The sequence below is a fragment of the Cupressus sempervirens genome, chromosome 3, assembly GCF_028749045.1.
Source record: "Cupressus sempervirens isolate cs-2001-9-10 chromosome 3, ASM2874904v1, whole genome shotgun sequence".
Lineage (NCBI taxonomy): Eukaryota > Viridiplantae > Streptophyta > Pinopsida > Cupressales > Cupressaceae > Cupressus > Cupressus sempervirens.
The window spans coordinates 981,905,492-981,977,580 of NC_143120.1; the positions used below are offsets into that span (position 1 = coordinate 981,905,492).

The following is a 72,089-nucleotide window of genomic DNA, read 5'->3' on the forward strand; positions in this document are numbered from 1 at the left end:
ATTCTCCAAATCATTGATTGAATATTTAGATACAAGTACGAATATTGTCCATATAGGCCTTAGACAGTTTACATGCAAATGAAACACATATATTTCCTGTTCTATTTTGTTCTTTTGTTTCTTTGTCATTATGGTTTACCCAAAAGTTCTTTATGTGTTCCCATCTGTGTTTTCTGATTCTTTACATACACAAATTGAAATAGTCATCCTACCCACTTCATCCTTCAAAAAAAATTGTAACAGAAAGTCTCCAAATCATTGAAAAAGAAAAAAGAAGCATACCTTTGAATTTGTTCTTGGAGATAATGCACAGGCCAGGAAACAAAATTTGAGAAGAAAAAGATAGCAGAAGCAGATCATAATTACGATTATCAACCATCCTTTATAAAATCAATTGGGAAATGGTGCATGTAATCGAATACATTGACTTCCAATTTTTCTGCCTCTTCTCCAATTATAATCAAAATTAAATATTTAGTAATGTAATTTTAAGCTTAAGAATAAAGTAAATCGAGCTTAAAATTACATTACTAAAAATTTAATTTTGATTCTTCAGAATCCAATGGTACAAAGCATAAAATCTTAAAATTTTGCGGTGCAGTTTACACGTGTGGCAGAGTTAGGCGTACTGAGCTGCTGTTTTATAATCGTAGTTCTGAGCTATTGTTTCTATTCTTCTCTTTATATGTGTAGCAAAATTCGAAGTTATGCTTCTTTTCCCTCTTCCATTGATTTGGAAATTCTGATACAAAATTATGGAAGAACAGAGTTGATAGGATAAACTTTCCATTTGGGACTTGAAAAATAACAAAATAGATGAAATCATTAAAGATTTTATGGTAAACCAAATGATAAATAAACAAAAGAACAGAAAGGAATAGGAAATAATTTCGTGTTTCCTTCTACATCCAATCTGTTTGAAGGCCCATATGGGTAATACTGCTAATATGGACATCTACTTAAACAACTACTTGTTGAAATGATGCCGATTTTTTTTTCAAATTGTAGACATGATGACAATCTCTATTTTTGGATAGAATTGCCTACAACAACACCTAAAAATGTAGCGTGACTTCATCAATTTCAAATTTAATGCTAAGAAGTATCTGTTTTCTTAATGATATTTATCTTTTATGTAACTCTCAGTTGAGGGGATATTCATAAGAGAGTAAATTCATGCATGGGATTCAAATAATGTTAAAAAAATTATGAAAAAAACTGTAACTGATTTTTATTTAAAAAACGTAATATTAAATTAGGAAAGTTTTTAATTAATTAAAAAAAATCAAGAATATTAATAAAAATAAGGTACGTAGTTATTTTTATTGATAGAAAAGAACAAAATCATGAATAAATGGATAAACAAATAAAACGAGGAAATAATATATAAGTAAAAATTAGAATAAGTTAAAATGAAGATAAATTATCCAAAATTAAAAGAAGATAAAATATAAACTATTAATCTTAGTTTAAATGGGCCAATGAAACTTAATCTAATTGATTGAGCATTATAAAAAGCTATATAGCACTACGAGCTCCATGGGGGTAAAACATGGTTCATCATGATTGATCTTAAAGTGAGCTTAATTATTAATCAATGAAATTATATTTACAAAATAATTGAAACATACATAGATTACAAGCCACTTAGGGCTCCAACCTCCATTACAAGCCAATTCCTAACATTCACAGATTACCTCTCCTAGACTCATAAAAGTATAACTCATAATATCACAATTATCACCTTAGTCCTTTACAAATAATTGGAAAACACCTATAGATAAAATATAGTATACACCTCAGTCCTTTACAAGCAATTGGAAATCACCTAAAGACCAAATATCAATATAAGTTCAGTCCTATAAAAGCAACTAGGCTCAGAAAAGTATAACTCGTAATATCATAATTATCACCTCAGTCTTTTAAAAACAATTGGAAAACACCTATAGATAAAATATAGTATACACCTCAGTCCTTTACAAGCAATTGGAAATCACCTAAAGACCAAATCTCAATATCACTTCAGTCCTATAAAAGAAACTAGAAAGAACCAAAAGGTAAAATCTAATAATCACCTCAGTCCAATACAAACAATTGGAAAGAATCAAAAGATAACTGATCAAAGACTCAAAGGTTATATTAGGAAATCATACCATTCATCTCAGTTCTATACAAGAAACTGAAAGCACTAATAAGCACTGATCAGGACTTATCATAGAAAACACGTGACTTCATCACAATGGTTGGGTAGAAAAGATCACATATATAACATCATCATGATATCACATGTCATCAACAAATCAGTATGGTCAACCCAAAACTCAAAACAAAAGAAACATACATCCAAGCAGGGTAGTTTCATAGATTTTGTTTGCTTTTGAAAACACAAGATTTTTTTTACATAATAGGGTTCAAGTTTTCATTACCAAAGTATTAAAACTACTAAGGTTCTCAAATTATTAAAAGATGTAATCAATTTATCCTAATAATAGAAATTATTTTCATATAAATAATATCCATCAAGTAAATCTCGTTTTTATTAAAATAATCATATCTCTAATTACATTTATCAAATTACTATACATATACATTTTAATAATAAATTAATTAAAACTTCAATTGAATATTCTTACAATTAAATCAATAATCATTAAATTATTAACGATAATAATTATTTATTTATTAATAACATAACTTATATTAAATTATATACTAAAATTAACGAAAAGTACTATTTCTATCCAATCTCTTAAAAAATGCGAAAAATGCTGAGCATAGAAAACAATATCATAAGTAAACACTTTGATAACCCTATAAAATTGAATAAAAATTCCAAAAGTCAATGGTTTGTCAAGAAGCCTAGCCCTAAGGCAACTCCTGTGGCTAGGGCAGATGCAACAAGTAACCTGTTGTGAGGTCTCACCCTGACTCATCATAGCATAGACTTTTTATTACATTTTGATAGATTGAGACTTGATATTTTGAAAACTATTCAAGACTTAGATGGACAGTGGATTGTTTTATCTATTGATTTTGATATAGTAGTAGTATTTTACATTATGATATGCACTAGGAACTTGTTATTGTGTATGAGATAATCGAACACATATGGATGCAGTTTTATGACATGGTACTATTAGATTTTGATGCGATGCAAAATGTTAATTTGATTATGATGATTTATGATTTGTAGATAAATGTTAATTTGATTATGATGCCTTATGAGATGAATGCTTGTGATATGCAGATTTTGATATTTTGATATTTTCGAATGGAATAATTGAAATGACTAGGAAAGGAAAAATTATTTGAATTATGTAAAATTCGAATTATGCATTTATGATATACATGTTACTACTGATGCTTGAGTTTAATGTGCAGGAAGTGGAACCATGGAAATTCTTGGGGGAAACAAGTTCCAAACCTATGTGAACACAGTTTAACCAAGGAGAATCTTTGGAAGATTCAAAAGCCTTGTTCTGAAAGTATTTTGTTTCGTAATGTAGATTTGTTTGTATGAGGAATGGTTAATCATAACTTAGATGCATTAAGGACATGTCATGGTGAAGTGTAATGTATTTTCATGTGTGAGTTGACACTTTTATTTGTCTGTTTTGATGAAATGTCACCTAGAGTATTGGTCAAAAGGTCACTTAATCTTAGTCCTTTTCTTTTCTTTCAATTAATGTTTAAGTACACCCACTTGGGAGAGAGTGTTAGGATGGGTCACCATCATGTTGATTTTCGAATTCAAACTTGTCAGTGATTTTAGGGGGCTTAAATGGGATCCTAAAGTGTCATTTTATAGAAAATAAGCCACCCTAATGGTAGTATAGCATGTTAGGGGCCTAAGTTCAACCATTTTAGTGATTAGCTAACTTAGGGGACCTCTTAAACAATGCACTCTTGAACCAATTCGAAAATTGGGGTTTCCCCATGAGTGTACCCTCACCATCCCACTTTGTCAACTCTTATTTTGGAGAGGCAACAATGTAAGAAAGAGGAGGCTTGATGTCTTTGCTAAAATAGTTAGGGAGAAGGCCTTATTAGAGAGTCTCGACCAGATTAGTGGGTTGTTCATACACTCTCTAAGTTTAGAGACAGTTAGGTTTTGGAGGGAGATCAAGGGAGCTCTACTACAACTATAATTACCCTACCTTGGACCAAGGTTGGTGTTTTCAGACTATGCTTCTCTTTCTTTTAGTATGGTAAAATAAATCTGTAAGTGTGAATGTTTTGTCAATGGAGCATGCATTGTATTGTGAATCTTGCATTGTGGACTTTGGCATTGTGTTGTGGAAATATGAATGTGCTATGTGTTCTTGAAGATTTCCTTTTGGTTTTGTTGCTTTCTTGATTTTCTTGTTTGAATGTGAGTTTTGAATGTGTTCATGGGAGTGAAGGCTTCACTCACCCTTGGGAGGGAAGAGAAGCCTTGGGTGAAGGGATTAGTTGGGCTCAACATTGCAGTTGAGAGAGTTACCTCATGATGAGGGATTTGTTTTATTTCATGGAGTATGGGCTCTATTGAAGCCATATACCTTTGTTATTTTGGCAGAAATAAGGGATTATTTTTGTGAATAAGGAGGAGATGTTTATGAAGGCCTTGAGAGGCAAAATGCAATGGCAATATGATATTTATGTTTGGTTATGGAATCTCCTCTTTGAAGAGTCCACCTTTGTCCAATGTGAGATAATTCCAATGGTGAATCATTGTGAAAGCCATGGGAGGGAGTTGATTTGTGTTTTGTTTTGTGTTCATGCAATAGTAAGTGATGTATATGTGTAACCCATTTGGGTCTTGTTTCCCCTGCTCAGTGGGTGGCTTCATTGAAGCTTAGGGTGGGAGGTGAGCCTCCATGGTTCCAATTTTGTGTACATGTGCATGTTTTGTGAAGATGGATTCCTTGAAGATGTTAGGGTTTCATCCTTGGAAATGTTGAAGTCCTAGTGTGTGGAGAGACCAACCTGTCCATGTTACCATAAGAATTGTTGTAAAGTTTAAGCTCCATTTTTTTTTCTTTCAATGTGATGTAAAGTTAAATTTATTCCTTATCCATATATGTTGTTGAAGAATATGTAAGGAAGGATTGTGAATTTGTATATAGTTCCTTTGCAAGAAAAGTTTTATTGTGAGCCTTACATTTTGTAATCTGATGTACCATGGAGAAGTTATGAAATGAAATTTTCTTTCCTCAAAGGTCTATAACTGATTTTGATATATACTTTGCATAGTGGTGGTGGATAAATATTTCTTCTTATATAGTTGAATTAATGTGGATGATTGCAATGAAATAGGTTATGCTTATAATACAATGAAAATAATATTGTTAGCTCATGTTATATGCTAGTATATTGGTCCTTTTATTTTTTGAAATCAAGCTCAATCAAACTCTTAAACTAAAAAAAATTCTCACATCATCAACACAAAAACCTATGGTAGAATGAAAAAGAAATTTCTTGAGAAGAGAAAATGCATAACCCAAAGTCTATGAGAAAGTCTTGCTATAGGTATACATTTTCTCTCTAGAAAATGTACGGGGAAATAAATTAAGTCTCTCCCCAAAATGCAGAGCAATAAAATATTCAAAAGAATATATCCCTTGGGAAACCCATACTTAGGATAATCATAAATAATACATTAGAGGTGAGGCTCAAGATTTGTAATAATGTACTAATGCATAAACTTTGAATTTAAGGACTCATAATAGTCCCATGATCCTTGAGACACAATTTGAGAAATGTTAAAGGAAAATATATGTACATATTAGAAAATGTCAAATCAAGTATAGTAAAATGTCTTAGGTATCTTACCCCCCTTAGGCTTGATAGTATAAAGGGAAAAAAAAAAAAACATTCCCCTCTAAAATAAAATAAAAACTTAAGCATTATAAGGACTAGGAAAGGTTTGTATGCATATCTTATAATAGAGGACTAGTCAATGTCACAAATGATCATAGGGGAGTCAGAGGGCCCCACCTATCCAATCATGCCTAGGAAAGAGACCCTCCCTAATCCACATCACAAGACCTTGGCTTAAGTCACCTATCTATTGAAGATCTCCTTTGAAGTGCATGGAAAAGAGCAAAAGGGACATGCTCTACCTATGTCAGAATCATTACCTCCCTAGGTGCCTAATATGTTTTGAAAATTTGGTTAAATACCTTGTGCATGGTATGGATAATATCCTAGCTTGCCACTTACTTAGCTGTTCTTCCCTAGGCACCTTGATGTGAAAGCAAGGGAAGGCGCCATTCTAGGAGGGATAGGAACTTTGGGAAATGGGTAGTTCCTAGTTTGGTGGGTGGTAAGTTGACTTGGGAAAGGGGATAGTCTTAGGCGCAGTTTGGGGGGGAAATGAAGAATTATGGTAATAGGTAGTTGCAAGTTGAGATTGATTAATCTCTTTTGCTATGATGTTTGGGGTTAGTAAAGTAGAAATACTTTAAAAAAAAAAATTAGCAATAGGATGGTGGTAGTGGCAACCTTTAAGGGTAGTGTATAAGGGAAATTTATATTATATTATATTTTGATTATTATGGTTGTGTATGTATTTTGTTTTATTTGATTATTATGGTTGGGTTTATATTTTATTTTATTTTATTATATTATATTTTGGTTAGGACGAAGGAGAGTGAAAAATAAATAAAAAAAAATGTAAAATATTGTTAAGAAGAATTTAGATAAAGATGGTAACTCATGCATCTAAGAATTTGAACTAGATCATTTTCTTTTATAAATCATGTTTAATATATTAAAACATATTTAAGCTATGGAATCATATTTAAAGTTATTAAAGCATGTATTAAGGAATGGTGTGTGGTAAGAGGAATGTGATTAGATATAGGGTTAGAGCTTGTTGGTAGTAATAAATTGATTAGATAAATCATCACTTAATTATAGTAGAACAAGATAGTAAGATGAAAGGAGCAAACTAGAAAAGAGGTGAATGATGTTTGTTTGGAACCTCCATATTTTCTCAACTTATTTAACTTTTAAATTAAAATGGGAAGAACCTTAGGCACGATACAACTAAGAAGAAATTGAACATTAGAATATAAACAAATTATAATTATGAACACATATATGACATGATGAACTGAAGGAACAAAAGTATCTAGAGCAAACACAAAACCTCTTCACATTCATATACGAAAGCTATTAAATTCTTTTCTAAGGGTAGGATATGAAGTCGAAGGGACACATCATTATCTACCTCGTAGGTTTTCAATTAATGGTAGGTACTAATTCATTTTTCTTTGGAAACATAAAATATAGTGCTAGGATGAAACAAAATTTCTGCCATGTCAATCAATAATAAATACCTATTAGAGTAATCATTTAATGGTTGCAAAGAATATAAGATGACTAATCCCAACACCAAAAATTTGATAGATCTCTCATAGCTCGTGTAGGCTTTCACACTTTATCTTTACGTCCATCCAAAAGAATTTTTTGTTGTTCAGTTTTTACCTTGTAAATTTGGGGCATGACACCCACTGTCACACATCAAAAACCTCAAGAGGAAGAAGAAAAATTCATGGGGAATCAAAAATACAGAGTATACCACCAAATCTAACCTGCCTACCAAATTTTTGATAGAAATCTCACATTCCTTTGAGGTTCTAAATAGGTATAAAGAGCAAAAGCAGCCTATACCAAATCAGGCAAAACAAATTCATTCAGGACCTGATCAACTCCATCCCCTAGCCTCATCAATCAGAAAAGAAGCCAAATCTAATATCGTGAATGGCAATGATAGCAAGCATTGTATAAAGGCTCCCCATCAGGCATCTCAGACTCATGCCCACTAGAAGAAATTTGGTGACCCAAGAGGCGTTCATCATTCAATCAAATTCTTTTTGTCCCCCCCTCCCATTGGGCACTCACAGTTATCACCCTATCATCTTCTCCACAGCTAGCCTAGATAGCCAAATTAGGTTTTTCAACCTCACTAAGTATTTAGGTTCTAACAAGAATATTCTATTTTCATAGCAAATAGGGTTCTTCCCGAATAGTGCTACGGATCAGACCATCAAGGCCCAACCAAGGAGCCCTGAGCCCTTTTCCTTTTCATCCCCTTATGCCTCACCTAACTCTTATATCCTATCCCATTGCAGATTCTACGTTGCCTCTCCATTAGATCGTATTAACCATCAGTCTAGGCCCTCCCCTATTTCTCCCCCTCCCCCGTTGAGAGAAACTATCATTATCAAAAAGCACATAAGGAAGCTTGCTAGCAAGAATGTGAAGAAGTGGGCATATTCACATATTGGAATGGGCCAAAGTGTGAATTACTCAACCTTTGCAACTGGCTTTAGGACTTCTATGAATATCAAGTAAGTATTTCTCACTATTCAGATAGATTAGTATTTTTGCACTATAGTGATGAATTTGTTAAAAATGATTTCCTTTTTGTTTCTAAATGTTTCTTTAAAGGCTATGCTGTGAAATTTTTTGAATGGACCTCGGATTGTAAGGAGGGGATTTTAGACTTTGAGACAATCCCTACCACCAGAGCTCCTACATTTTGAAATCATTAAAAAATTAGGGGCTTCATTGGGTGAATTGATAGGTGTGGATTCTTGATTTCAATTTTGTAACAATATAAAACTTCTAATTAGAGGCAAGATCAATACTCAGGATTCTAACCAAATCAAAGTAATAACTAATAGAGCAATATATAGCCTTAAATTTCACAAATATGAAGGCAAAATTTCTGAAATCATAAGACTAGATAATTATAGTAAAATTACATTTAAAACACTACAACTAACAATAGATCTTAAAAGCACTTAACTAATGATGAATATAAGAAAAAAAAAAGAGCTTCAAAGGCAATCCACATAGAAGAAGGCCCCAGTTCATACTCTCCAGGATATTCCATTAAGTTTTGATCGGAACCAAGAATACGAGAAAGCAAGAATGGAAGAACCCAAAAGAACAACTCCTTAGTTAGTTCCTAAACATAATGCACCCATGGATCTTAAGGAAGTGAAAATGAAAATTCAAGAGGCAATGCAAGAAAATAAAACAATGAGAGGTTAGGGTAGAGAAAAAGGAAAAAGTACATTACCAAGTTTCAACCAATGTAAAGAAGATGTATCAAACAGTGGGGTATGCAAAAGTGCAAGCCCTCCTTCAAAAATGTAGACTCCCTATGAGAAGCAAAAACCAAAAGATTCTAACAGAGTTGATATAAATAGTCAAAGAGATATGGATATCAAGAAGTCATAGAGGTTCATAGTCAACACTAGGAAATCCAAGGAGAATGCAAGGAAACCCAAGATGAATAAGGATAGTAGTGCTTGAATAAAAAAGGAAGAGTCTTAAAAAAAAATGAAGATACAACTATCCAAGAAGCAGCTGGATGATGGTGATAGCAACATAGAAGAAATAGAAAATTCCCTTCTATTTGTTGGGGCAGAATCAACAAAGGGGTTATGCAAGAATATAGAATAGGTTCAGGGATCCCCTCGGATTCAGACAAGAAAGAATGTGATAGAGACAAGAAGTATTAGTTAAAAATCCAATAGTAGTTTCTCCAAATTTTGGCAATCACCACCAACTAAATCTAAAGATAAAGCCCCCTTTGGTAGCATTCAGAAGGAGAAGAGCATCAAACTGAGTATAACAAATAGACCACTAATTCAAGACTTTCAAGAATTTCTACATAGAGACTCGGTCTGGGAACTAGAGTAGGAAAATCTAAATTTAAATAAGGTTGAAAGGGACAATCTAGAATCCTTGATTGAGGAATTAATTGAAGTTTTTAGCTATGAGAACATTGACAAGAGCAGTGATGCTCAAAAGGAGATCCTAATACAAAAAGTCTTAAAATTAAGAGGAGATAATTACACCTATGAAGACCTAAGAAGAGATCTATTAAATATAGAAGGTGACGAAAAAGGCGAGGAAAATTCACAACTTATCAGGGATGTTCAAATAAATTTTCAAGGTAAGGACTTTGAAGGGACTGAATTCAGAAAGCTAACTCTGGCAGAGGATAGAACCATAAACAACCATTTGAGCATTATGGAGCAACTATTACAGGAACTAGTAAATGAAGAGAAGGTAGGTACATAAAGAAATCAGTCTGAAATTTCATTAAGTGCATAGAATAATATAGAATAGCTGGGTATTTAGATGAATCAGGAGGGAAACAAATCCCCTAAGTGTGGTAAGGTCAAATCCAAAAGAGGTAGAAAATCCTACAAGGAACTCAAAGAGGCAGATGGATAGACCAGAGAATAGCAAAGGATCAACCAATTATTCAACATAGGGAAGGGGAAGATCCTTCCCAAGGAAACATGGAGATCACTCCCTGGAATGCTAGGGGCTTAAACGACCCTAGTAAAAAGAGATTATTAAAAAAATACTTAATTTTTTTGAATCTAAAATCATTCTATTATAGGAAACCAAGTTAAACAAGTTAGAAGCATCAAAGTTAGAAAAAAGGTTAGGTAGCTGGAATATTAAACTACACGAGTCTAGAGGGGCTTCAAGAGGTTTAGGCTTCATTTGTAACCCCAGGAAAGTATCTCTAGATATCTTAAAATCAAATAATAATTGGTTAAGTAGTAGAGTCAAAAGCATCAAAACTAATCTTCAATTTATCCTAATAAATATATCTGGTCCTACCTATAACATAGATAAGAAAATCTTGTGGGATGAAATCACTATATTCATCATAATTATGATAAAGACCTAATTATCCTAGGAGGAGACTTTAATACCATTTTAAATATCGATGAAAAATTCAAACTTATTCAACAATCTTTCAAAGCCACTAAAGACTTTAAATATTGGTGTAACTCCAACAATTTGATTGACATCTTGTCTAGTAATGGGAATTACACATGGAACAATAGAAGGAAGGACTCTTCATACATTGCTGAGAAATTGGACAGGTTTTTGCTCAAAGGAGAATTGAGTGAAATTAATCCTAACATTTCCTCCTCTATTCTTCCAATAGCTGGCTCAGATCATTTCTTGGTTAGAATTGAATTTTTTGAACCTTTGAAACCGGTTAGAAATTCATTCAAATGTGAAAAAATGTGGTTTTTAGACCTAAACTTTCTTAAACAAATTAGAGACTAGTAGAAGCAAGGTATCTTCAAAGGATCTAAAATGTACATATTTGTCTCAAAAATGAAAATGCTTAAAGAACTCATTCTCAAATGGAACAAAGATCATTTCAACAACATATTCAGAGAAAAGTTAGAGATTGAAGAAAGGTTAAAGGAGGTTAACTTAAAGGTAATAAAAAAGGGTATGAATAGCAAAAGCTATCTATTGGAAAAAGAACTTCTTGCCAAACAAGAAAACATTTTGGCCAAAGAAGAAGTTTTCTGGAGACAAAAGTCAAGGGAAAAATGGCTAGATGAAGGGGACCAGAACACCAAGATCTTTCATAATTCCACCCTCCACAACAGAGCTAGAAGTAAAATTGTTAAAATTAGAGACCACATGGGCACCACCATCGAGGATTCAGCTAAAATTTCTAAGATTTTAGTCAATCACTTTCAGGGCATTCTTAACAATTATGACTTCTCCAATAAGATAGCCCAAACAAAATTGCTTAGAATCATTCCCAAAGTAGTATCTCTAGAAGACAACAAATGACTCAACAGACCCATCACCCTAGAAGAATTCATCTTGGTAGTATTTGGTATGAATATGGATAAATCTCTAGGTCTAGATGGCTTTCAAACATTTTTGTATTAGAAATGTTGGGATATTATCGGTGTAGACCTCTGAAAAGCTATCAAAGTGTATAGAAATGGTGGTTTATTGTTGTCTACGATCAATCATACCTTTCTCTCCTTTATCCCAAAAAAGGAGGACCCAAAAAACCTAGGGGATTTTACACTAATAGCATTGTGCAACACCATCTACAAAATCTTAGCTAAAATTTTAGCAAATAGGCTTAAGACAATCCTTCCTAAAATCATATCCGAAGATCAAATAGGTTTTGTTCAAGGAAGATCTATCCTAGATGGTATCCTTATCGTCCGAGAAACAATCCACTCAACAAATAAGAATAAAATGGCAAGCATATTCATAAAATTAGATATCCAAAAGGCTTATGACATGGTGGATTGGAGATTCTTATGCAAAACCTTAGAAGCCTTTGGCTTCTCTCATTGTCTAACCAATATAACACCATTTTAGCTACAGGATTAGACATCCTTCACTACCAAAGTACTATGCTGATCTCAATTAAATATCAATCCGAGAGCATGAACTTGAGATGATGTCTACAAAGTATATTCTCTAATTTCCACTAAAAGCCACTACTACTTTTAATGCAAGTGCTATTAAGGAAATCTATTTTACCAACAAAAAAGACAGTTATCAAATGCTTAGAAGGAGATTTTAACTACTTAGCCATTCACCTATGCACCTATTGCTGCAGGAACAGTAACTGGTTCTGTTTCCAGTGGCTACAGGAACAATAGTTCTACACTTAGCTTAGAAAATTGAACAACTCCTAATGACTAAAGTAAACTCCACCTTCTGCGTGGGCCCCCACAGAAGAATGAAGGAAAGATAAGCTTAGATAGAAGTGTAAGAACTCAGCAAAACCATATATTCATTCAAATATGTAGTGGTACATAAAAAAATAGATAAACAACAATTCTATTATCCTTCTATTATTTTCCTCTTCTCACCTTTTCGAATACAGACAAGGTCTTATTAAAAAAGAAGGAATGGAAAACTCCTAAATTTACCACTTCCTCTTGAAGGATAGTCTGTTACAACATGCAAACATAAAAGCATTAACTATTCCTTGAATTCCCACAAATATAGAGCACAAAGGATGCTAGATTTGTTCCTCTGACTTAAACCATCATCTAGGAATCCAAGTATCTGTAACAACTCCATGCATGCTTAACTGACTGCTTCAATGCTTACTTTCTCGCTCAATCACTTTGTCAGGTCCTGCTTGTCATCCATGAAAACAAGTCCCTTTTGATTTTTTCCGCCAAGTCCATTAACACCAATGCTTCCTAAATGCGAGTCTTTCATGGTCATCTAGTTGATTCCCGCTCGACTTGAATTCTTACGGTCATCAATGATACACACAAAACTTTGGACGACATCTATTCATATTTATTAATTTATAAGAAAAGCATTAACCATTCAACTAACGGTTCCACAGTCTTTTCAGTTGTAGGAAGACCTACCCATGTTAAACATACATGAAGAAAGATCTAACATAATGAACCCCCTTATAAAACATAATATCAACTATCATTTTCATGCCATCAGTTCATACTTTATACATCGAAAGGTTCAAAATACTAGGCTTAAAAGATAATAAGTTTTAACAAGATATAGACAAATGTTCATAGAAAGGGGCTAAAAATCATCTATTGTTCTATGCCATCATTTCCCCCCCAACCACCCTAATGCTAGTCCCTTCAGCATTCACAAGTTCCTGATTTGCATCCGTAACCTAAGATCATTGGGAAGCTTCTCCCCTGACTCATGAGCCCTGTAGTTGAAGTATCCATGGTCCTATTTCAATCTTTCCCATTTTTGTTCCTCATGATTCAGATTATAATTAGAAAATGATTCATATTTTTCAAGTATGGGATGTAGTAGTATAGGTGGTTGAAAGCGAAGAGGGACCCAATAGCTTTTCTGATTCTTGGCCAATGTCACATGTTAGTGTAGTTTTTTATTTTTCCTATTTTGCTAGGTTTTTCCTACACTTTTAACAATCTCACTTAGGTTAATAAAGCATGTCTTATTAGGTGAATGGTTGTGAGGTGTCACCTTCCTACATGTGAGCATCCATTAGCTATCTTGGGAAGATACTTTGCTATCTTTAGTCCTATAGATGGTTGCTCCTCATTGGTTGGTGTTGCCACCTCCTCCCTCTTCCTAGCTATATAAGCATGCTACCTGGCTTGTATTTGCATCTCTTGTTTTTGCATCCTCTTAATGCTATTTTGCTTCCAGCATTTGCATTACTCTCTTGGAGACTAACTCTATGATGCTATTTTGATTTTGTATCATTTGCATTCATAGTTTAGATATTTATTCTTTGCACTAGTTTTTTGGATTATTAATCTTTTCAGATTCTAACATGGTATCAGAGCTTTTTTAGGTGCAAGAGTAGATTTTAGTTTCTTTATTTGAGAGATTTTGGGGGGGGGGGGCTAATAAACTTTATTGTAGTTTTTTGAAAAATGAAGTATACTCTTCTCTTGCATCTTTAGATGATCCTAAGAATCAGAAAAGTTTTGACAAAAATGATTTTTCTCTGGGGTTTCAATTTCAAATCTGATAATGAACTTGCATATTTGGAGTTTCCAATTAGTATTGCAGGTTCCAACATGCCATTGATGGATTTAGGAAGTTGATCTAGCATTTGCATGTCATATTTTGGTTGCTAGGGTCATTTTTTGATTTTTGGAGCCATTTTTTACTGTTAAAGCCATTTTTTTAAGTAGATAACAGTGGTGCTATTTGTTTCCTTGATTATTGTGCCTAAATTTTACTTTCAACATATGCTCTTCATGAGGGTTTGTAATGCATTGAAATCAAGACCACTAAGTATTTCTTTCTACTGGTAGTTGTAAACACACTAAAATAAAGTGCCAAATCATATTTCTCTGGTGGGGGGGGGGGGGGGGGGGGGGTTCTTTGATTGAGTAAAAAGGGGGGGCATTGTCGTGGTTGGGTTCTCTTCTTTTCAGTATTTCTTCTCTGCATTTCTTCATCATGGATCAAAAAAATATTCCCATCCTAACTCCATACAATTACTTTGAGTGGAAATCACGCATGACAATTCACATAAGGAAAGATGGATTAAATAGGATAACTATGGGACTTGAAACTGAACCTGCTAAAGATGAAGACAAGCCTAAGTGGTTTAACAAATGTGATGAGGCATATGAAACATTGTGTTTGTCTGTTTCTCCTGACTTGCTATTTAACATTGAGTCTTTGGATACACCAAATGAAGTATAGACAAAGCTAGAAACACTATTTGGCACACAAGATTCAATGAGGGGTCATATGTTGGAAAATGAATTAATTAGTTTGAGTCCAGGAAATTTCAACACAATCCAAGATTTCTTCACCAAATTGAAATCACTAAGGCTACAGTTAAAACAATGTGGAATTGAAAACAAAGATGAACAACTAATTCTTAGTATTCTCTCTAAGCTAAGTTTAGAATAATCTGTGTTTGTCTCTACCTTCTATGCTATTAAGGGTGCACTTGGTACTCAATTCACCATGCCATCTTTAGATGATTTTTTTGTCAATCTCACTCGATAACAGGACAAGCTAATCTAGATGGGCACTCTTAATTCCTCTAAGTCACATGCCTTGGCTGCCAACCAAGGCACAAAAGAACAACAAAGACAAAGTAGTAACAACAATAGTAAGTACAAGAAATAAAAGAATAGCGAGGAGAAGACGGATCAGATATCGATTTCTTCAAAAGAAACTATTGATACACCATCTTCCAAGGGCGATAAGCCTAAGAAAGAAAAGGTCAAATGTGCCTATTGTAAAAGATTTGGTCAAGATGAACATAAATGTTTGTAGAAACAACTTGATCACTTGACATACATTCTTGAGAAGAATAATATCAGTGTTCTTGAGTCTATCAAACAAAGTTCTAATGAAGGCTCTAACAAAGAAAAAGAAAATAGCAAGGGGAAAGGAAAGGGCAAGGCTCTTTTTGCAGTTGCTTCCTCACCATCCATTTGGGTTCTTGATTCGGGTGCTTCACACCACATGGCTTCATCTAAGGAAGAACTTGCATCCTTGGAGCCATGTACTATGCCTTCTATTTTGATGGGTGATAACACTCTTGTTGAGGTGTGTGGGAGAGGGTCTGTTGATGTGGGGGATGGCACATTCCATGATGTTCCTTGTGTACCCTCATTGTCAACTAATCCCCTATCGGTATACTAGATCACTCACACAAGTTTAGGCAAGTGGGCTGAGTTCACTCCTAGTTCAGTGGAGAAATGTGAGTTGCACAATGAATCTACAGTTGCAGTTGGGAGAGTAGACCATCAGTCACAACTCTATATATTTTCTCACTTTGTTCCTGATCCTCCTTTGACTATTTCGCTCACTCACTTTAATGATGTGAGAAAATTATGGCATGAGCGGTTTGGCCATCTTAATTTCCACTACTTGCATTAGCTTAACCAACAGAGCATGGTCACAGGGTTGCCTTCTACTTTGACATTGGAGTCACTTGGAATACATGATAGATCTTCTGATGGGTCATATTCACTTGAGTAGTCTTCTACCTCCACTTTTGATGCAAAGAGTGATTTAGAGGACTCACCTCCTTCCTCTCCTGGTCATCATTCACAAGTTGATGATTCTCCTCCAGATTCTCCATCTTTTGATCCACTTTGGGCTAGACAGACCTTGTAGTTTGTAGGTGATTGGGTTGGGGATCCATTAGACACCAAGAAAACTTGTTCACAATTCCAGGATGCTTTGCATACCTTCATTGCTACTGCCTCAAATCCACAGTCCTTTCATGAGGCTTTTTCTATTTTTGAGTGGGATACAACTATGCAGGAAGAGTATAGTTCCTTGATGAGGAACCACACTTGGGATCTTGTCCCTTTTCCTAAAAGAAGAAAACTTGTTCGATGTAAGTGGATCTACTGGACAAAATTTGTGAGCTTTGTTGGGGGTACAGGATGCTTCATCTTTTGGGGGAGCCTCTTCCTCTCACTTGGAGTCCTAATTTTCTTTGGGGAGTCTCTTTTCTCGCTCTTTTGGGGGAATTTTATGTACATGGGTACCTCATCAGGCTTGACTTGCCAGGACCCATTTCTACACCCACCTAAGCTTCGCTTATGAGGGGGTGTTAGTGTAGTTTTTTTATTTTTCCTATTTTGCTAGGTTTTTCCTACACTTTTAGTAATCTCACTTAGGTTAATAAAGCATGTCTTATTAGGTGAATGGTTGTGAGGTGTTACCTTCCTACATGTGAGCATCCATTAGCTATCTTGGGAAGATACTTTGCTATCTTTAGTCCGATAGATGGTTGCTCCTCATTGGTTGGTGTTGCCACCTCCTCCCTCTTCCTAGCCTATATAAGCATGCTACCTGGCTTGTATTTGCATCTCTTATTTTTGCATCCTCTTAATGCTATTTTCCTTCTAGCATTTGCATTACTCTCTTGGAGACTAACTCTATGATGTTTTTTTTTTTTGTATCATTTGCATTCATAGTTTAGATATTTATTCTTTGCACTAGTTTTTTGGGTTATTAATCTTATCAGATTCTAACATCACATACCTAGGCATCCTGTAGGTGGCCAATTCCAAGTTCTGAGGTGAGTGTAACTTCCTTGTCTTCAGATCTTCTGATAATTGAATCCACCTTTGAATAGAGGCTCGTATGGCTTCAGGAGCAATTGGAGAACAATGCCACACCCAGTCTAAGAATGCCTATTCTCGTACGAGATGAATTTTAGCAGCATTGCTGAGGTTATTGTCAATGAAGAGCCAGTCAAAGAATACTCTATGAGCATTTTTCACCTCAAGACGAATGTATAATGATTCTAACATTTCCCTTTCCCTATATGGGGCAGCCTGACTTTCTTGACTGATTTCATTTTGCATCCAAGACATAATGGCTCTAAACTGCACATCTCCTACATACAACAGTGAATTCCAATCTTTGTTATCTAGCACTACAAGATTATGGATGTATAATTCACAAAGAATATTTTGGAGGGCCATTGGAACTAATTTAAATGCTGCATAAAACTCTTGGGGTGTGTTCAAGGAAGGATTCAACCCGTGAATAACCCAAGACAGTTGAAAATTGACCATTTTCTCTTTTAAAAAATATGTATAAACAGGAGATGGTGACTTGCAACTTAGAAGTTCTGGAATGAGTTTTATTACTTTAGTAACACATTGCTGTAGGACCTTAATTTCACTATCTTTGTCTTCAATTTGACATGCCTTTTCTTTAATGGTTTTGAGCAATTGTTTACTTTCTAGATCCCAATTTACTTTTTCCCACTGAAATTGTTGATAAACATTAAGGCTGGTTGATAGAAGAGTAAGAATATTGGGTGGCGTATGATGTTGAACAATAGAATGATTATCATCAAAGTGGCTAGTAGAAGGATTAACACTCGGTCCAGTGACAATGCTGTCATCCTCAGGCGGTTGATGAGCAACAAGATTGTCAACTTCTTCTTGTGGCTCAATGACTACAGGAGAAGACACAATAGCCATTTTAACTTGGGATGTTTCAACAATTTCTTGAACTATTTCTTGAGCAGTCGATGGGTATTCCTCTAAAGGTAAACTATCATTTTCTTCCACTTGTGGCTCAAACCCAGACACTATTCTTTTTGAGGAATCTGTATCACTATCAATATTGATAGGACTAACTTGTCTTTGGAGAATTTCCTCAAGATCACTATTATGTTTAGGAGTAAGTATTGTGTGCTTTGGTGACTGTGCAGGTGTAAATACTGGGGTTTCAACATTAATAGGTGATGCAGGAGATTCAGCAGGCAACATAGAAGGTTCAATCTTTAAATTTACCCTAAACATTCTAGTGACTCATCATGGAGTAGAAACTGGTTTCTTACCCTTATCAACAACTTTCCCTTTTTCAGAATTAAGTGCAATTTCATGTGATGGCAGAGATGCCTCCTCCAAACTTTCCTCTGCAATAGTTGCACGAGCTTTCCTCTTTTTGGAGGTAGAGGCATCCACGGGAGAAACTTTCCTTTTCACAACTTTTGGTGGGGATGCAGAAGCCAAAGCTTTTGGAGTCATTTTATACACTACATTCCTAATTCCTACAATAGTCTTCTCCTGTGTCTCCATTCCTTGCCCTCTAGGCCCACTACTTTGAAGTTCCACATGTTTTAATTTAATGAAATCCTCCCATGTTCCTAAGTTTCACCTAGTCAATTCCCTTTCAACTATGGTCCTAATTAAATAATGGTGGGACACTGACTAGACTTTCCCTTGCTGGACATAAGAAGCTTTTCTTTTAATAATATTATAGAGAAATCTTGGAAGATTCACAGGGTGATCACTATGTCGTAACCCACTTAAAATTTTAAAATGCACAACATGTAGATAAGAGTATCTTCCTTCACAAGTAAAATATCTTATAATAAATTCAGCAAGCCAGATAAATTGCAGAGGAAGAGACAACCGCAAGGTACCTTGCTTTTTATTTTCCTCTAGCTGAGGATCTCTATGCATTGAGAATTGCTCTTTTGCTGCCCGCACATCCATGTTTTCTATCCATCGCTCCCCATTTGTGGCTAACCCAGTGACTTCTGCAACCACTTCTTCTGTGAATTCTATATGAATTCCTTTCATAGTAGCATACCCATTCCTCAATCTGTTGCTGAAGCGCAATTTCCTGGTCAAATTGCTTCAAACTGAGACAATACACCAACTAGTCTCATTGTTGAAATAAATTGCATGTTGTGGGATCCACCAACAAAACTCTATGATCTGCTAGTTCATGCCATTGAGGCTCTCCACCCATTTTAAAAACAATTGAAAGGGATTGAAAATGATTGAAAAGTGGGGTGGAGATTGCTAGAGGATTTCAACAATGGTTACAATGGTGTTTGAAAATGAAACAATAGTTTTTAAAACACACTTTTCTTCAGTACTACATGATGGCATTAACATAATGGGGGTGTTAATAAGTTATGCACTGATGAAATCATAAAATAATGACTGCACTTGCTTAATTACTTCACACATACAAAGGAAGTACAAAGTGATGCTAACTCATCCCTCAGATGATCTTACCTCGTACATTCTTTGTGCCAACATAAGATTTTCTCAGATTTTCATTTATGATTTTAGGTCACTTGATTTTTGTTTATGATTTTTTATGACTTCGATTTCCCCCCCCTCAATCTATCATGGACTGGGTCCCACCAACCCTTAAAGATTGCAAGTTCCAAAAATCAAAATAATTATGCCTTTCTAAATAAATAATAAAATGAATGAATGGAGAGAAGTTAAGTGTCACCAACCTAGAGTGTGATAGGAAGCATGCTTGGAAGAATATTGTACCATAGAACGATGATGGAATGGAGTGACAATGGGAAGACAAGAAGATGAGATGGAATGAAATGGAAAAGAAATGAATTCCACATAAATGCGACATTTTTATTATGAAGACCTTGAAATAAATTCAAGGGGCTGCAGGCATCCGAGTGGAAGACTCAGATGTAGAGGCTGCAGGGAGAAATGTTTTTGCTGTTTTGGAATTGTTGAAGAAATTCCTCCTGGGTGGCTGGTTTATGATATAGCTTCAAATGATGTCAATTAACAAAGAGTTTGAATTTGATTGGATCAATTGTAGATAGTTGAATTGCTCCATTATTAAAAATTGCAACAATTTCATATGGTCTAAGCGATCTGGCCTAAAAAATTTCTTGATGGTGCTAATAGCATGAATCATATAGGAGTGCCCAATCACCAACTGAGAATTCTCTATCTTTAATAAATTTATCATGCCATTGTTTCCTCTATCTTTGTATCAATTTTGTGTTATGAAGAGCTGACTTGCGCCATTCATCTAACTCATTAAGATGCAATATGAGGTCCTGTTTTGCTGTAGGAAGAGTGATATCAAGTTCTAAGGCTGTCCATAGAGTCTTGTGGTCAAACTAGATGGGCATGATAGCTATTTTTCCATAGAGGAGCTCAAAAGGGGTAAACCCAGTGGTGGATTTCCATGCTGTTTGATATGCCCATAAAGCTTCAGGAAGTTGAGCTGCCCAATCCTTCTTATGTAAGGACACTATTTTAGTGAGTATATTTTCCAACTCCCTGTTTGTCACTTCAACTTGTCCATTGGCTTGTGGATGGTATGGGGAAGATTTACCATATCAGATTTGGTACTCCTCCATAAGTGCAACTACTAGATTGGATGAAAAATGAGGCCCTTGATCTGACTACAATTCTCTTGGAGCACCATATCTAATAAATATACACTCGTACCTGAACCTTGCAACATTGTTATCACGAGGGTGCTTCATAGGCTTTGCTTCTACCCATTTAGTAACATAATTAGTCCATACCAAGATGTAACTGTTTCCTTCTAATGGTAATTCAATAGGACCAACAAAGTCAATTCCCCATTTATCAAATGGTGCTACTACTATCTGTGGCTGTAGGGGCATTTCATCGGTCTTCATTGGTTGACCCATTCTCTGGCATTTGTCACATCTTTTTGTATATTGAACTACACCTTTGTGAAGTGTGGGCCAATAATAACCTGTATTCAGAATCTTTAATGTAGTCCTTTTATTAGCAAAGTGACCAGCACAAGGCTCATCATGACAGGCAGGAAGAACATCATAAGTTTCATCTTCTTTGAGATGCTGACGTGTCACCTGATTTAGCTTAGTATAAAACATGAACCTTGAGATCCATGAGAAGTTAAACCTCTTTTCTGCCAACAACCATTTTTCTTTTGCAGAGAAGTATGGGGGTGTTCTTCTAGTGGTTAGATAGTTGGTAATGTCAGCATACCAAGGATTTTGTGCTGATAGAAGGAAGAAATGCTCATTAGGAAAACTATCTTCTATTACTGTAGGATCCTCAAGTGTCTGAAGGTGAGGAAGGAAATCAGCTACAAGATTTGCCTTACCTAGTTTGTATATAATGGTTATGTGAAATTCTTGCATCAATAACAACCATCGAGCCAATCATCCAGAGATTGCTAGTTTATTCATCATATATTTGATAGTAGAGTGGTCTGTGTGTAAAAAATTTGATATCCTATAATATAATGTCTGAACTTATTTAGAACATAAATTACAACACGTAGCTCTTTCTCTATTATAGTATAGTTATATTGGGCTCCTTGAAGATTTTTACTAATGTAATATATTGCATGTTCTATTGAATCTAGCTTTTGACCAAGCATTGCTCCAATGGCATGATCTGAGGCATCAATATGTATGTGGAAAGGTAACTCCCAATTTAGTCCTTGGAGGACTGGTGCCATCGAAAGGAATTCTTTAAATTGCAAGAAAGCCTTTGTACAATCAGAATCCCATACAAACTCAACATATTTTTAGAGCAACTTGTATAGAGGGGCTACAATTTGATTGAAGTCTTTAATAAAGTGCCAATAATACCCTGCATGCCATAGAAAACTCCTGACTTCCTTTAGTTTGGTTGGTATAGACAATGTATGGATAACTTCTATCTTTTTTGGATCCACTTCAATCCCTTTGGGAGAAATAAAGTGCCCCAACAACACTCCTTGCATCATTATGAAACACTTTTCACTATTTAAGACAAGTTATAGTCTTTACATCTTTGTAGGACTTGATCCAAATTTTCTTTGGCTTCCTCAAAGGTCTGCCCATATGTAGTGAAGTCATCCATGTATACCTCTAAATAGTTTACAGATATATTAGAGAAAATACTAATAACAACTCTTTGGAAGGTTGCAGGTGCATTGAACAAACCAAATGGTAGGACAGAATAAGCAAATGTTCCCCACGGGCATGTGAATGTAGTCTTGTCCTGATCCTCAGGTGCTATCTGAATCTAGTTATAGCCACTAAACCCATCCAGGAATTAAATTAAATAGACCTCAAATAATCTTATAATCTAGTCTCCAAATTTAATCCTTTCATAAGTTAAGAAATTAAGTTAAATAATTGATTAATATTTAATGATGACCAGGATAATTACATTGTTCTAAGCATGTGGTATTATTCCTTGATTTTTTCAAGATAGATTTGGCTTCAATACTTGTTTTCTAAGAATAAGTAGGAACAAGTAGGGCTAGTAATATCACTCAAATTTTTTGAGCAAGACCGACAAAGACTGTAAATTGCTTATCAGGTTATTCATCTGTATCACTTACTGACACTATTAATGACTTCTTGTTAAGTGGATTTCTGTTTAATAGATTTGTGAGCTACGGACAAAACAACAAAGAAGGGATGCCTACTAAGCATCTTAAGCTCTGGTTAGTTGGTTCATTTGGAGCAAATTACATATGGTTGATTTAGATCACTCTAGAGTGCTCATATTCAGATAAGGATTACTGTCGACTTTCTTTGTAATAAATACTCATATGTGAAATTGGGGTATGCCCCTTTTATAGTGTAATAATAAAGGACTAAGGTCTCAGGTGAGACTAGAGGTTTTCTTCTCCGTTCCTTCCTACTATTACTTGTTTGAATAGAGAAACCTAAGTTGTATCATTTTATTTAAAGTTAATCAAAGGCTTCAGTCATTTACCGATAAAAAAAAAAACTTATATTAAATTATTAATAAATAATTATTAATCTAATAATAACATAATAAATAATAAATAATAATATTTACAATTTAATAAATAATAATTAAAACTACATTAATTAAATTAATTAATAACCATTTAAAAAATATTAAAACATTTATTAAATTATAAAATTTAATAAATATAAAACACTTAAATTATTTTATTTTAAAAAATGAATGCTTATGGCTTGCCGACCTTAATGGCAACACTATCACAACAATAGGGTACTGCGTTAGCAGTATATACTGCTACCACAACAAGATTGTTGCGTGCAGTCCTTACAACAACCGTTGTGGGGAGAGAAAGGGGAGGGGAGGTGGGGGTAGTGGTCCGCGTCCTACCAAGTTATTAAAATTTTGTTTTTTTGTTTTTTATTTAAAAAAAACAAATAAAAAACCAGGCCTACTTAATCAATACGATTTCTATTTATATTATATAAATTTATAATTATCGCAGTAATTAATAATTACTGTGATATATATATATATATATATCTATCTATATCTATATATATATATATATATATATATATGTATGTATGTATGTATGTATGTATGTATGTATGTATGTATGTATGTATGTATGTATGTATGTATGTATGTATGTATGTATGTATGTATGTATGTATGTATGTATGTATGTATGTATAAAGATTTCCCCATATAGGTCTGATAGGAGAGAAACGAGTTATCAATCAAATCTATATATAACATTCTTGATTTCTTTTCAAAACCCTACTCATTTCAAAATGCAATTCTCTAAAAATTTACAAAACGAGGGTTTCTAATTCTCAATTCATATATAGATGATTCCAAAATGAAGAATAATGAAATTTGCAACAAGGGTTTCAACTCAATTTAAAATTTTGAAAACAGACCCACAACAAACACGAAGAAGATAGAGAAATCAAAGAATGGAAACTATTTTGCAAAACCCACAAGATCCTACTTGAATTTGATGCTAAAATAATGAATGCACGAAGCTCACAAGCAATTTCCCCTTCTTCCGAAAACCTTCTTCTCAAAAATTGGCTCCTCCAAATCTTAGTATTAAGAAATGAACTCTAATTTGCAAATAAAGAGTTTTCCCCCAAATCAGGGCTTCAATTTTGCAATCACGTGAAACCCTTTTCCTTAATTATTTTATTATATTTTAATTTTCATGTGCAAAATTTTTACAAATTAATTAAAATATCTTTATTAAATAAAATTTTTTCATTTTTTTATTAATTCACAAGATGTTTTTAATAAAATATTTATTAACCTAACTAATAATAATATTTAGAATTTATTATAAAAATGAAACTCCTAAATTTATTGTTATTAAATTAAATAAATATGCTTATGCCAAAATTAGAACTTTAATTATATCTTTAAATTTAATTCTTTAATTTAATTAATTTCTCAATTAATTAAGTATAATTAAATATTGATTTTTCTTTATAAAATTTCTATTAAATTATCTTTTAATTTGATTTGATTATAACTGAAAATCACAACAAACTCACAAGACTAAATATGACAACTCAACTGAAGACAAAGAACATAATCAAACTCTAGGGTCAAAATCATGGATTCATGTCACTAAACGAATTCCAAAAGGTAACCAACTCAAATACTTATCCTACTTTCTAGAACAATTGGCTTAGGGTTACGATTTGGACTAATTATCTCCCCTCTTTTACGATTAAGATACTGCAATACAGTATGCTTTCCTGTCAAAGAACATAATCAAACTCTAGGGTCAAAATCATGAATTCATGTCACTAAACGAATTCCAAAAGGTAAACAAGTCAGATACTTATCCTACTTTCTAGAACAATTGGCTTAGGGTTATGATTTGGACTAATTATCTCCCCTCTTTTACTCGGTGCTTGCAATCTATATAAACTTTGAGCATGTACATACACATATAGTCTAAACTAAACAGACAATGGTAGGAAGTGGTGCATTGTGTAGATCCTGACTAGCAGGTGACTATGACTCCCTCCCTCAACCACATCAGAAATTTCACACATAAAGTAAAAGATAAAAGTACATCATACACGTGCAAATATGGGGCAAGTATCTGTAAAAATGCATATAAATCATTCCTCTAACTAACATCATGAAATAACTAAAATCACTATATGAACATACATGTATCACCATCAAATTAAAGAAGGGAAGCTTATGCAAGAGCATATGCCACATTAAACATTGATTTTTGGGCTTGATGGGTAAGTGTCAGAGGTTACCAAGGATTCTAATCCAATTTTGATGGTCAAGGTAACAAGACCATTTGGAATTACAATGTTCAAGAATGATAGAGGAATCCAAGAGAAGGTTATATACATTTTTGGCCTTGGTGGAGCACAAGGGAGACCCATATGGCCATCTTAGTAGGGAGAGCTTATCATCAACCTCAGGAGATTGAGAGTACCACATACCTCTTTTAGGATGGAAACGATCCTTTTGTGTGAGAGAGGTACATTATACATTGAAATCACTTCCTGCCAACTAATAAGATTACCTTTAGATATAATATCATTGAACTTATTAATAACATTTATGGACCATCTCTTTGTAGGACAATCTTGAAGAAGGACAAAGGGCTTATCATTTCATTTAAGATCACCAAATAGATTTTTCCCCATAGATTTTGTGAAGATGATAAACCAAATCATTCCCAAATATTAGATGTCTTACTTTCTCCCACCGCTTCCAAATAGCTTGAAATGTGTAAACCATTCCAAGATTTAGCATCAACAGAAGCACCCCTTGATATGTTATTCTTGATTAGAATTATACATGGTTCTTTTCCTTGGGTGGCCTTAGCAACCCATTTGATGGCAAGGGCAATGCCTTGCCATCTAAGGTCTTTTTGCTTAAGACACCCCAACTCTTTTCTTCTAACACGCTCGTCCCTTCTAACACCATACCTCTTCTTTCATTTTCCATTAGACCACAAAAAATTTCTTATAGCTTTTTGAACATAGTTAATATGGGCTTGGTTAAATAGCCAAGCAAAAGAATAATATATAGTATGATAAGACTTTTTGGCATACCTACAATCTCCCCACTAAACATAAGTACCCATTGTTCCATTAGTACTGTTTCTTATCAATCTTTGTCTTGACCAATTCCTACATTGATTAGGATGAACCAAGAATGAGATATTAAGGTATCTTACCTAGTACTTAGGGCTTCCCAAGAAATACCCAATTTTTCGTACCAAATTTGGGGACTACCCTCCTAAACTAACATGATAGACTTGGTTAATGAGACTTTACTACCAGAAGTGGCACAAAAGGTATGTATCTTGGCAACAAGATTTTCAATATTTTTTTTCTTTTGATAACCATATAAGAAATGTTTTATCATTTGCAAATTTGATATTAGTTAGATCCTCTTGGTTGTGAAGCACAATCCCTTTGATATAAAGAATTATGTCTCAATATATATAATAGGTAATTTGTTACTTTAATAGACAATAACGAGGCTAATGGGCACCCTTGTCTGATAAATCTAGAGAGGCCAAAGGAGTTGGATCTAGTACCATTTATCTTCATTGGGGTTATAGCATTGATTATGAGAAACATAACCATTTTGTTAAAAAATCAGGAAAGCCAAGCCCTACTAACATAATCATGATGTATTTCCATTCAATTTTGTCATATTCTTTTTTATAATCTACTAGAAACATACATACGTGTTGTCCCCAACTTCTATCCCATTCCATGGCCTCCCAACAAGTAATTAAATTATCTAAAATGTGTCTCCCTTTAATAAAGATAGTTTGTGTGCAGTTGATTTCCTTGGGAATGATGTTTTCCAGTCTTGGAGAGAGAGCTTTTGATAGAATCTTATGAAACATTAAGAAGGATAACATGCCTCCAATTCTTGATTAAGGCTTTATCACCATCTTTTGAAATTATTTGGATAAGTTTCAAGTTAATTGCAAAGCCTAGGGATCCATTATCTATGACTTCCTCATAAAGTATCAATAGATCTTGCCAAATCCACTCAATATTAGTCTTGTAGAAACCAATTAGAAACCCATCAAGCCTGGGTAACTTCTCATCACTCATCTTCATGATTGCATTAATAATTTCCTCTTTCAATATTAGTTGTTCAAGCATATATTTTTCTTCTTCATTAATTTTCTTAGGGATATAGTGCAGGAGCACCAAGATCAAAGTCAAGAACTATGGAGTGCACAAGAAATTGATGTTATGAAAATTTGAATGTAAGTCTAAGTGGTCTAAGTATCATCAATATTTAGAAAGGTTTGAATAAACCATGATAACTTTATAGTTTAGTTAATGTGTTTAGAACAGGAATGTTTTCGGCTGTGGGAACTTAGTAATTAGTGGAGTTAGTTATTTGGTTTTGCAAAGCTATAAATAATGTAAGGCAATCTGATAAGGGACAAGGGGAGATAGGAGTAATGGTAGAACATAAGAGGATTGTGGTTGGTGTCTCAATAGAGGAGAGCCAAGATGTAACAAAAAGTTGAATTAATGAAATATGATATGTTTGGGAATTGATGTTCCTACTGGCTGTTAGGCACAGCCATATTGTCTTGGTAATTATGCAGTGTTTGAATATATTTGACTGGGCTTTATTTACCCTTCTACTATACACTCCGCATTAGATTGGTATCAGAGCTTGAAGATCTTGAGTGTGTGGATAGAGCGCCGATAGAGGCAATCCAAGCTAGGACCTTGGAGATTTGGTATTTGTTTTATGATTCTTTTGGTTGTAGGTGCTTATCCATCTTGCTGCATATGAAGGTTGGAATGATGGGTAGACAAGAGAAGGTCTATCATAACCATTCTCCAATGGAGATCAAGTTGGGTAGATAGTGCAATCTAAAGAGAGAAGCATCTTCCAGGATCTACTATTGGGTAAGATGAATGGTCAAGGGCCAAGGATTGATCTACTTGATTTCCAAGAAACTAGGGAGAGAGGCAAAGAGGAGGAATCCTAGGTGAGGCATAGGGGAGAGTTGTTTGTGGTGAGTTTGAAGCAGCAATGATAAAGGTGGATCTCTGACTAATAAGGAACCATGGAGTTGTAGCCATTAACACTCCAGTGATAGGAGTATTTGAAAAGATGATTTAAGGGATAGTCCTATGTCCTTAAGAGAAATGATGATGGTGATAAAGGCATGAAGAAGAAAAGGCAAATGAAGGTGAAGATGCGAATTTTGATCTAATATTTTTTTTCTTGCAGGTTATTGATTCCATGTTTTCAAGGGACCTAGAAACTTTTCAAGGTTGGGAGTATGGTGCAGAGGCACCTAAATTTCAAGAGAAAAAATTGGTTTATAGTCATTAAGTCATATGTTGAAATAATGTGATCCATTTATTATATATTTGAGTCTTTTGAGTCAAGATATACAGGCTAGAGAAGCCATTTGTAATAAGTTGTCAAAGCTGTAAAGAGGAGGTCTTAATATGAAAAATAATGTCAAAATATTTAATTCATAGGTGAATGGATCTATTGAAATCCATCTAAAGTCATTTGAGTCATAATGTTGGTCTAGGTTGGGTTTGTATGAAAGTTGATATGTAAAAATGCATAAAGTGCATAAAATGTTGTCAAAAATGCAAAAGCATTAAAAGAATGTAATGAGTTGGTTTAAAGGGTGGTTTGGAAGTTATAACCAACCAAAAAATATGTAAAAATATATGTATGGTTGAACCAAAGAATAAATGAAAGGAAGAGATACATTTTGAAACACAATTGGTAATATCTTGTGTTGTTATTTTGATTGGTTTTTCAATTTTAGTGTTGGTTCTAGGTCTTGTACGGCCATTTAAAGAATGAAAACCATGAAAATATTGTATATTGGGATAGAGAAGTGAATAAAATTTCTTTTTGCTTTAGTTTTCATTTATTTCATTTAGAAATGAAGAAGTTATGCAGGTTTTAGAAAAGCTTGTAAATTGCAGATTTGAGGATGCCCAACTATAGTCAAATTGAAATGTTTGGAATGATCACATTTGAATGAATATTAAAGTTTATTTATATTCATTGGAAATATATGTGAATCAAGGTTGATTTAAAATTGGTTTGAGTTATTTTCATTCAAATTTGTGTAAGTTATGTTCATTTTGATGAAGACTGGTTTTTACAAATCTCCACTGAAGTTACAAGACACAATTGGTCCTTGTAGAATGATTTATGCATTGTAAGAATTAATGGCTTATATATTCTGAAACTAGACTCATATAAGGTTGAGTGGAAATTTATTTTATGTAATTTGGAATCATCTTGAGAAAGTTATTTGATTCCCTAGGAAGGGTTACTAGTTTTATTTCTAGTTTATGACAGAGAAAATGGGTCTAAGTATACAGACTATAAAATTCAATAGATTTATTAATTTTGGCTCATCTTTGGATATGTTTTATTATTTCTAATTTGGAACAACTATACTAATTTTTTTTTTTCAAGAAGATAATTATAATTGAAGTTATGAAATATGGAATCAGATATAGAAATCAAGATATGTGAATGGAGAAACGTTGATATTTTTATGTTGGAAAATGTTTTGTTTTACCTTGTAAGATGCCTCTAATTATGGAGTTTATTTAATATATTTGAAAGGGATTAGAATGTATCCCACTAATTGGTTGATTTGTATGATGCTCTGCATCAGATTGGTATAAGAGCACAATAAAAGATCTGGTTTGGGGTGAAGATCTGAGATTTTGAAGACCAGGAGTCCTTTGTTGATGCTTTGAGTTGAATCATCCTCCAAGAGTGTTCCAAGTGGTGATTCCAAGTCAAATAGATCTTGGTTGAAGGTGTTTTCTGAGGATTCTATTTGAAGAAGGTTGGTAGCAGGTCATCATGGCAGATAGTGATGGTACAAGGTACATTCAGATGTCATCCATATTCAAGACACAATGCAAATGGAGGAGTAAGTTGTTGTTTCTAGTGGTACTCTCACTAATCTTGCTTCAGGTGATATGATTTCTAAGTTGAATATTGAGAAGATAGCACATAGTACACCTTATAGAATGTATGGAATGAATAATGATCAGTGGATTGATGTCAAAGAACAAGCTCATATATTTCTTTCAGTATTGGTCCATATGTTGATAAAATATTATGTGAAATTGTACCTTTGGATGATTGTCATATGATTTTGGGTAGGACATGGCAAGTTGATGTCAAAGCCATACATTTTGGTTGGAAAAATGAATATGTTGTTAACAATGATGGAAAGAAGTTTGTGATGAGTTCACTGCAAGATGATAAGGCTACATGGGGAATGTCAAGGACATGGTTGATGGGAAGAAGAGAGTTCCTAAGGTTTAAGGAACATGAAGGTGAAGAGAAAATGCTAAGGAAGAGTGATGGTACTTTGGAGCATGAAGACATCAAGAATGCTGATACAAAAGTATGTGGTCCATCTAAGGGACAAGAAGAAAGATTGCAGTAGATAGGTTACATGGAGAGGAGTGAATCTCATAATAAAGAGGTTCTAAGATGCAAGATAGTAGTAAAGAATACAATTTATGAGGAAGACAAAGAGGAAGAAGTAAAGTTTGATGCTGAAAAATGATACTAGTTGGTACAATTCTATGTCCATTAAAGTTTGGGGAGAATGGTAAGGTAGTCACCAAGAGGAAGGTGAACGGACAATGAGCATGGCTAAATGATGATGATAAGTTACTGACATGGGCAGAGGTGTATAAACATGAAGTATTTGAATATGAGAAGAGCATAAGGATGAGGAGTCATGAGGAAATCAGTCCAAGCATGTGTATAGGGGCAGCCTGTACTAGTATGAAGATATTACTATGTTTTTTGGTACTAAGTTTGTTTGTGTTGAAGGTATATCCAACCGTGGTACAAATTTATGGCATGATAAAGTTGACAAGGTTGTGTCAAAGCCCAATAATGGCAGGGCTATGTTATGTCCTTTTCTTTATACTAATTTGGTCACTAACTCCAAAGTACAAGAAGAAGAAATGAAGGTGTAGAAGGATAGTACAGGGCACACACTTCCAAAAGGTGTATGAAAACATGGATAATTAGTGTGGAAAGCAAGAATTAAGCATGGAGAAGCATGGCAAGGAAGAAAGTATAGTCACAAGATATTCACGAAAACAAGCAAGGATGGAGCATCAAGGAGCTTAGTACAAATGTGTCAAAGATATGAGAAGACATGGAACTACATTTGATAAAGGTTTTTTGATAGAGCTTTCCAAGAGGACTTGGAACAATTTCAAAGTCGGGGAGTATGGTGCAGGAGCACCAAGATCAAAGTTAAGAACTATGGAGTGCACAATAAATTGATTTTATGAAAATTTGAATATAAGTCTAAGTGGTCTAAGTATCATTGATATTTAGAAAGGTTTGAATAAACCATGATAAATTTATAGTTTAGTTAATGTGTTTAGAACAGGAATGTTTCCAGTTGTGGGAAGTTAGTAATTAGTGGAGTTAGTTATTCAGTTTTTGCAAAGCTATAAATAATGTAAGGAAATCCAATAAGGGACAAGGGGAGACATGAGTAATGGTAGAATAGAAGAGGATAGTGGATGGTGTCTCAATAGAGGATAGCCAAGATGTAACGGCAAGTTGAATTAATGAAATATGATATGTTTGGAAATTGTTGTTTTCGCTGGCCATCAGGCATAGTCATATTGTCTTGGTAATTATGCAATGTTTGAATATATTTGACTAGGCTTTATTTACCCTTTTTTTGTGCACTCCGCATCAGGATAAGACTTTTGATTCTGTCCCACTTGCTATTCATAGAATCATCCACCTCTTCTAAGGTGAAAAGGTTAGAGTAATAGTTGGCAAAAGCTTTAAGAATATCTCCTTGATAATAGATATCCTTACCATCCTCACAAATATGGTCTATTTTGTCTGTGGCTTCTTTCAAATTCAATAGCTAGAAATATTATCTTGTCCCCTTATTAGCATGTTCTAATAAATTAATTCTAGTCCTCGTTTTAGCTCCCTAAATCTTAGAATGTGTTATCTTTCTTAATGAATCTATGGCAATGGTCAGAGTGTCTAGAGTATCATGGTTATGTGGTTTTGCCTAAACTAAGTAAATTTTTAAGCTTCAATTAGAGATTTGTGAATGGTACATTCTTTGAATCTAGAGTCTTTAGCTTTCTTCTTCCCCATAGTTTAGAAGAGCCTTTTCTAGCTTTCAGTCACAGTCTCCCATCTCTGGATATCACTCGTGTTTGACAATATTATGGTTATACCATCTGATTACCAAGACAATAGTCCTAGTATCTTCATCTTTAAGGAGAGAAGTATTAAGGGAAAAACCACCAGATTTGTGAGGGATGACTTGGTTCTGATTAAACAAAAAGATTGATGCTACTATGTGATGGTGATCAAAGAGAGTGTAAGGGAAGACTTGTACACAATCACCTTCTTCAAGAGAGTGTAAGGGAAGACTTGTACACAATCACCTTCTTCATTCTTTCTAAAGCTGAAAGTATTCCTACATGCATAGAATCTATCTAGTCTACAATATATCCTCCTCCCACCCTTTTGGAATCTAGAGCACATGTGCTAAATGCCTTTATGTCCATTCTTGTTATCGGTCAAAGGGTCAAAGAGATTATACTTACCACCCATCTTAGTCCAAAAAAACTTTTCTTCCTGTTTCAAATCTAATTTGGAACATCCTAACTTCTCTTGTTGACTTTATACGATACTGGAATCCCCAATAAACTCCCAAGGAATGTCTTTTACTTGGCACATCCAATTCCAAAGGGTGCTTCTATCATTATGGTCCTTGGGAGGACAGGAAAATCAAACTCTTTTGTCTTTACCATCTACGTTAAAGATAACTCACAAAATTATGTTGCAAGGAGGGGAGCCCTAATAATAGATGCATTTGTGCCACCTGTGACCAATTAGAATGGTAGTCCTTGCAAGGTAACTTGCAACCAAAAATATAATTTCTTTCAAATAACACATAATAGGTTTGAAATAAATATGTAATTAAAATCCACGTGAAAGAGACTAGAAAACATACCCACAAAAAATGTGACACAAGATATAACTTGGGAAACCCTCATTGAGGGAAAAAACCTAGCCTCCAAAAGCGTTTATCACCATTGCAATACAACCATGGAAGCCTTCAAAGCCATAGCCACAACCAAACAATCCATGTGAACAATCATGAATTCACACATCTAATGCCATGCTTCCAACCTTCACAAATGCTCCCTTGGCTAACCTGTCAAGCCCTGTCTTGCTTGACTTTCCTTTTTGCCTTTTGCCTTTTTGTCTTGTCTCTACAACTACCTTTGTGGCTTCTTATATAGTAGAAAGTCCCACAAAGCCACCAAGTAGTATTACATAAACTATGTGTTGTCTAACCTATTGATCCCACATTTAATATTGGACATTTAATTCTTTTCCTCAATGTTAAATAATTACATCATCAAGTATATCCCATGGAAATCTTTACATGTTGCATGACCATCTAGGTAGTCCTAGGTGCAACTTTACATAATAAAATATAACAATACTATGCAATGTGTGCAACACCCATTATCTCAACAACCCCTCCCTTGCCTTTTTAATGGTTTGTGAAGAAGACTTTGCATCCTTCAAAATACATTTGAGAGATATATGAAGTTGAAAATCAATTGCTTTGATTTTTTGCAAGAAGAGAAAATCAACACCATTATGGTTTCTCAAAAACCTCTTCATAACATACTTTCGGCTAGGAGACTCAAGTACTTTGACATTCCACGATATGAATTTGGCAATAATTGGGAAACATATAATTTTCAATATCCATAGGAGCTTGGAAGATTGTGGAGCATTTAAGGAGTTTCTTGCTTGGGATCTTAGTTGGCTTTATGTTCCCTCCCCCTGATTTTCTTGCTTTCAAAGAGGTTGACTAAGAGAGAGAAGCAAGAAAATCAATGGGAGGCAACACTAGAGGAATCATAGATTGGTTCATGAACTTGTGGCTTAAGATTTTCTTAATTTTCTCTAGAATGTTTTTTTGGGTGTTTTGGGTTTTGTGTTGAGCTTAGGCATATGTTGGATGAATCCTAAATTAGTCTCATTAGGAACAAGTAGGGAAACGATTTGGGAGAGGTCCCTCTTTGGAGGAGGGTCCTCTATATGTTTGTTGAATGTAGCTTACAATTCATCAAGAGAAGCACAAATTGCTTTTGAATTGACACAAGGAATAACATAATAAAAAAGTTGAGGGGTACGAGGATAGTCAATGATAGGGTTCTCCTGCTAAGATGTCTCGATGGATTTATGGGGTTGATTAGGGTTGTGACTAAGTAGGCTATGATTCTTCCTTTTCACTAGAGGTAATTCTGAAATTTATTTTTGTATTCTTTCTCTCTTATATTTTAGTTAATTATTTGAAGAATTTTGGCTACATCATCTGGTATTAGAGCTCAAAAGGTCTAGGCAAAGGAGATCTTTTTGGTTTGTTTTGGTTATGAGTTTATCTTCAAAATTGACCCTATTTGCTCTATGAACAGTAACAATTATGCCAATAGTTGGAGAGATTGCAGCTATTCACTATCAAATTGCAATCTTCCTCTGCATTTGAGAGGGGCATCTCCCTCATATGATGGGTGTATTTTTATTTTGGTGTACTTTTCACTTGAAAGTATAAAGGGATAGAACATGAATCTAAATAAGATGAACAACAAAAACTCAAAGAATATACATACAAACACCAAATGAGATTCCTAAAAGACAGCAATTTGTAAAGGGGTTTTGAGCATAAAATGCAACAATGAAAAAGAGTGGATAGTAGTAGACCCTAACATATGAAAAGATAAACTATACTAGTGCATTCACATTAAGATACCAAGAGATGAACATTTTTCTTTGCATGGATTGTACATAATCCATACAAATTCATAAAGGAGCTACTAATTTAACATATGATAAATTAGCAAGCATAAATTAGAGAGACATTTGTACACACGAACAAATGCATTCTTTACTATTTTCGAGAAAGTATCAACCCAAAAACCTTTACATAATATGAAATCATTATTTATTGAAAGTTTCTCTAAATATTTTTGCAAAGTTCTTCCTTTGCAAAAGCTCTTCCCCCCTTTTCATTACCAAATCCTTGTCTTTTATAAGATTTTCTTGATAACCAACTTGTAACCACTTATCATACCTACTTAGGATAACTACTCAGAGTAAGTACCTAGGAAGACTACTCAAGCAATCACTTAGACTAACTAGCTAGGCGTTATTTGAGACATCTTCATGGAATAACTACCTAAGTGCCTACTTGGAATAACTTGGAATAACGTCCCTTTTGAAAATAAGTTAGGATTTACCTAACTTTTACAATGATTAAGACCTAAAGTTGACTTTAATTACAATAAGTGACATAAGTCACTTTTACAAGGAGGGAATTTGAAATTTGTTACATTGGAAGAAAAAATAAGTGACCATTCCAGTTTAAAAGTAACCATTAGATCTTATTGTGATCATCAAGAACTTGATCTTCAAGGAAATCCATTTTAATCCTATGAGGCCTTACCTCAAACCATCATAGCTCAGTTGACACAATTATTTTTGATGCATTTTGGCTCAAGATTTTGAGACATTGTTCAACTGGCTAGACATTGATCTATATTATAGATGTCATATGATGATTACTTCAACATATTTTACTTATGATGCTTGATGATATTTTATATACGTGCATGCATTATGATGGTTTATTTTGGTAATTTAAATTGAATTGATGAAGATGTCGTAGTGTTTTGATTATGCAAATCTGTTATATCTAATCAATGTGTAGAAAATGGTAAAGTTATTGAAATGAAATTTAGGAATGTTTTGAGTTAAATTTGACTATGCAAGTTTTGTGTGTGTGTGTGTGTGTGTGTGTGTGTGTGTGTGTGTGTGTGTGTGTGTGTGTGTGATTTTCTCAAACTACTAATATTCAAATTGAGTGTGTAGGGAATTAATAGGGAATAAACCATGGTATTGATCGGAGAACCAAAAACTAAACCTATGTACAAATTGTGAAACTAAGGTTGAACCCATTGACGAGATTTAAACCTCATTGTTACATAATTTAATTTGTAATCATAATTTGAATGTATGTATTAGGTTAATTCACTATGTAATTAGTCACATGTCAATTGTAAGGTGTAATATAATTTTTTGGTGTCAATTGAAACATGCCATGTATATGTGTGAATGACATGTCAATCAGGGTTTGGCAATGAGACCCTTACACTAAAACTAAACTTAATTAGGAGCTTAAGTTAATCACATTTGTTTAGAGGTATCATGTGAAGTCCCACAAAAGAAGAATTTGAATTAGAAAATTTAATTCACTTTAAGAAGCCAAATAGTAATCATAGGAGCTTAATTTAGTGGGATTTAAGTACCACTAGAAGGCCCAAGCAACTTTAGGGACCCTCCAAAATACGCATTTTCCGAAAGTTGCAAAAATGGAGAATTCTTATGTCCTTACCCTTATCCACATACTTTCCCAGATTTGCATTAATGGTAGGAGACACCTATGATTCCCAAGAACTTAGGGTCAAATCAATGTATTGTATGAGTTGAGTGATGAGATTTCCACTCCATATGTAATTCTTCTTGCATGGTATGAATCTTAAAGTTTAAATAAAAGATTCCATTGTTGATATCATTGGTTGAAAATATTGTGTGAATCCATCTCCTTATATTTTGTAGTAGTAGTGAAAGAACGAAAGAATGTTTCATTATGTAGCTTTCATGATCATGTATTGCAGAATTAAGTTCTTCCAATTTCATTGAGTTATATAGTTCATGAAAGGAATCTAAGAACAAATAGAATGCATAAGAGAAAGAAAATTGGGACATCAAATCCTGAATTTGATAGTATAGGCTTGGCTTGGAGTTGCACGTCTTTCAAATCTGAGAATAGAGTGTTTCTCCTTGTTTGCGAGAGTTGAAGGTCCCAAGTCTTTTGCTTCAACTTTACAGCTACTTTCAACATGGGTTCATTGAACACTATCTGATTCTATTTATTTGTAGACTGGTAAGGAGCCTCCTTAATTATTTTAGGAAGAGTTGAAATGCTACCAGATAAATGCAATGTGTGGGATAGTATTGTAGTATTCCACAGACACCCATTGAAATAAAAATATATAGAAAATGAAAGTGACAATATAATGATGAAGTGTAGGCAAATTCTAGCGTTACAAATATTAGTAGAAGAAGTATTAGAAAAAATAATATGGAATTACTTCCTTCACATATGTTAGGCAGAGTGCTTTGTTTTAGACATCAGAATTAACATTTGCAGTATCTCAGTTTTAAGAAACCCTAACTGCAATGGAACAGTAAATTTAAAATGAACATTTTGGATTCTCTAGGTGTAAACAAATTAGCCCTACTCTGAAATTAATGGAAGAAAAATAACAGCATAAACAACTTTAAAGAATAATATAAAAAATAGACCACCAAACTGCATCATTAATGGATATACATATGGATTTAGTTTGCTTTGGTGAATCTGCATGTCAAGAAGAATAGGAAACTCAGAGGCTTCAAATGTTGTTTAAAAAATTGGTATTTTTTCAAACAAATTTTTTTTTTTCGTCTGTTGCAAGGAATCAAAAATCAGAAAAAGTTGCTTTTCTAAATTATAAGAAATAAGTATTAACTATTGTAACTTTGTGTAATAGAGTTTAATATTGCAATTTCATTGATAGTTTGAAATGTCAAAATGTAAAAATTGGCACATGAACTAATAATTGAAACAAAAAATTGCAATGAAAAATATATGTTTGAAACTAATTACAGTTGTTTGAAATATTTTTAAGATCCTTTCTGGAAAAATAAATCTAATATAGTTTTCAAAAGTGTCAGCAAAAACATTATAATCATGCATATCAATACATTACATCATTGATGAAGGTGTCATCAAGTCCACCATATGTTGATTGCCATTGGGATGGGAATATTATTGTAGAGCCATAATCACTGCCCACCATATCATGCTCAACATGCTCATCACTATTGTTGTCTTCAACAGGGAGATTATAATAACTCAAATGTGATATATTGGATTCACTTGCATGATTTCCAAGTTGCATACTTCCATTGCCTTGTTGAAAGGATGGATAAATTGTTGTAGCCATGCATTCTCCCCCACTGTCCCTTCATTTCAAGAAGCCAAACACTTATTCAATGTCAAAATATTTGTAAACATTTATCACTGCCATGAATAATACAAGTTTTAAAGACATACCTGATGCTAAAGATGCCATCAGTATTGGCAAGATCTACAGAGTTTTGGTCTCTTTGTGATATCTGGCTTAACATTTGACTCTCACTTGAATTATTTTGTGGCTGCAAATATCAATATAATTAAAATTAAAATGTATAGTTAACAAAATAGTTTATCATCGTTTAATGTATCTATTTCTAATGCACATTAGTATGAAACATTTTTAAAGTTTAGCTAGTCTATTCCATTCATTAGATATGACAAAAGAAAATTTTTGGGCATTGCTCAAATGAAACATATCTGTATATTTTGATTGGCCATGTACATTTTGAGAAAAAAATGGAGAGAAAAGTTTTGGCATTCAATAAGTTATCTCTATATGAAAATTTATCTTCACTGATCTATGGAAAATATTATTTAAAAACAACAAAATTTTGATTTCTCACAAATAGAACATACCTGCATATTTGATTGACCATGGATGTTAGCTTGGCCATACGAGACTATGCCAGATTGTTCAAGAAAATTCTGTAATATATTTCAAAATTGTTTTGAAGAAAATTATAATTTTCTTAGAATTTGAAAATGATATAATTATCAAAACTAATTGTTATACTGGTTTTTTAATATTAAAATTTGTAAGATATGTTTACAAAAAGACATTTAATGAAATAGAAGTGGAGTTCTTTACCCTTTTAAGTTGAACTTTAATTAAGGATTCTTCCAAAACTCTCTCATAATACTCTGCATCCTGTACTGAAGTTATCATATTAGGATCTGCTTTCAAACACCTGCAAATTTAAAACAAAAAAATGAAATATTATATGAAACTTCAATATATTTATATAATTTTTTCATATTTATGTTCTTTACAAAATCAAAAATAGTTCTTTAAGATCCCACAAATACTGCCTGGGCATTTGATTTATATAGAAAGTAAGAGTATGATTTTCAATTTTTATTTTTGTAATTTTAGTGAAGGGGAGGGTTACAGAGCGAAGGAGTTCATAGAAAGGGAGGGATAATTTGATTGGAAATTGAATAAAAGTATAGGTAGCATTGATATGAACAGTGAAATCAATGAAAAATGTTAATGGATATTTTTCATATCAGTAATTTCACATGTTTAGATGTTTTTAAGATCAATTTACTAAATTACAATGTAGTATAATTTAATGGAAAAAATATTACTTCAGATTAAGTAAGAGACTCTACCTTAGTGTTGATTCTGCATTCAGTAGTTGCAATTTACATGTATTAATTTCTCTTTGAATCTCCTATAAATTTATCATAATAATTATACATCAAAATTGGATCATAACTTAAAAAAATAGAAATCATTGTTCTTTATCATGGTGAAATCAAGCATACCTCAACATTTGGAATGTTTCCTGAGCTGTTGATGATAATGCATAGTCATGGATAGAATGTAGAAACACTCATTAGTAAGATATTACTTAGTAAAAAGGGTTTTACTACATGTACAAAAATAATAGATAAATTTAAAAAAGACCTTGATAAATGATTGACATGATCATTGTCGCTCTTCAATTTCTTCAATATTTCATTTAAAAGCTGCTAAGACATATCATAAAATAACATTTATTTATGTCTAATTCTAAGATTTGGTTTCTACATTAATAAATTATTCACAAAAATAAATTACACCAGAAAGAAGAAAAATTAAACTAAACATTGTAGATTGAGACTTACTTCTTGATTTTGAAGCCTGTATATTTGTCGTATTTCAAAGAATTTATACCAAATAGAGAACAAATATGAAAAAAAATTAGTTATAAAACCAAACTAAACATGAACATAATTTTATTCAAAACTTAATCTTATTAGAGGTATGTAGGTGAAAAAGCTAAAAGAAAGTGGGTATAATATTGCTGTGAATTGCAATACATTTGTATACAAATTGTCTAATCAAACTTTCATATAAGTGCAATAATGGAGCAATCTTGTTCATAGACAACTTATAACTAAGATTAATGAAATTTTATATTTATTCTTTGTAAAAGATCTATCTTATTAAATGAGTAATTTGATACAAGAATATTGGAATTGAAGTGAGCGTATTATATGTAAAAAAAAAAATTGAAATGTAAAAGTAAATATTATGAATTTCATTTTTATCTTTTTAAGATATTGCAAAAAGTCCATACCTTCCTCTCTCATATTCTAGTAGATCAACATAACGAACTATAACATCTTCTGTCAATCTAAAAAGAAAATGAAAATTTAATATTGTAGTATAAAATAAAATAGAATGAACTTTAATTGAGAATTCCCCTAATACTAGGCATTTATTTCATATGAAATACTATACATAATCCAAAGTATATTCACCATATTTGAAGTGTTCCTTAAATATACAACATATGAAATAAATCTCTTTAGTAAATAAAACTATCTATAGAAGCAACGTAGACATTAAAAACACAAGTTATTCAGTGGTTCTAATAGAGCTTACCTTTTCTTTCCAGAATAATGACTGAGTTTTCCAGAAGGCGAAAACATAATAAGTGCAATATCAATATCACATAGAATAGAGAGTTCATAGGCCTTCTTCGTAAGTCCATTTCGCCTCTTGGAATAGGTAACTTGTCTGTTTGTATTGCTTTCTATTTTCTTGATCTGAAGCTTAACTCTTCCCATCACATGTAATATATATAATAATAAGATTTATTTGAGAGGAAAGGGAGAGTACCTATATAAAAGTAAAACCAAACTTATATTTATCTGCATTATTCATTTAAAACAATAAAAACTCATTAGTAAGATGAAAAATAATATTTAAAAATACAAAGAAAATTAAATATATTAACAAAATATTCAATCATATATTAAAAAATAATTATCAATTATTTCAATAAATAATTACCAAATGTTTCAATAAAACATTCAATTTAATATAATGATATGTTAAGAATAAAATATAATTGCTAATTAGGAAAAGTAAGTTATAGATTTTAAAGAAAATGATAGGTTTAACTTGTTAAAAATTGGATACTGATTGAAAACATATGATTGAAACTGCAAATAAATTGGAACTGAAAATGCTGAGATCTTGTGGATAGCATGGTTAAAACTCTGCTACTGCTAAGAAGCATTTTATTTATAATAAAAATTTCATATAATTAAGATGCAAAAATATATAGATCTGTCCATTTTTTTTCCCTAATGCAATAAATAAAAAGGATGGTTTATCTAACAAGCTGGTTATTTGATCAACTTGAAGTTTTATTCCTGCTGCAGAATACCTGATTTGTTTTTAATCTTCAAGTCAAATTATGATGATGTATAATAGAAATCAATAAGATAGTATCGATCCAAAATTCTAGTTTTATTTGTGAATTAGATTGTGTATTAGTTTTTCTATTATCAAGTGCTTTCGATCGAATTTGCACAAAAAGGAGACATTACAATTTTCTTATTTTCTGATTAGTCATTGTGATAAAATGAGAAATCACAATTCTCTTCTTTTGTCATTTCTCATTATGATAAAAGTTCCGGGTCTAATCATGGTTCATTCAATTACATGTTACAACTTTCTTAGTCAATTGGAGTCTAGTAGTTGTTCACTTGGTTTCAATTGTTGAGTATACCAGTAGTGGATCATTTATATCCTTGTAGTTGGTTGTTTTTTGGCTTTTTATGCCTTTCTTGTTCCATGATTGGCTCATTTGTGCACCACTATTGGTGATTGATGAATCACTACTGGAGAGTTGTGAGCCACCAGTGGAGATTTATGAAGCACTACTAGACAGTTATGTGAACCACTCTTAGTGATTGAATGAATGATGATTAGTGAAATGGGAGGTCAAGTATTGGTGAACACTTTTATTAGACCACTTTTTGCCCCTTTTGTGTATAATGCCTCCTATCGAGTGCATCGTTATTGACGAGAAGCTAAAACCTTAGATTTAAGCAGTTAAGTTGTGTGTGAGAACAATAGATTTTTTTAATAGAAATTTTGACATTGTTTGGGTTCCTCGATTGAGGGTGCGAAGTCAGCTATAACAACTACTGGGTATCTTCCTGTATATAATGATTTGTTAGCACAGTGAAAGGGGATATTACAACTCTCTGTCAACATGATGATGGATTATAAAATGTGATTAGATAAATTAATTACAATATTTCTTTAAGGAGATAATCACACTCTTTTGTTAGGATGAGAGAGAGTTTCAACGCCTCCTTCCATCTAGATGATGTGATTTGAAATGTTGATGATACCAAATTTATATACAATCTAATCTACAAATAACAAGTTAACTTTTAAAAGAATAAATCTAAGCATTAATTAATGAGTTGTGCAAAATATTTTCATTTAATCCAAATTGACATTTGAAGTACTTTGTTCAAAGTACATTTTTTTTCCTTTCAAGCGAGTTAATTACATTTAGAATAATTGAACTTACAATTTAATGCAAAGTGACTCTAAAAGAAACTTTGATAAGTCAATCTTGATCTATCTTCTTCTAGAATTTTATGCTATACCTCCAAAGAGTACTATTCATGACTCGTATAGTAAAAAATAAATCATCATTAAAAATATATATAATTAATGTCTATATAACATAATCAATATGTCTTCTCACGTAGTTTTTTTGGCACCGGCTAATCTCGAGACAAAATGCACCAAAGACCAAAAAAAAAGTCAAACGTGATTCGTTTTCAGAGTCATTGAAAACACAACAAAATTTTCTCAAAAAAATTGTTGTTTTCAATTACAAAATATACAAAGATCAAATGGTGAAAATTTCAAAAAAAAATCATTATATTTTTCTTTCTTTGAAATTTAGTCAATGATATAAATTTATAAGGAAGATAGCTCCTCTTTTTTTTTTTTTTTTTTGGTTAATATTGGGAACCTTGTATAAAAGTTTATCTGATCATGTAGCTCTCAAGAAGCCAAGTCATTTGTCCTTAGCCTCGATCACATTATCAAACCTTGTGGTGTTTGTAAAGCATTATTGGAGGGAGCTCATTCCCTAGAAAGATATGCAACGCACTATTCCCCCAAATATGCCTATCAACTAATAAATGTCGCATGTGGATGCAGATAATGCTTCTTTAAACTTGATCCGACTCAACGACTTCTCATTGTGTTCGAGTGTAATGTCATACGAGTCACGTTGCAATGTAAGATCAATCATACCTGTTATACCTAATGTAGCCCTGTTACGGCTCACAAGTCTACTTTACCCAATAGTTATAAAAATTAAACAAACAAGTTGCAGTTGTATCGAAAATACCACTGTAATTTAAATACCATCCGACAATGGTGGCAGCATTCATCCATGCACGGTGCCAATGATACAAATTAGACAACGCTTTGTCCCCTTTCTAGATATTAGTGTTGTTTCTAAATACAAATTACACCCCGTACCCAACGGGAATGAATCCTTTCCCCTCACAAATGCACCATATTGTATGCACCAAGTTACTTAACATAAAATTCTTCTCCATTCATGCCTCAAATTCCGCATCTAACTATATAACCTAAGAATTCACTATACAATTACAACAAAAGATCGAAGAAGCCCAGATCTGCTAAAAAAGAAGAAGAGTTGTATAGCTCAAAAAGATGGGTGAAAGATATGAGAGGATGAGGAATAAAATCCTTCAGTACGTACCAAATTCCCAGCAAATTTTGTCTCCAGCCGGCCTGGTCATATTGGGGGCTATTCTGCTGTTAATGACGGGGCTAACTGCAATAGTTTTGGCTGTTTTGGCTCCTGTTTTGATACTTTTAAGCCCTTTATTGATACCCATTGGAGCCCTGCTGTTTGTTGCAGTTGCAGGGCTTTTTTCTGTTGGGGTTTTTGGGGTGGTAGTGTTTTTGGGTGTTTCATGGTTGTATAACTATGTAAATGGCAGGAAGCCTGTTGGTTCAGATCAGATAGACTATGCATGCAAGAGGGTTGTTGATACAGATGCTGTGCTTGGGAATGCGGTGGGTATTTGCATGGGAAGCTCACAGATGCTGCTCCTGGAGCTTAAAAGAGACATGCATGAGGGAGGTTGTGGATCTAAATGAGCATTTCCAAATATCAAGCAGTTATTTAGTGTTTATATAATTTCATGTTGTTTCTTTGTGATTGGTTTTAAACTACAATAGAAATAGAAAAGCTGCTTAAAATAGCTACAGAATAGATAGATCAAAATTAGTATTCAAGAAACAAGACTTAAAGCCTATGATGAAGCACAAATGAGCTAAAACCAGAGAACTAATGAACAAACAATAGTTATAACAATTAAACAAACAAGTTGCAGTTGTATCGAAAAAAAAAAAACTACCACATACGCCAAACTTCCAATTTAGAATGCGACGACAACTACTTAATTCAAGCTTCCATACATCAAAACAACTCAATTTTGAGTACTCAAAAGACAAAGAGAGAACCTGCTCCAATTGTTTGTCCAGTCACTGATATCCCCCAAAAGCATAATCTCCTCCTATTTTATTTTCTCCCCAATTCATAACTGACCTCTGATGCTCATCTTTACTTCCCTGCTCATCTCTCTAACTAAAATGGTGAAAAACATAACTAAAATTGGCTATGCTGCATGTAAAAGATTCTAATTGGCTATGCTGCATGTAACCGACTAAAATTGGCTTCCGATTCTAATTGTCAGTACGCCACACGTGTACCGTTGGATTCTGAAGAATCTCTATTTTTGGACTATAGCAATCATTGCATAAAGGCTCGCAATCAGACATCTCAGACTCAATTCTTTTTGGCCCTCCCTTCCATCGGGTGCTCGCAGTTATCACCCTATCATCTTCTCTGTGGCTACCCTAGATAGCCAAATTAGGTTTTTCAACCTCACTAAGTATTTAGGCTTTAACACGAATGTTCTATTTTTGTAGAAAATGGGGTTCTTCCCGAATAGTGCTGCAGATCAGACCATCAAGGCCCAACCAAGGAGCCCTGAGCCCTTTTCCTTTTCATCCCCTTATGCCTCACCTAACTCTTATTTCCTACCCCATCTTAGATTCTGCGTTGCCTCTCCATTGGATCATATTAACCATAAGTCTAGGCCCTCCCCTATCTCTCCCCCTCCCCCATTGACAATACTATCATTATCAACAACCACATAAGGAAGCTTGCTAGCAAGAATGAAAAGAAGTGGGCATATTCACATATTGGAATGGGCCAAAGTGTGAATTACTCAACCTCTGCAAGTCGGTTTAGGACTTCTATGAATATCAAGTAAGTATTTCTCACTATTCAGATAGATTAGGATTTTTGCACTATACTGATGAATTTGTTAAAAACGATTTCCTTTTTGTTTCTAAATGTTTCTTTAAAGGCTATGCTGTGAAATTTTTTGAATGGACCTCGGATTGTAAGGAGGAGATGTTAGACTTTGAGACAATCCCTACCATTGAAGCTCCTACATTTTGAAATCATCAAAAAATTAGGGGCTTCATTGGGTGAATTGATAGGTGTGGATTCTTGATTTCAATTTTGTAACAATATCAAACTACTGATTAGAGGCAAGATCAATAGTCAAGATTCTAACCAAATCAAAGTAATAACTAATAGAGCAATATATAGCCTTAAATTTCACAAATATGAAGGCAAATTTTTTGAAATCATAAGACTAGATAATGATAGTAAAATTACATTTAAAAAACTACAACTAAAAATAGATCTTAAAAGCACTTTCCCACTGATGAATATAAGAAAACAAAAGGAGCTTCAAAGGCAGTCCACATAGAAGAAAGCCTCAATTCATTCTCTCCAAGACATTCCATTAAGTTCTGCTCAGAACCAAGAATACGAGAAAGCAAGCACGAAAGAACCCAAAAGAACAACTCCTCAGTTAGTTCCTAAACATAATGCCCCCATGGATCTTAAGGAAGTGAAAATGAAAATTCCAGAGGCAATGCAAGCAAATAAAACAATGAGAGGTCAGAGTAGAGAAAAAGGAAAAAGTAAAGGACCAAGTTTCAACCAATGTAAAGAAGATGTATCAGACAGTGGGGTATGTAAAAGTGCAAGCCCTCCTTCAAAAATGTAGACTCCCTGTGAGAACCAAAAACCCAAAGATTCCAATAGAGTTGATATAAATAGTCAAAGAGATATGGATATCAAGAAGTCACAGAGGTTCATAGTCAACACTAGGAAATCCAAGGAGAATCCAAGGAAACCCAAGATGAATAAGGATAGTAGTGCTTCAATAAAAAAGGAAGAGTCTTAAGAAAAAATGAAGATACAACTATCCAAGAAGTAGCTGGATGATGGTGATAGCAACATAAAAGAAACAGAAAATGCCCTTCTATTTGTTGGGGTAGAATCAGCAAAGGGGTTATGCAAGAATATAGAAGAGGTTCAAGGATCCCCTCAGATTCAGACAAGAAAGAATGGGATAGAGATAGGAAACATTAGTAAAAAATCAAATAGTAGTTTCTCCAAATTTTGGCAATCACCACCAACTAAATCTAAAGATAAAGCCCCCTTTGGTAGCATTCAAAAGGAGAAGAGTAGTGAACTGAGTATAATAAATAGGCCACTAATTCAAGACTTTCAAGAATTTATACATAGAGACTCGGTCTGGGAACTAGAGCAGGACAATCTAAATTTAAATAAGGTTGAAAGGGACAATCTAGAATCCTTGATTGAGGAATTAATTGAAGTTTTTAGCTATGAGAACATTGACAAGAGCAATGATGCTCAAAAGGAGATCTTAATACAAAAAGTCTTAAAATTAGGAGGAGATAATTACACCTATGAAGACCTAAGTAGAGATCTATTAAATATTGAAGGTGATGACAAAGACGAGGAAACTTCACAACTTATCAGGGATGTTCCAATAAATTTTCAAGGTAAGGAATTTGAAGGGAATGACTTTAGAAAGCTAACTTTGGTAGAGGATAGAACCATAAACAACCACTTGAGTATTATGGAGCAACTATTACAGGAACTAGTAAATGAAGATAAGGTAGGTACATAAAGAAATCAATCTGAAATTGCATTAAGTGCACAGAATAATATAGAATAGCTGGGTATTTATATGAATTAGGAGGGAAACAAATCCCCTAAGTGTGGTAAGGTGAAATCCAAAAGAGGTAGAAAATCCTACAAGGAACTCAAAGAGGCAGATGGATAGGCCAGAGAACAGCAAAGGATCAGCCAATTATTCAACATAGGGAAGGGGAAGATCCTTCCCAAGGAAACATGGAGATCACTACCTAGAATGCTAGGGGCTTAAAAAACCCTAGTAAAAAGAGATTATTAAAACAAAACTTAAATTTTTTTGAATCTGAAATCATTCTATTACAAGAAACCAAGTTAAACAAGTTAGAAGGATCAAAGTTTGATAAAAAGTTAGGTAGCCGGAATATTAAACTACACAAATCTAGAGGGGCTTCAAGAGGCTTAGGCTTCATCTGTAACCCCATGAAAGTATCTCTAGATATCTTAAAATCAAATAATAATTGGTTAAGTAGTAGAGTCAAAATCATCAAAACTAATTTTCAATTTTTCATAATAAATATATGTGGTCCTACTTATAACATAGATAAGAAAATCTTGTGGGATGAAATCACTATATTCATCATAATTATGATAAAGACCTAATCATCTTAGGAGGAGTCTTTAATACCATTTTAAATATTGATGAAAAATTCAAACTTATTCAACAATCTTCCGAAGCCACTAAAGACTTTAAATATTGGTGTAACTCCAAAAATTTGATTGACATCTTGTCTAGTAATGGGAATTACACATGGAACAATAGAAGAAAGGACTCTTCATACATTGCTGAGAAATTGGACAGGTTTTTCCTCAAAGGAGAATTGAGTGAAATTAATGCTAACGTTTCTTCCTCTATTTTTCCAATAGCTATTTCAGATCATTTCTTGGTTAGAATTGAATTTTCTAAACCTTTGAAACTGGTTAAAAATTTATTCAAATGTGAAAAAATGTGGTTTTTAGACCTAAACTTTCTTGAACAAATTAGAGACTGGTGGAAGCAAGGTATCTTCAAAGGATCTAAAATGTACATATTTGTCTCAAAAATGAAAATGCTTAAAGAACTGGTTCTGTTTCCAGTGGCTATAGGAACAACAGTTCTACACTTAGCTTAGAAAATTGAACAACTCCTAATGACTAAAGTAAACTCTACCTTTTGTGTGGGCCCCCACAGAAGAATGAAGCAAAGATAAGCTCAGATAGAAGTGTAAGAACTCAACAAACCATATATTCATTCAAATATGCAGTGGTACATAAAAAAATAGATAACCAACAATTCTATAATCCTTCTATTATTTTCCTCTTCTCACCTTTTCAAATACAGACAAGGTCTTATTTGAAAAGAAGGAATGGCAAACTCCTAAATTTATGACTTCCTCTTGAAGGATAGTTTGTTACAACATGCAAACATAAAAGCATTAACTATTCCTTGAATTCCCACAAATATAGAGCACAAAGGATGCTAGATTTGTTCCTCTGACTTAAACCATCCTCTAGGAATCCATGTATCAATAACAGCTCCATGCATGTTTAACTGACCGCTTCAATGCTTACTTTCTCGCTCAACCGCTTTGTCAGGTCTTGTTTGTCATCCATGAAAATAGGTCCCTTTTGATTTTTGCTGCCAAGTCCATTAAAACTAACGCTTCCTCGATGCGAGTCTTTCATGGTCATCTAGTGGATTCTCGCTCGGCTTGAATTCTTGCGGTCATCAATGATACACACAAAACTTTCGACGACGTCTATTCATATTCATTAATTTATAAGAAAAACATTAACCATTCAAGTAACGGTTCCACAATCTTTTCGGCTGTAGGAAGACCTACCCATGTTAAATATACATGAAGAAAGATTTAAAATAATGAACCCCCTTTTAAAACATAATATCAACTATCATTTTCATGCCATAAGTTCATACTTTATACATCGAAAGGTTCAAAATACTAGGCTTAAAAGATGATAAGTTTTAACAAGATATAAACAAATGTTCATAGAAAGGGGCTAAAAATCATCTATTGTTCTGTGCCATCATTTTCCCCCCAACCACCCCAATGCCGGTCCCTTCAGCATTCACAAGTTCTTGATTTGCATCTGTAACCTGAGATCATTGGGAATCTTCTCCCCTGACTCGTGAGCCCTATAGTTGAAGTATCCATGGTCCTATTTCAATCTTTCCCATTTCTATTCCTCATGATTCAGATTATAATCAGAAAATGATTCATATTTTCCAAGCATGGGATGCAGTAGTATAGGTGGTTGAAAGCAAAGAAGGACCCAATAGCTATTCTAATTCTTGGCCAATGTCACATACCTAGGCATCTAGTAGATGGCTAATTCCAAGTTCTGAGGTGAGTGTAACTCCCTTGTCTTCAGATCTTCAGATAATCGAATCCACCTTTGAATAGAGGCTCGTATGGCTTCAAGAGCAATTGCAGAACAATGCCACTCCCAGTTTAGGAATGCCTGTTCTCGTACGGGATGAATTTTAGCAGCATCGCTGGGTTTAATGTTAATGAAGAGCCAGTCAAAGAATACTCTATGAGCATTCTGTAGCTCGGGACGAATGTATAATGATTCTAACATTTCCTTTTCCCTATATGGGGCAGCCTAACTTTCTTGACTGATTTCATTTTGCATCCAAGACATAATGGCTCTAAACTACACATCTCCTACATACAACAGTGAATTCCAATCTTTGTTATCTGGCACTACAAGATTATGGATGTATAATTCATAAAGAAGATTTTGGAGGGCCATTGGAACTAATTTAAATGCTGCATAAAACTCTTGGAGTGTGTTCAAGGAAGGATTCAACTCCCGAATAACCCAAGACAATTGAAAATTGACCATTTTCTCTTTTAAAGACAATGTATAAACAAGAGATGGTGACTTGCAACTCAAAAGTTCTAGAATGAGTTTTGTTACTTTAGCAACATGTTGTTGTAGGACCTTAATTTCACTGTCTTTGTCTTCAATTTTCCATGCCTATTCTTTAATGGTTTTGAGCAATTGTTTCCTTTCTAGATCCCAATTTACTTTTTCCCACTGAAATTGTTGATAAACATTAAGGCTAGTTGATAGTGGAGTAAGAATATTGGGTGGCATATGATGTCAAATAATAGAATGATTATCATCAAAGTGGCTAGTAGAAGGATTAACACTCGGTCTAGCGATAGCGCTGTTATCCTCAGGCGGTTGATGAGCAACATGATTGACAACCTCTTCTTGTGTCTCAACGACTGCAGGAGAAGACACAATAGCCATTTTAACTTGGAATGTTTCAACAATTTCTTGAACTATTTCCTGAGTAGTTGATGGGTATTCCTCTGAAGGTAAACTATCATTTTCTTCCACTTGTTGCTCAAACCTAGACACTGTTCTTTCTGAGGAATCTGTATCACTATCAGTATTGATAGGACTAACTAGTCTTTGGAGAATTTCCTCAAGATCACTATTATGTTTAGGAGTAGGTATTTTGTGCTTTGGTGACTGTGCAGGTGTAAGTACTTGGGTTTGAACATTAATAGGTGATGTAGGAGGTTCAACAGGTGCCATAGAAGGTTCAGTCTTCAAATTTACCCTAGAAATTCTGGTGACTCTTCGTGGAGTAGAAATTGATTTGTTACCCTTATCAACAACTTTCCCTTTTTCAGAATTAAGTGTAGTTTCATGTGATGGCGGAGATGCCTCCTCTAAACTTTCCTCTACAATAGTTGCACGGGCTTTCCTCTTTTTGGAGGTAGAGGCATCCACGGGAGAAACTTTCCTTTTCACAACTTTTGGTGGGGATGCAGAAGCCAAAGCTTCTGGAGTTGTTTTATACACTACTTTCCTAATTCCTACAGCAGTCTTCTCTCATGTCCCCATTCCTTGCCCTCTAGGTCCACTACTTTGAGGTCCCACCTGTTTTTATTTAATGAAATCCTCCCATGTTCCTAAGTGCCACCTAGTTGATTCCCTTTCAACTATGGCCCTAATTAAACAACGGTGGGACACTGACTAGACTTTCCATTGCTGGATATCAGAAGCTTGTCTTTTAATAATATTATAGAGAAAGCTTGGAAGATTCACAGGGTGATCACCATGTCGTAACCCACTTAAAATTTTAAAATGCACAACATGTAGATAAGAGTATCTTCCTTCACAAGTAAAATATCTTATAATAAATTCAACAGTGTAGATAAATTATAGAGGAAGAGATAACTGCAAAGTAGCTTGCTTTTTATTTTCCTCTAGTCGAGGATCTCCATGGATTGAGAATTGCTCTTTTGTTGCCCGCACATCCATGTCTTCTATCCATCGCTCCCCACTTGTGGGTAACCCAGTGACTTCTACAACCACTTCTTCTGTGAATTCTATATGAATTCCTTTCATAGTAGCATACCCATCCCTTAATGTGTTGTGAAACCTACGCACAATTTCCTGGTTGAATTGCTTCAAACTGAGACAATACACCAACCAGTCTCGTTGTTGAAATAAATTGCATGTTGTGGGATCCACCAACAAAACTCTATGATCTACTAGTTCATGTCGTTGAGGCTCTCCACCCACTTTTAAAAAAATTGAAAGGGATTGAAAATGACTGAAAAGTGGGGCGAAGATTGCTACAAGGTTTCGACAATGGTTACAATGGCGTTTGAAAATGAAACAATAGTTTTTAAAACACACTTTTCTTCAGTACTACATGATGGCATTAACATAATGGGGGTGTTAATAAGAAGTTATGCGCTAATGAAATCATAAAATAATGACTGCACTTGCTTAATTACTTCACACATACAAAGGAAGTACAAAGTGATGCCAACTCATCCCTGAGATCATCTTACCCCTTACATTCTTTGTGCCAACATAAGATTTTCTTAGATTTTCATTTATGATTTTAGGTCTCTTGATTTTCATTTATGATTTTTATTTATCACTTCGATTTCCGCCCCCCCCACCCCCCCCCCCCCCCCCCCCCCCTCAACCTATCATGGACTGGGTCCCACTAGCCCTTAAAGATTGCAAATTCCAAAAATCAAAATAATTATGCCTTTCTAAATAAATAATAAAATGAATGAATGGAGAGAAGTTAAGTGTCACCAACCTGGAGTGCGATAGGAAGTGTGGTTGGAAGAATATTGTACCATAGAATGATGATGGAATGGAGTGATAATGGGAAGACAAGAAGATGAGATGGAATGAAATGGAAAAGAAATGAATTCCACATAAATGTGACATTTTTATTATGAAGACCTTCAAATGAATTCAAGGGACTGCAGGCGTCTGAGTGGAAAACTCATACATAGAGGCTATAGGAAGAAATGTTTTTGCTTATTGGAACTATTGAAGAAATTCCTCCCTGGTGGCTGGTTTATGATATAGCTTCAAACAATGTCCATTAACAAGGAGTTTGAATTTTATTAGATCAATTGTAGATAGTTGAACTGCTCCATTATTAAAAATTGCAACAATTTCATATGGTCTAAGCCATCTGGCCTAAATTTTTTCTTGATGGTGTTGATAGCATGAATCATATAGGAGCACCCAATCACCAACTGAGAATTCTCTATCTTTAATAAATTTATCATGCCATTGTTTCCTCTATCTTTGTATCAATTTTGTGTTATGAAGAGCTGACTTGTGCCATTCATCTAACTCATTAAGATGCAATATGATGTCCTGTTGTGCTATAGGAAGAGTGATATCAAGTTCTAAGGCTGTCCAAAGAGTCTTGTGTTCAAACTCGATGGGCATGATAGCTATTTTTCCATAGAGGAGCTGAAAAGGGGTAAACCAAGTAGTGGATTTCCATGTTGTTTGATATGCCCATAAAGCTTTAGGAAGTTCAACTGCTCAATCCTTCTTATGTAAGGACACTATTTTAGTGATTATATTTCCAACTCCCTATTTCTCACTTCAACTTGTCCATTAGCTTGTGGATGGTATGGGGAAGATTTACCATGTTAGATTTGGTACTCCTCCATAAGTGCAGCTACTAGATTGGATGAAAAATGAGGCCCTTGATCTGACTACAATTCTCTTAGAACACCATATCTAGTAAAGATACACTCGTACAGGAACCTTGCAACATTATTATCATGAGGGTGCTTCATAGGCTTTGCTTCTGCCCATTTAGTAACATAATTAGTCCATACCAAGATGTAACTCTTTCCTTCTGATGGTGGTTCAATAGGACCAATAAAGTCAATTCCCCATTTATCAAATGGTGCTACTACTATTTGTGGCTATAGGAGCATTTCATCTGTCTTTGTTGGTTGACCCATTCTTCTGCATTTGTCTCATATTTTGTATATTGAACTACATCTTTGTGAAGTGTGGGCCAATAATAACCTATATTCAGAATCTTTAATGTGATCCTTTTGTTAGCAAAGTGACCACCACAAGGCTCATCATGACAAGCGTGAAGAACATCATAAGTTTCATCTTCTCTGAGATGCCAACGTGTCACCTGATCTAGCCTAGTATAAAACATGAACCTTGCAATCCATGTGAAATTAAACCTCTTTTCTGCCAACAACCATTTTTCCTTTGCAGAGAAGTATGGGGGTGTTCTTCTAGTGGTTAGATAGTTGGTAATGTCAACATACCAAGGATTTTGTGCTGATAGAAGGAAGAGATGCTCATTAGGAAAACTAGCATCTATGACTGTAGGATCCTCAGGTGTCTGAAGGTGAGACAAGAAATCAGCTACAACATTTGCCTTACCTAGTTTGTCAATAATGGTTATGTGAAATTCTTGCATCAATAACAACCATCGAGCCAATCATCCAGAGATTGCTACTTTATTCATCATATATTTGATAGTAGAGTGGTCTGTGTATACAAATATTTGATATCTTGTAATATAGTGTGTAAACTTATTTAGAGCATAAATTACAACACGTAGCTCTTTCTCTATTATAGTATAGTTATATTCTGCTCCCTAAAGGTTTTTACTAATGTAATATATTGCATGTTATATTGAATCCAGCTTTTGACCAAGCATTGCTCCAATGGCATGATTTGAGGCATCAATATGTATGTGGAAAGGTAACTCCCAATTTAGTCCTTGGAGGACTGGTGCCATCGAAAGGAATTTTTTATGTTGCAAGAAAGCCTTTGTATAGTCAAAGTCCCATAAAAACTCAACATCTTTTCAGAGCAACTTGTATAGAGGGGCTACAATTTGATTGAAATCTTTAATAAAGTGCCGATAATACCCTGAATGCCATAGAAAACTCCTGACTCCCTTTAGTTTGGTTGGTATAGACAATGTATGGATAACTTCTATCTTTGTTCGATCCACTTCAATCCCTTTGGGAGAAATAAAGTGCCCTAGCAACACTCATTGCATCATTATGAAATAGTTTTCACTGAGTAAGACAAGTTATAGTCTTTACATCTTTGTAGGACCTGATCCAAATTTTCTTTGGCTTCCTCAAAGGTCTGCCCATATGTAGTGAAGTCATCCACGTATACCTCTAAATAGTTTGCAGATATATCAAAGAAAATAATAATAACAACTCTTTGGAAGGTTGTAGGTGCATTAAAGAAACCAAATGCTAGGACAAAATAAGAAAATCTTCCCCATGGTGATGGAGGTCCACTAAGTGGTATCAGAGTGGGAGTTCCTGAGTGTGTGGACAGATCGCCGAACGTGAGGCAGTTTACACCAGGATTTGCAAAGAAGGTTTATCTTGCAGCTGATTGATCTTTTAGATTGGTGGATTTGTTTTTCTTAGGGTTTGCTAAATTTTTGGAAGATGCCTCCAAGAAGACTGGACCCCAAGGAAAATGATGACCTTAGTGAAGCGATGGAAGAAAGAATCTTAGAGAAGATAAGAGCAGAGGTCAAATCAGAGATTGCATTGATGAAGAGTAGAAGCTCAAGAAGGAGAAGCTCGAGGAGTAGAAACTTGAGAAGTAGAAGTTGTGGAAGGAGAAGCTTGATATAATCTTGTGGGTGTTGTAAGGATCTTCAAGTATAATAAAATTTCTTGTGAAGCATTTTTTTGGTCTCCATATTGTTGCTTTCTTGATTGTGAGTGAGTAAGGGTGGTGTGGCCCTCTATCACATGGGCATGTGAATGTAGTCTTGTCCTGATCCTCAGGTGCTATCTGAATCTAGTTATAGCCACTAAACCCATCTAGGAATGAAAAATATTTCTTTCCTACAAGATTGTCAAGAACTTGGTCGACAAATGGCAATGGGAAATGATCCCTTTTGGTGGCCAAGTTGAGTTCTCTATATATTCTATGAGTACAGAGTGTGGGGTCCAAACCTTTCATATATGTATATTCCCATGCAAAAGCATCTTGATGTTTCTGTAACAGCTACAAGACATCTTGATGTTGTTCTTGAGATAATGATTTACTTAAATTAAGTTCTTTCCTTGGGGTAATTGCCATCCTGACTACTTTTTCAACCATTGAGATGTGAGCAATTGGTGATGAATCTATTTCATGTGGAAGGAGTAAATGTAGTAATTATGTAGACTTAGAATAATGAGAGTGAAACGACAAAGGAAAGATGCCTTCTAAAACACACTCATGATTAGAAGATGTCTCAGGTTATGTTCCATACTCATTCAGGATGATAGAGGAAATGACTCTCTTGAGATCATCATCAGTTGTTTAATAGAATCCAAGTCCATTTTAGGATCTCCCATGTTTGGCCACACAACTTGGTCATCTTGGAGTAGAGGCTAAGCAGGAGAATACAGGGTTAAGTTTTTAGTATTCGTACCATCTAAAATGGTCATCTTTCCTAATCGACATGCAATATAGGCATCGATTATTGCTAACCATGGTCATCCTAGGATGATAGGATATCCTCCAGCACTTATTTTTGGAGAAAGAACTTCAAAATCAACAGGCTAATCCCATGAATGCAATGTAACAATGACATCCTCCAACATACCATCGGGAACAATAGTAGAACTATTTGCTAATTTGTTAGAGTTTTTCTGAGACCAATAATGTTGAGCTTGCACATCAGTTCCTTGGTCATTACATTAATGGATGCTCCTAAATCTATCAAGACATTATATACTTGTATTCCTTGAATAGCAAGGGTTACTATTGGACTTCCAAGATCTACATACTTGGGTATCCTTGGGTTATCAAGCATAAGATTAGAAATCTAGCCAAGGACATGGATGGTCTTTGGGTATTTCTTTTTCCTTCCTAGAGTTTTAACATAGGCTTCCTTGATAGCTTTTTAATATATGGGAACATGTTTTATTGCATCAAGCAATGAGATTTTCACCATCATTTTCTTGAGTTGATCAAGAAAATCTGATGTAACTTGATTCTCATTTGGCAATACTTGTTCTGCCAACCTGCTATAGGAGAGACAGTGTTGGTAGGTTCTTGGATTGACTCAACATTTGTATCATCTACTTCTATTATAATGGTCTGCTAAGGTCATGCAAGCATTGTTCCAGATGTAGATGAATATCATTCAAGGTGATGGAATAAATTTATTGCTAGGCTAAGGGTTTTACATTATTTGAGTTAGGCGCAGGTTGTGCAGGCATTTGTGGTTTTTTAGGAGGGGCTCTATTGGTTGTAGGAGGCATTAAAGCTTGTTGTTGGGGAGGCTGTGGCAAGGCTGGCTGATGCTATTGTTGCTAGTTCTGAGAACCAAGAGGAGGTTGGTTCCAACCTTGCTGAGGTTGTTGCCACCCTTGGTTAGGCTACTGCCACCCTTGGTTAGGCTACTACCAACCTTGGTTAGGCTACTGCCAACCTTGGTTAGGCTATTGCCACCCTTGGTTAGGCTACTGCCAATTATTATGACTACCCTGTTACTATTGCCATTGACTATTACCACTATAATTATGGAGTGGGTCTTGAGGAGTACCTAATTTTGGAGCCCACAACCTTTGTTGAGCAATGTAGATGATTTATCCATCTTCATCAATTACCTTGAACTCATTAGGCACATGCTGTGAGTCCATGCTAGCGATAGGTTTGCATCGACAATTGCGCTTCTTCTCTCTATAGTGAGGAAAATATTTTTCTAGCATAAGATCAACATCCTCCTTCTTTCTTCTTGCTTGCATGGTGTCCAATTGTGTAGCAACATCATTAATGATGTCTTGCTTGAAATCTGATAGGAGGTTTGACAATTTTTTTTTGGATACTCTTGCACCAAGATTTTTTTGGAGTAAGTCTCTTACACCTCATCCCTTTTTTTATTGTTGCTTTGGAATAATTTAAGAAAATATTCTGGATTTCAGCCCATGTCTTCTGCGTAATGTCACCTCTAGCCATCAAGTCTAAGGCTTCCATACTCCTATCATGAACTCCTTTAAAAAAGAGATGCTTCTGAGATTCCTCATTTAACTGATGCTGCGTACTATGCTGCAAGTTAAACATGACCCAAGAAACATAGTCTTCCAAAGCCTCATCCTCCCTTTGTGACATTTTGAAAATGTCATCTCCTTTTAAATCATGACCTCCACAATATTTCTTATATTTATCAAGGAATAGATTGCTCATTTGTTGCTAGTCTGTCACAACATTGGCACCTAGACTCATAAACCATCTCAAAGCAACCTCCTTGAGAGTTGATGGGAACAACTTTAGTTTGTGGGCATCTATGGTATAATCATAGCTTCAACAAAGAATTTTAAACTCAAAGAGAAAGGTCTCTGGATCTTTGGTAATAAGACCATAAAATTTTGGTAGGGCAGCAGAGGGTATATTCTTTAGATTTTGGTTACCTTACTAAGGAGGGATTGGAAATGGAAAGGTTGGTTGAGTAGTTGTCATTTGTGGATGTCCTAGTGGGGGTTGATAAATGACCAAAGCTAGTGGATTATCTTGATATTCAGGCTCAACAAAAAGATTATTTAAATGGAGGGATTCTTCAGATGTGGTTGGTGAGTGTTCTTGATTCAATATTTTTGCAAATGTGTTCTCAAACAGTTCTTCTTCTTCTTCTTCTTTAGGAAAAGTATATTCCTAATTGAAGTTGAGAAGAAATCTTCTAAGATGGTCTCTTCTCCTATGCATGCAAAATACTAAAAATGAAACTAACTAGGTGAATCTATAGTGAATACTAGATTGACACCATCCTCGACAATGGAGCCAAAAATGTCTATCCAATATAACACCTTTTTAGCTACAGGATTGGACATCCTTTACTACCAAAGTACTATGCTGATCTCCATTAAATATCAATCCGAGAGCATGAACTGGGGATGATGTCTACAAAGTATATGCTCTAATGTCCACTAAAAGCCACAACTACTTTGAATGCATGTGCTATTAAGGAAATCTATTTTACCAATAGAAAAGACAATTATCAAATGCTTAGAAGGAGATTTTAACTACTTAGCCATTCACCTATGCACCTATTGCTGTAGGAATAGTAACTGGTTCTATTTCTAGTGGCTGTATGAACAATGGTTCTACACTTAGCTTAGAAAACTAAACAACTCCTAATGACTAAAGTAAACTCCACCTTCTGCGTGGGCCCCCATGGAAGAATGAAGGAAATATAAGCTTAGATAAAAGTGTAAGAACTCAGCAAAACCATATATTCATTCAAATATGCAGTGGTACATAAAAAAATAGATAACCAACAATTCTACTATCCTTCTATTATTTTCCTCTCCTCACCTTTCGAATACAGACAAGGTCTTATTTAAAAGGAAGGAATAACAAAGTCCTAAATTTACAATTTTCTCTTGAAGGATAGTTCGTTACAACATGCAAACATAAAAAAATTAACTATTCCATGAATTCCCACAAATATAGAGCACAAAGGATGCTAGATTTGTTCCTTTGACTTAAACCATCCTCCAGGAATCTAGGTATTCGTAATAGTTCCACGCATGCTTAACTGACCGCTTCAATGCTTACTTTTTTGCTCAACTACTTTGTCAGGTCCCACTTGTCATCCATGAAAATAGGTCCCTTCTAATTTTTTTCGCCAAGTCCATTAACACCAAGGCTTCCTCAAAGTGAGTCTTTTGTGGTCATCCAGTTGATTCTTGCTTGGCTTAAATTCCTTCGATCATCAATGATACACACAAAACTTTCGACAACATCTATTCATATTTATTAATTTATAAGAAAAAACATTAACCATTCAACTAACGGTTCCACAATATTTTCAACTGTAGGAAGACCTACCCATGTTAAACATACATGAAGAAAGATTTAACATAATGAACCCCATTTTTAAACATAATATCAACTATCATTTTCATGCCATAAGTTCATACTTTATACATTGAAAGGTTCAAAATACTAGGCTTAAAAGATGATAAGTTTTAACAAGATATAGACAAATGTTCATAAAAAGGGGCTCAAAATCATCTATTGTTCTATGCCATCACTCACCAATGGATCAACCTTATATATCAATGCATCTCAACCACTAAGATCTCAATGTTTGTGAAGGGGACCCCAAAGGGCTTCTTCAAAACTTCTAGAGGTATTAGACAGGGAGATCCCCTCTCTCCATTTCTATATATCATTATGGGGAAGCATTTGGGAGAGCACTCTCTGCTGCATATAGTAGAGGGGATATCAAGGGTATTATGGTGACATAAAATATTCCCAATATTACACATCAACAATTTGTAGATGAAACCATTCAGCCTAGTGGCAATTCTATGAGAGATGCATTAAATATTAGATCCATCATTCAACTTTACATTGTAGCTTCGGGCCAAAAAATAAATGCAGCAAAATCTGAAATCTTCTTCATTAACACTAAGCCAAAAATAGAAAAGTAGATCTATCATATCATGGGGTATAAGAAGGGTGAATTCTCATGCAAATACTTGGGTATTGAATTAGAAAAAGCAAGTAAATCCACCAAGGTGTGGCAAAATATTTTGGGTAGACTAGAGACAAGGATAGGGCACTAGAAAGATAAATTGCTTTTGAAAGTAGGCAAAATAACTAAGATAAAATCTATTCTATTTTCCATCCCTATCTACCCCCTTTCTCGCCTCCCTCTACCCAAGAATACTAATAAGAAGTTCAAAACTTTACTTAGAAGTTTCCTATGGAATGACAAGGATTCCAAAAAGCTTGCATTCATTAGATGGAAAATATTTGTTATCCAAAGGATGCAGGAGGGATAGGCATCAAAAACTTAATTTGGAAAAATGAAGCATTTGGGGCCAAACTAATATGGCACCTCTTTGTTGAAAGAAACAACAAGTGGGCTAAAATTATGTATAATAAGTACCTTAATGAAGCAGACCCCTTCTCTATTTTTAGGATGAAGACCCTCCCTAAAGGATCTAAAAGTTCGAATTTTATGATAAACTGCCGAGCCCTCATCAACAAATATCTCACTTGGGATATTGGCAAGGGGGATGATACCTTATTCTGGGAGGACTCATGGGACATACATCCCCCTATAGACAACTTGGAGTTTCCAGCAGTAATCAAAGAGAAATTAGTCAATTTATGGGGTTGCAAGGTTAGTAATTACAAAATAAAGATTTCTCAAAATGGTATGATTAGTTGGGTGTGGAAAGCTCTAGACAATATAGATTTAATACCTTCGAAAAAAGGAATATATGAAAAGATAATCAAAAGTAGAAAAATCAAACAACTAGAGAGGAATGAAAAGCTTGTTTGGGTAGCTTCAAATGATGACAAATATAGGGTTAAGGATGGTTATAAAACCCTTACTAATTCCAAAAGTAGGGATGAGGTGAATATCCCACTGAAACTATGTTGGAAGCCATCCTGCCTACCAAAGGTTGGGTTATTTCTATGGTTGGCATATCAAAACAAGATCCTCACAACTAATAGATTCTGCAAGTTGGGTTTTGAAGGACCCTCTAAATGTGTGTTATGTAGATAAAATAGCAAATATACAAACCACATTTTATTCAGCTACCCTTACACCCAACATTGTTGGGACTAGCTTAGGCACATGTTGGGTTGGCACACCCCCATGCCAAATTCATTAGTTAATCTTCTCACTAGATGGACTGCCAACATTTTGAATACTTTCCCTTCTATCCTCATCTAGGAGGTATGGAAAGAAAGAAATAGAAGATTATTTAGGGATCAAGAAAAACAATCAGATGAGATTGTCAAATAGATTGAGGCAAGCATAGTAGAGACATTTAATTGTCATCTCAAGAAGTACCAATTGGAAGAAGGATCTTTCTCTAACTGTGATGGATTTATCAAGAAAAATTGGACTAACCTCATCAACCCTCCGCTCATTTATAAAAAGAAGAATAAACAGGCAAGGGAATATTGTAGATGGAAACCCCCTCTCATGGGATGGTATAAGTTAAATTTTGATGGCACATCCAAAGGCAACCTAGGCATAGCAGGTACATGTTGTATTATAACCAATGATTTAGGATTTTGGATAGCTAGAAGGGCTAAATCCATTGTCCCAACCACTAATAACCTTACTGAGTTGGAAGCATTGCAAGATGGGCTCCAACTCTGTCTAAAACTAGGACTCTCCAAAATTATAATTGAAGATGATTCCCAGATCATCCTAAACTCTATTAGGAATAGAGCTATGCCCAATTGGGTTCTAAATTCAAATTTAGAGGAGGTCCTTAATGTTCTTGATAAGTTTGTAGATACCCAGATATTTCACATATATCGGAAAGGTAATAAGAAGGCTGATCAATTGGCTAATGAGGTGGCTAATGGGAAAACTTTCCTAATTATTAGAGATCAATAATCATTTTATTCCCCTTGAGCTTCCTCTCCTTCCTTTTCTTATTTCATGCTAGTTCTAGTTACTCTCAATCTTCTCAAGAGACATCTACATTAGGATAGGAACATCTTATGCGATCATAGCTTTATCTGAAGATGACTAAGGCATTACTCTAATGAAGAAGATGTGGTAGTTGAAATTTTGACCCATCGAGGAATCTACTAGCTAGGTCTATTTTTGACTATGTTCCTATTTCCATCATCTTTTAATACTTTAAAGGTAGACTTGTAATTCAGACACCTTGTCCTTTAAGTTCTCTTTTCATATTAGATGTTTAATGGCTAGCTTTCATTCCTATTACACTATTGTCACTTCATCTTACCCAGTAGTAATTACTTGAGAATGGGAGTTTTTTTTGGCTTCCTGAGTGTAAGTAATCAGGCCTGTTACAAAGCAGTAGGTAGTAGTAGTCATGTTTTGATCAAATCCCCTTATCTAGGTGCTTCACTATCAGATTACCCTTTGCATTTAAATTAGGATTTCATGATGCAGCTTGGATATTCGACCTATTAGGGTTTATCCTAGTATTGTTTAGTTTTGTTACTTCTTAATCTATTGGTTTTGTTCAACTTAACTTTTTTTCAAGCAACTGATATCATGAGTTTCAGTGCCTCTGGGATAGCCCAAGCTCTCAAGATCTGATACTTTATATTATTATAAATTGATTTGTAACTTATGTAGTATGATGGTGTTCATTGTGAAACTACTAGTTCATGAAGCTAATCAAGTTAATTAAATTAAATACACCTCAAATAATCTAATAAGCTAGTCTCCAAATTTAATCCTTTCATAAGTTAAGAAATTTAGTTAAATAATTGATTAATATTTAATGATGACTAGGATAATTACATTGTTCTAAGCATGTGGTATTATTCCTTGATTTTTTCAAGATAGATTTGGCTTCAATATTTGTTTTCTAAGAATAAGTAGGAACAAGTAGGGCTGGTAATATAACTCAATTTTTTTGAGAAAGACTGACAAAGACTATAAATTGCTTATCAGGTTATTCATCTATATCACTTACTAACACTACTAATGAATTCTTGTTAAGTGGATTTCTATTTAATAGATTTGTGAGCTACTAACAAAACAACAAAGAAGGGATGCCTACTAAGCATCTTAAGGTCTGGTCTATTGGTTCATTTGGAGCAAATTACATGTGGTTGATTTAGATCACTCTAGAGCACTCATATTCAGATAAGGATTACTATCAACTTTGTTTGTAATAAATACTCATCTGTGAAATTGGGGTATGCCCCTTTTATAGTGTAATAATAAAGGACTAAGGTCTCAGGTGAGACTAGAGGTTTTCTTCTACATTCTTTCCTACTAGTGCTTGTTTGAATAGAGAAACCTAAGCTGTATCATTTTATTTAAAGTTAATCAAAGGCTTCATTCATTTACCGATAAATTTATTTATTTATTTTAAATTATTAATAAATAATTATTAATCTAATAATAAAATAATAAATAATAAATAATAAATAATAAATAATAAATAATAATATTTAAAATTTAATAATTAATAATTAAAACTATATTAATTAAATTAATTAATAACCATTTAAAAAATATTAAAATTTTTATTAAATTATTAAATTTAATAAATATAAAACACATAAATTTTTTATTTAAAAAAAAGAATGTTTATGGCTTGCCGACCTTAATGGCAACGCTGTCACAACAATAGGGTACTGCATTAGCAGTACATGCTACTACCACAACAAGATTGTTGCATGCAGTCCTTACAACAACCGTTGCAGGGAGAGAAAGAGGAGGGGAGGTGGTGGTAGTGGCCCACGTCCTACCAAGTTATTAAAATTTTATTTGTTTGTTTTTTTATTTTCAAAAACAAATAAAAAACCAAGCCCACTTAATCAATACGATTTCTATATATATATATATAAAGATTTCCCCATATAGATCTGATAGGAGAGAAACGAATAATCAATCAAATCTATATATAACATTCTTGATTTCTTTTCAAAAGCCTACTCATTTCAAAATGCAATTCTCTAAAAATTTACAAAATGAGGGTTTCTAATTCTCAATTCATATGTAGATGATTCCAAAATGAAGAATAATGAAATTTGCAACAAGGGTTTCAACTCAATTTAAAATTCTAAAAATGGATCTACAACAAACATGAAGAAGATAGAGAAATCAAAGAATGAAAACTATTGTGCAAAACCCACAAGATCCTACTTGGATTTGATGCTAAAATAATGAACGCACGGAGCTCACAAGCAATTTCCCCTTCTTTCAAAAACCTTCTTCTCAGAAATCGGCTCCTCCAAATCTTAGTATTAAGAAATGAACTCTAATTTCCTAATAAAGAGTTTTCCCCCAAATTAGGGCTTCAATTTTGCAATCACGTGAAACCCTTTTCCTTAATTATTTTATTATATTTTAATTTTCATGTGCAACCTTTTTACAAATTAATTAAAATATCTTTATTAAATCAATTTTTTTCATTTTTAATTAATTCACGAGATGTTTTTGATAAAATATTTATTAACCTAACTAATAATAATATTTAGAGTTTATTATAAAAATGAAACTCCTAAATTTATTGTTATTAAATTAAATAAATATGCTTATGCCAAAATTAGAACTTGAATTATATCTTTAACTTTAATTCTGTAATTTAATTAATTTCTCAATTAATTAAATGTAATTAAATATTAGTCTTTCTTTCTAAAATTTCTATTAAATTATCTTTTAATTTGATTTGATTATAATTGAAAATCACGACAAACTCACAAGACTAAATATGACAACTCAACTGAAGACAAAGAACATAACCAAACTCTACGGTCAAAATCATGAATTCATGTCACTAAACGAATTCCAAAAGGTAAACAACTCAGATACTTATCCTTTTTTCTAGAACAATTGGCTTAGGGTTATGATTTGGACTAATTATCTCCCCTCTTTTACCATTAAGATACTGCAATACAGTATGCTCTCCTATCAATTTAGGGAAGTTGATACTTGATGCTTGCAATCTACATAAACTTTGAGCATGTACATACACATATAGTCTAAACTAAATAGACAATGGCAAGAAGTGGTGCATTGTGTATATCTTGACTAGCAGGTGACTATGACTCCCTCCCTCAACCACATCAAAAATGTCACACATAAAATAAAAGATACAAGTACATCATACACATGCAAATATGGGGCAAGTATCTATAGAAATGCATATAAATCATTCCTCTAACTAAAATCATGAAATAACTGAAATCACTATATGAACATACATGTATCATCGTCAAAATAATCATGAACACATGAAATAACTAACTCAACACATATATCAATTGAATATGAAATACATTTAATCAAATATAGTAACCAAGTACCACTAATCATAAAACATAATCATAAATCTGGCTTAAAATAATCTGACAATCCAACATGAAAAGTCAACTAGGGGTAGGCATTACAAGTGTTGCCAATTGTTGATGAGCTTTGTTGAGGATTCAAGGATATGGTATTATATTGGTAGATGCATCTCGTACCATCTTCTTTATCTTAATTTGATCTAGGAACTACTTTAAGGTATAGTCAAAATCAAATTCAACCTTGTCTTTGATTGTAAATTCAAAGGGGATGCTTTCTTTCCTAAGGTTGGAGGTGCATTTTTTGATGACTTTAGCCAATGGATGACCTTTCACCTGTAGATTCATAATAACATGCATAGATATGTTAAATGAACAAGTCTCCACAAAGACTAGATAAAAATTCTACGACTACCCTAAAAAATATCATCATTCCTAATCTTATAGATGTGCCAAAGCATAAGAGGAGCAAAAATAGAGTATAAAATATTACATTATTTTTATCAATCCTAGCAATAAAACCAGATATCACTTGAAAAATAGAAATCAAATTGCCCACATATACGTTAAGGACTTCCAAACTGCCTTCACAAAGGGACAATAAAAGAAAACATGGAGAATAGATTCAAGGAGTTGACAAACTAATTGGATAGAGGGTTCAACATCAAATTAAAGAAGGGAAGCATACACAAGAGCATATGCCACATTAAACATTGAATTTTGGGCTTGATGGGTAAGTGTCAGAGTTTACCAAGGATTCTAATCCAATTTTGATGGTCAAGGTAACAAGACCATTTGAAATTACAGTGTTCAAGAATGATAGAGGAATCGAAGAGAAGGTTATATACATTTTTGGCCTTGCTGGAGCACAAGGGAGACCCATATGGCCATCTTAGTAGGGAGAGCTTATCATCATCCTCAGGAGGTTGAGAGTACCACATACCTCTTTTAGGATGGAAAAAATCCTTTTGTGTGAGAGAGGTACATTATACATTGAAATCACTTCCTGCCAACTGATAAGATTACCTTTAGATATAATATCATTGAACTTATTAATAACATTTATGGACCATCTCTTTGCAAGACAATCTTGAAGAGGGACAAGGGGCTTATCATTTCTTTTAAGATCCACCAAATAGATTTTTCCCCATAGATTTTGTGAAGATGATAAACCAAATCATTCCCAAATATTAGATGTCTTACTTTCTCCCACCACTTCTAAATAGCTTGAAATATTAGGGAAGTTTCAACTTTGAGCTTCAATTTAGCTGAGAGATCACTGATGTGTAAACCATTCTAAGATTTAGCATCAAAAAAAGCACCCCTTTATATGTTATTCTTGATTAGAATTATACATGGTTCTTTTCCTTGGGTGGCCTTAGCAACCCATTTCATGGCAAGGGCAATGCCTTGCCATCTAAGATCTTTTTTCTTAAGAGACCCCAACTCTTTTCTTCTAACACGCTCGTCCCTTCTAACACCATACCTCTTCTTTCATTTTTCCATTAGACCACAAAAAATTTCTTATAGCTTTTTGAACATAGTTAATATGGGCTTGGTTGAAAAGCCAAGAAAAAGAATAATATATAGTATGATAAGGCATTTTGGCATACCTACAATCTCCCCACTAAACATAACTACCCATTGTTCCATTAGTATTGTTTCTTATCAATCTTTGTCTTGACCAATTCCTACATTTATTAGGATGAACCAAGAATGAGATACCAAGGTATCTTACCTAGTTCTTAGGGCTTCCCAAGAAATACCCAATTTTTCGTACCGAATTGGGGGACTACCTGCCTAAACTACCATGATAGACTTGGTTAATGAGACTTTACTACCAGAAGTGGAACAAAAGTTATGTATCTTGGCAACAAGATTTTCAATATTTTTTTCTTCTAATAACCATATAAGAAAGGTTTTATCATTTGCAAATTCAATATTAGTTAGATCCTCTTGGTTGAGAAGCACAATCCCTTTGAGATAAAGAATTATCTGTCAATATATATAATAGGTAATTTGTTACTTTAATAGACAATAATGAGGCTAATGGACACCCTTGTTTGAAATCTAGAGAGGCCAAAGGAGTTGGATCTAGTACCATTTATCTTCGTTGGGGTTATAGCATTGATTATGAGAAACATAACCATTTTGTTAAAAAATTAGGAAAGCCAAGCCCTACTAACATAATCATGATGTATTTCCATTCAATTTTGTCATATTCTTTTTTATAATCTACTAGAAACATACATACGTGTTGTCCCCAACTTCTAGCCCATTCCATGGCCTCCCAAAAAGTAATTAAATTATCTAAAATGTATCTCCCTATAATAAAGATAGTTTGTGTGGAGTTGATTGCCTTGGGAATAATATTTTCCAATCTTGGAGAAAGAGCTTTTGATAGAATCTTATGACACATTAAGAAGGATAACATACCTCCAATTCTTGATTAAGGCTTTATCACCATCTTTTGAAATTAGTTTGATAAGTTTCAAGTTAATTGCAAAGCCTAGGGATCCATTATCTATGACTTCCTCATAAAGTATCAATAGATTTTGCCAAATCCACTCAATATTAGTCTTGTAGAAATCAATTAGAAACCCATTAGGCCTGGGTGCCTTCTCATCACTCATCTTCATGATTGCATTAATAATTTCCTCTTTCAATATTAGTTGTTCAAGCATATATTTGTCTTCTTCATTAATTTTCTTAGGGATATGGTGCAGGAGCACCAAAATCAAAGTCAAGAACTATGGAGTACACAAGAAATTGATGTTATGAAAATTTGAATGTAAGTCTAAGTGGTCTAAGTATCATTGATATTTAGAAAGGTTTGAATAAACCGTGATAACTTTATAGTTTAGTTAATGTGTTTAGAATAGGAATGGTTTCGGTTGTGGGAACTTAGTAATTAGTGGAGTTAGTTATTCAGTTTTTGCAAAGCTATAAATAATGTAAGGCAATCCGATAAGGGACAAGGGGAGACAGGAGTAATGGTAGAATAGAAGAGGATAGTTGATGGTGTCTTGATAGAGGAGAGCCAAGATGTAACAGCAAGTTGAATTAATGAAATATGATATGTTTGGGAATTGTTGTTCCCGCTAGCCGTCAAGCACAATAATATTGTCTTGGTATTTATGCAGTGTTTGAATATATTTGACTGGGCTTTATTTACCCTTCTACTATGCGCTCAACATTGTATTTCAATCAGAGCTTGAAGATCATGAGTGTGTGGATAGAGTGTCGATAGAGGCAATCCATGCTAGGACCTTGGAGATTTGGTATTTGTTTTATGATCATTTTTGTTGTAGGTTCTTATCCATCTTGCTGCATATGAAGGTTGGGATGATGGGTAGACAATAGAAGGTCTATCATAACCATTCTCCAATGGAGATAAAGCTGGGTAGAAGGTGCAATGTGAAGAGAGAGGCATGTTCCAGGATCTACTATTGGGTAAGATGAATGGTCAAGGGCCAAGGATTGGTCTAGTTGATTGCCAAGAGACTAGGGAGAGAGGCAAAGAGGAGGACTCCTAGGTGACTCATAGGGGAGAGTTGTTTGTGGTGAGTTTGAAGCAGCAATGGTAAAGGTGGATCTCTGACTGATAAGGCGCCGTGGAGTTGTAGCCATTAATACTCAACTAATAGGAGTATTTGAAAAGATGATTTTAGGGATAGTCCTGTGTCCTTAAGGGAAATGATTATGGTGATAAAGGCATGAAGAGGCAAAGGCAAATGAAGCTAAAGATGAGGATTTTGATCTAGTATTTTTTTTCTTGCAGGTTTTTGATTCCATGTTTCCAAGGGACTTGGAAACTTTTCAATGTTGGGAGTATGGTGTAGAGGCACCTAAATTTCAAGAGAACAAATAAGTTTATAGTTATTAAGTCATATTTTGAAATAATGTGATCCATTTATTATATATTTGAGTCTTTTGAGTCAAGATATAAAGGCTAGAGAAGCCATTTGTAATAAGTTGTCAAAGTTGTAAAGAGGAGGTCTTAATATGACAAATAATGTTAAAATATTTATTTCATAGGTGAATGGATCTATTGAAATCCATATAAAGTCATTTGAGTCATTATGTTGGTCTAGGTTGGGTTTGTATGAAAGTTGAAATTTAAAAATGCATAAAGTGCATAAAATGTTGTCAAAAATGCAAAAGGGTTAAAATTATGTAATGGGTTAGTTTAAAGGGTGGTTTGGAAGTTATAACCAACCAAAACATATATAAAAATAGATTTATGGTCAAACCAAATAATAAATGAAAGGAAGAGATACATTTTGAAACACAATTGGTAATATCCTGTGTTGTTATATTTTGATTGGTTTTTTAGTTTTAGTGTTGGTTCCAGGTCTTGTACAGCCATGTATAGCCTGAAAACCATGTAAATATTGTATATTGGGATAGATAAGTGAATAAAATATCTTTTGGATTTGGTTTGGATTTATTTTATTTAGAAATGAAGAAGTTATGTAGGTTTTAGAAAAGCTTGTAAATTGCAGATTTGAGGATGCCCAACTACAGTCAAATTGAAATGTTTGGAATGATCAAATTTGAATGAATTAGAAAATTTATTTATATTAATTGGAAATATATGTGAATCAAGATTTATTTACAATTGGTTTGAGTTATTTTCATTCAAATTTGTGTAAATTATGTTCATTTTAATGAAGACTAGTTTTTACAGATCTCCACTGAAGTTACAAGACACAATTGGTCCTTGTAGAATGATTTATGAATTTTAAGAATTAATGGCTTATATATTCTGAAACTAGACAAATATAAGGTTGAGTTGAAATTGGTTTGATGTTATTTGGAATCATCTTGAGAGAGTTATTTGATTCCCTAGGAAGGGTTACTAGTTTTATTTCTAGTTTATGATAGAGAAAATGGGTCTAAGTATACAGACTATAAATTTCAATAGATTTATTTATTTTGGCTCATCTTTGGATATGTTTTGTTATTTCTAATTGGGAACAACTCTACTAAAGTTTTTTAGTTATGAATAATGAAATTAGATATAGAAATCAGGATATGTGAATGGAGAAAGGTTGATATTTTTATGTTGGAAAATGTTTTGTTTTACCTTGTAAGATGCCTCTAATTATGGAGTTTATTTAATATATTTGAAAGGTATTAGCATGTATCCCACTAATTGGATGATTTTTGTGATGCTCTACATCAGATTGGTATCAGAGCACAATAATGGGGAGAAGGTCTGAGATTTTGAAGACTAGGAGTCCTTTGTTGATGCTTAGAGTTGAATCATCCTCTAGGAGTGTTCTGAGTGGTGATTCCATGTTAGATAGATCTTGGATTGAAGGTGTTTTTTGAGGTTTTTTTTTGAAGAAGGTTGGTAGCAGGTCATCATGGAAGGTAATGATGGTAAAAGGTACATTTAGATGTCATCCATATTCAAGACACAATGCAAATGTAGGGGTAAGGTATGCAGGGTTATTGTTTCCAGTGGTACTCTCACTAATCTTGTTTCAAGTGATATGATTTCTAAGTTGAATATTGAGAAGATAGCATATATTACACCTTATAGAATGTATGGAATGAATAATGATCAGTGGATTGATGTCAAAGAACAAGCTCATATATTTCTTTCAGTATTGGTCCATATGTTGATAAAATATTATGTGATATTGTACCTTTGGATGATTGTCATATGATTTTGGGTAGGACTTGGCAAGTTGATGTCAAAGCCATACATTTTGGTTGGAAAAATGAATATGTTACTAATAAGGATGGAAAGAAGTTTGTGATGAGTTCACTGCAAGATGATAAGGCTACACGGGGAATGTCAAGGACATGGTTGATGGGAAGAAGAGAGTTCCTAAGGTGTAAGGAACATGAAGGTGAAGAGAAAATGCTGAGGAAGAGTGATGGTAATTTGGAGCATGAAGACATTGAGAATGCTGATACAAAGGTATGTGGTCCATATAAGGGACAAGAAGAAAGATTGCAGCAGATAAGTTACATGGAGAGGAGTGAATCTCATAATAAGAGGTTCTAAGATGTAGGACAGTAGTAAAGAATATAGTTTCTGATGAAGAAAAAGAGGATAAAGTAAAGTTTGATGCTGAAAAAATGATACTAGGTTGTACAATTCTATGTCCATTAAAGTTTGGGGAGAATGGTAAGGTAGTCACCAAGAGGAAGGTGAAAGGACAAGGAGCATGGCTAAATGATGATGATAAGTTACTGACAGGGGTATAGGTGTATAAACATGAAGTATCTGAATATGAGAACATCATAAGGATGAAGAGTCATGAGGAAATCAGTCCAAGCATTTGTATAGGGGTAGCCTATACTAGTATGAAGATATTACTATGTTTTTTGTTACTAAGTTTTTTTGTGTTGCAGGTATATCCAACTATGGTATAGATTTATGGCATGATGGAGTTGACAAGGTTGTGTCAAAGCTTAATAATGGCAAGGCTATGTTATATCCTTTTCTTTATACCGATATGGTCATTAACTCCAAAGCACAAGAAGAAGAAA

General features: G+C 34.0%; 2 pseudogenes; one reads left to right on the plus strand and one right to left on the minus strand.

Annotated features, from left to right (window-relative positions):
• Nucleotides 1-18,587: 18,587 nt before the first annotated feature.
• Nucleotides 18,588-41,190, minus strand: LOC149570040 (uncharacterized; annotated as a pseudogene).
• Nucleotides 41,191-43,945: 2,755 nt separating this feature from the next.
• LOC149570041 (oleosin pseudogene) lies at nt 43,946-44,541 on the plus strand (annotated as a pseudogene).
• Nucleotides 44,542-72,089: the final 27,548 nt, after the last annotated feature.